The sequence below is a fragment of the Muntiacus reevesi genome, chromosome 20, assembly GCF_963930625.1.
Source record: "Muntiacus reevesi chromosome 20, mMunRee1.1, whole genome shotgun sequence".
In the NCBI taxonomy this organism is placed as follows: domain Eukaryota; kingdom Metazoa; phylum Chordata; class Mammalia; order Artiodactyla; family Cervidae; genus Muntiacus; species Muntiacus reevesi.
This window is the reverse complement of record NC_089268.1, coordinates 25,884,982-25,957,070: the sequence shown is the minus strand read 5'-3', so window position 1 is coordinate 25,957,070 and position 72,089 is coordinate 25,884,982. Positions and strand designations below refer to the sequence as shown.

Sequence of the window (72,089 nt, the reverse complement as noted above, 5' to 3'; positions counted from 1 at the left end):
TCTTTGAATCTCTGATATGAAATTTAGGGATTCCTGTACCTGTAACCCCAGAAAGATAGCACTGTACCTGACCAGTTAAAATACAGATGTAATGTTTCAAAATATACACCTACCAAGACAGCTTGCTAATAAGCAGTGCCATTTTTGGGAACAAACCTACTGGGTCACTCACCTACCTGTTTGTCAAAGGTGAGAAACTGCTTGAGTTGATCAAAGTCCGTTGGGGTCACATATTTACGGAGAGGCTGTTTCCGGAGTTCAGTGTAAGGATCGAGCGCCATCTTCTCTGGGGGATTTACCTCAATTCCTTGACTTTCCAAAAATACCTATGTAATTCAAAATCAATAATGATTATCCTTCTTGAAGCTTCTCAAAGTAAGTGCTAAGTGATGCTGTAAAAATAAACACTAATATAATAAGAATTTCTAAGCCACTGCCCATATTAACCATTAGTTTAAAGCTTGAGCATGTCTTAGCAGTAACAAGCCTCCAAATGACCCAATTCTGTAATGTAGACAGTAACCGATAATTACCTTAAGCAAAAATGGAAGATGTGGTGGCAAGGTAACTGGCTCCAAATATGAATTCAGATCAATTAGATTTAGGTGCCCAGGAACAGAGGGAAAACTAGGATTGCTTATATACATATAATATAATGCTTATACATTGGGAACCTAATCATAGTCTGAACAGTATGTAATTCATACTGTCAGGTATGGGGGCAAGTGGGGTTCCCAGGGGGCACAGTGGTAAAGAATCCGCCTGCCAATAAAGAAGACCCAAGGAACACAGGTTCCATTCCTGCATTAGGAAGACCCCCTGGAGTAGGAAATGCAACCCACTCCAGTATTCTTGCATGGAAAGTTCCACAGAAAAAGAAGCCTGGTGGGCTACAGTCCATGGGTCCCAAAGAGTCGGACGGGACTGAGCGCATCATAGAGTACATGGCGGCAAGCTGCACAAGGGAAAAGTTAAGCTGAAATCACATTCCCAGCTTGCCATCTCAATTAAAACAAGTATATGATTAAGTACGCTCCACCAAAAAAAAAAAAAAAAACAAGGTAAAGAAAGCAAACCTACTGGTTATTTCAGACCAAAAAATATTTCAGTCCAACAAGAAAGATGAATCAAGGGCTCAAATCTCACTAGAAAAAGTTAAAGAAAGCCATCTGAACTTGATGTGATCTTGAATTTTATTTTGCTGATTATGAGCAAATATGTATTATTTTAAGTCACTATATATTTAAAACAACTCAATTCTTCTTAAAAGCACAAAAAACTAACTTTTTTGTTGAGCACAAAAAAACTATTTCCTGTGATCTGTTTACATTCTGGAACTGGAAATTAATGTGGGTTTCTTTGGGGGATTGTGTGGTGTGCTTTTGGACAATTCCATACAAAACGTACAGAATTCAGGGTCAGGATATATGGGCTCTCTTATCAGTTCTGCTAACTAGCTTGTAATCTTAGTATGTAAAGTTTCGGCAGGAATGTAGAAGCTTCCTGAAGTTGACTATTCTTCCTGTCTCTTAGAAAAAAGCCTAAGCTCTTTGAAGTGGTTATTCTAAAGTGTCCCTGGAGGAGCAGAGAGAAGGGAGTGTCTTTGAGAGCAGGAGAGAGAAGTGGGGGAGGAATTCCCCCAGACAGGAAACTAAGACACAGACTGGTGGGCCTGAGAAGAGCAAGACTCCCCACACCCCTGCACAGATGCTCGAAGTCCAGGTGCAGCCCGCCAACACAGGTGTTTGGACTCTAGTCTCTTACTCGGCACCACACTCCTGGAAGGTGCTCTTGGTCACCAGACCACCTGTGGACCCTGGATGACCCCGTTAGGTCTGGGAACACTGCTGCTTCCTTGCTATTCCTAGGGCCCAGAATTTCACGTTCAGCTCACTCTGTCTATGGGACCATTTATGCAGAGCCCTGAGGAGGGAGTGAGAATGGATGGTGATGATGATATGTATAAACAGAGATGATGCCTTGTCCAAATCACACTGTAAAGACAGTTTCCTTTCTTATTCACTCATAGGTCCAGCCACGGTGAAAACCATCAAATTAGGTAAGATGTGGACAAACTTTAAACTATTATAGGAGCCAACTTCTAACTGATCAGTTATTGAAAACATAATCTAATCATCAGCGCCTGAAACACTCAGCTTTTGTCTATCAGCCATTAAATCTTCATCATCCATAAATTTCTGTATTTGCAAATTTGTCTACCTGCTAAACCTTATCAACTTAATCAACCCTTGTGGAACTTCTGTGGTCCTTTCCAGCCGAGCATGAAGCAGTGGAAATTCTGAGTCATCTGGTGCACACTCTCAGCTGAGGTTGAACCCTGGGAAGTTCTGCCTTGCTTCAGGTTTCACAGTGAACAGACGTCCTTTTCCATCTATTTGAAGCCAGCCACTTTTTCTCACTTATTTGCTTTCTGTAGGCGATTCTGCAGTTTGAAGTGGCCCCCAATCTTAGTGCTACGGAGCTGTCTCATGTTCTCAGTACAAAAGGATTGGTAAGTAGTCAGTACATCTAGAAATGGTTAAAGTGCTGAATTTCATGTTACCTACATTTTACCACAAAAAATAAAAGGCAGCTGTGATGTACCTTACGGAAAAATTACAAGGGTCAGTTAAGCTTCATTCAGGCATGACTTACACTGCTGTTGGCCAGAACCTCAAAGTTAATGAATCAATAATATGTAAAGAGAAACAACACATAAAACAAGACCGTGTATTGACCACAGGCTTGGAGGAACCCAGCTCAGCATTTCTCTTAGGCCATGGTTCAGTATTTATTAATTCAGTGTCTGTGAAGACTGTAGTGCACGTAACTACCATTAATAAAGAGAAGTGACTGTAACTGGCTTAGATCAACAGCTCAGGGATCAACTTGCAAATGTTCAAACTGTAAAGATGTGACTGTAAAAACAACTGTGATGCCTCAAATTCATATAACACTTCATAATTTTTCACTGGTGGCACAATCCTGGAACTGCTTATGATAAAAAGGACTTCAGAAACCTAAAAAGAGACATCAAGGCCCATTTGAGGGGGACGGTCTCTCAAAGATGGTCTCGTACCTCCACCTTCTCTACGGTTTTCGTGGCTGCTCTGGGGGCAGCACAGATGCCGTGGCTCTCCCCCTCACTGCCCTGAGGTCCTGCCCCTGAGACATCAGTGAGGCCTTCCCTGGCCAGACTTCACATACTGCACCCCCTCCAGCGCCAACCCCTTTCCCCTATTTAGTTTCTACCATAGCTCTTTGCAGCATCTGACACACATTTATTTGCTTATTATTTGTCTCCTCCAACCAGAATGTAGTAACTTCCATAAGGGCAAATCTTTATACCTGGCACCTAGAACAGTGCCTGGCATTCAACAGGTACTAAGTATTTGCTAAATAAATTACTAATTAAAAAAAATAATAAATGAGTGAACTCATAGGGGCTCGGTGCATGGTAAAAGCAAATTTGCAATTATTTACTAATATCTACATTTGTGCTAAAGAAAGTGCTCTCTTTCACTTTTTTTTTCCTCTCTCTACAATTAAAGCTGTCAAAAATCAATTACATATGAAATAGAGAAATGAGGATTTTCCTCAATATGTTTTTCTTTAAAAATGGTTTTATTCCAGGAATTTTTTAGATAGCAAGTTTCCCTAGTGTACACCAAGTATGAGTTCCAGAAAAAATACAAATAGCACAAAAAACTTTTGGCTCATATCTGCTAGTAGAGATAGTGCTATTTTTGTAAATCCAGACTTAAGCTAAATTGCCCACCGTCTCTTTCATATTTCTATCCTTCAAGGGTCCCAGCTCTACTACTCTCTATCTGAACTGGCATGTGAACTGATTTCTAACCAAATGATGCAGCCACAATGGGAGTTTAACTTTATTACTCAAATATCCATTTAGGATATGTACCAATGTCATCATGAAAAAAATGATGTCAGCATGCAGTGATGGTACATATGTGCATGAGTACTAAGTCGCTTCAGTCATGTCTGACTCTGTGCGACTCTATAGACTATAGCCCGCCAGGTTCCTCTGTCCATGGGATTCTCCAAGCAAGAACTCCGGAGTGGGTTGCCATGCCCTCCTCCAGGACATCTTTCCAACCCAGGCATCAAATCTGCATCTCTTCAGTGCAGTTCAGTTCAGTCGCTCAGTCGTGTCTGACTCTTTGCGACCCCATGAACTACAGCATGTCAGGCCATCAGCAACTCCCAGAGTTCACCCAAACCCATGTCCACTGAGTCGGTGATGCCATCCAACCATCTCATCCTCTATCATCCCCTTCTCCTCCTGCCCTCAATCTTTCCCAACATCAGGGTCTTTTCAAATGAGTCAGCTTTTCGCATCAGGTGGCCAAAGTAGAGGAGTTTCAGCTTCAGCATCAGTCCTTCCAATGAACACCCAGGACTGATCTACATTAGGATGGACCGGTTGGATCTCCTTGCAGTCCAAGGGACTCTCAAGAGTCTTCTCCAACACCACAGTTTAAAAGCATCAGTTCTTCAGCTCTCAGCTTTCTTTATAGTCCAACTCTCACATCCAGACATGACCACTGGAAAAACCATAGCCTTGACTAGACAGACCTTTGTTGACAAAGTAATGTCTCTGCTTTTTAATATGCTGTCTAGGTTGGTCATAACTTTCCTTCCAAGGAGTAAGCGTCTTTTAATTTCATGGCTGCAATCACCATCTGCAGTGATTTTGGAGCCAGAAAAATAAAGTCAGCCACTGTTTCCACTGTTTCCCCATCTATTTGCCATGAAGTGATAGGTCCAGATGCCATGATCTTAGTTTTCTCAAAGTTGAGCTTTAAGCCAACTTTTCCACTCTCCTCTTTCACTTTCATCAAGAGGCTCTTTAGTTCTTCACTTTCTGCCATAAGGGTGGTGTCATCTGCATATCTGAACAGGCAGGCAGGCTCTTTACCACTAGCGCCACCTGGGAAGCCCATGATGCCACATATGACATACACAAATGCCAAGTTAACCTACATATTAACCCACTCAGGACAGAGGGTCAATGCCCTCCTCTTACCCTAACAAGTGACATGTATTCTCTCACAGATTAGAACAATGCCTCAGACACCAAAACTTCCAAAAACACACACTATACCTGTGTGAACTTGTCACAGTCAACAATGCGGAAAGTTTTGCCATAAATTGTGACGTTTATTCCTCGGTTTAGGTCTTTCCAATGGTAATGGTCTCCCCGGTCATTCTTGGCAAGGCGCTGGCGTTTGATTAACTTTCCTTGAGGGATCCCAGAGTTTTCCACAATAGGCTCTATGACAGACATGCTGTCATCTTCCAGATAGTAGTAAATGTGCACTTGGCGGATCCTGTAATGTTCCTCAGTTGACATAGGAACATCTTCTTGGAAATAGGCATCAAATTTAAGCACCTGTAATACACAAGGGTGGAGGAAATGGTGTGTTAGTGTCTCATCAAAAAATACCAAGTCCCTTCTCATGCCAAGAACCACTCAGGGAGGTTCAAATACTCATCATTCCCACCTTGTAATTCAAAGGCTGCCAAGCTATGATCACGGGACAAATCTACCCCTGCTGTCTGTTTCTATAGAACCTGCAACTAAGAACAGTTTTTAAAATACATTTAAATGGTCGAAAAATCAAAAGGAGAACAAAATCTCAAAACACATGGAAACCATACAACATAACATATAATTGCTAATGGCTGCCTTCCCATGATAAGGGCAGAGTTGAGTAGTTGGACTGCTGCTGTGAACTGAATTATGTCCCCACCTCCACAATAAGTAGAGTTGGAAACTTAACCTTCAACACGACTATATTTGGAGATAAGGTGTTAAAGAGCTAAGTAAGATTACGTGAGTCCTGAGGGTGGAGCCCCAATCTAACAGAACTGGTGGCCTTCTAAGAAGAGGAAGAGGAAAAAAAAAGAAGAGGAAGAGAGCTGCCTCCCTCCCTCCCAGCACACGTGCACTGAGGAAAGGCCATATGAGGAGAGAGCAAGAAGGCAGCTGTCCGAAAGGCAGGAAGAAAGCCTTCACCAGAAACCAAATCAACAGCTATCTTGGACTTGAAGCCTCCAGAACTGTGGGAAAATCAATTTCTATTGTTTAAGTCACCTGTCTATCTGTATTTTATTATGGCAGCTCAAGTAGACTAAGTCAGTCGCAAAGCCCCAAATATTTATTTATTTGGCCCTTTACAGAAAATGCTTGCTGACCTCTGAACTAAATACTCAAAATAGGGTTAGACGGTTTACTAATGTGTTCCTTAAAGACTTAACTCTACTAGCCTTATTTCAACGTCAAATATTCCATTTCGAATTTGTGAAAAGGATTAGAAATTTGGACAAGACGATGACTTTTGGCTTCAAAATGAAAACAAAATCTCAAGTCCATTTCTTTAGAAGTGGGGTGCCTTATAAACATATATTAATGACATATTCTTAGAGACTTTATATGAGTGAATCTCAAATCAACCCTCCACCACCACATCTTTGGGTGGCTTGTAAATACCCATTTTGTGCTCAGAAACAACCATCCAAGATGGAGCAAATCCCAGGTCTTCTGGAAGCAGCAGCATCAGTATAAAGTCAAAATGGCACAAACTGGGATTTTTAAGTTTCTATTATTCTATTTTTAACATTTCTTTTCAAGGCAAGAACATATTAGAATGATGTTTCAGGGAAGCAAGTGTGTTAACCCAAACCCAATTCTATTAAAACAAGGGGAACAAACCAAGGAGACTCCTTAGTGAAGACACAATTATGGCTCAATGGAGAAGATGAAATAATGTATAACATCTACTGTGGAAGAATAAGATAAAAACCAAAAAAGAATGGGCAACTGTATAGCAGAAATATGAATGTAATGGAGTCAGGGCCTTAAACTCATCATCAAAATATGAAATGGATGAATGCAGCAGAATGTTTAAAGCAGAAAAACCATACAGTAAAAGCCAAATACGAAGATCCTTTCAAAGTAACATTTTACAGCAACTGCAAAGAATGAAATGAAGACATGATCAGTTATTCATGTACATAATAGTATTTGAACCACAGACTTACACAGATTTATCTGAGAAGATAACTTTGGTAGTGCAGATGGGGGGCTCGAATTTAGCCTTACTGAATTTAAGTGACAGCACAGTTAATACTGAAGGAGGCAACTTGAGATGTAGAGCTGAGTTTGGGGAAAGAAGTCAGCATTAGAAAAAAATCAAAATGACTCAAATATTTTGACCCAAGCAACTGAAAAAAATGGAACTACAATCACATTGATATGGGGAAGACTGTAGTGGAGCATATTTGGGGGACAAGGAAACAAAATTAGGGGTTTGTTTTGAACATGTTTACTTTTGAGATATTCATTAAACATTCAAGAGGAGATGTCAAATGGGTAATTCATCTAGAAATCAGGACACAGTTCATCATGTAAAGGACATTTCAAGACAAGAGTCTGGAGTCAAGGAGTGAGCAAAGACAAAGGAGAAGAACAAACACTGAACCCTGGAGCATACCCAGCTTCCTAAGCCATCTGTTTTCTAAGGCGGAGGGGATGCAGATACCTTTGGCAACAGAAAGTTGGCCTCAGAATGGGAAGCAGGAAAAAGATACATACACACACACCACATTTTAAAGGCTCAAATAATCAGGATTTTGTGTATTCTGTTTTCAAAATGTTAATGAGTTATTTAAATCAAACCTTATGGAAATATGACATATGGTCAGTACAAATGAATCCTAATCTATCTTTGTGCATTTACAGTCGCGGATTGGGACCACTGTAGGCTAGAGTAGCTGGGCAGTGGTTACATTTTCCTAGAGAAGTGATGTACTAAGAGCTGTGCTTTGAGGAATAAACCAAGCAGAAAGAGGGTAGGTTGTTTTTTGTTTTTTTTTTTTTAGGTAGAGAAGCAGTCCCCTGAGTGAAGTGGCAGTAGGATGAAGGATGAAAAAGATGAAAGAACACCACAGAGTGGGAAGTCAGCCTGGGGAATGATGAGAACGGTCCAGGAGCAAAGGGGGAAGACACAGGCACTCCCTGGAGATGTCCTGGTCTTTATCATCTACGTAAGAGATCGTTATATCCAGTTATATTCTAATCATGAGGAACGGCATGAAGAATGTCCAAAATATGGACACATATCTTGGCTATGAAGTGGATTTCTGAGTATTTTCAAAAAATTTAAACTCTGATTTAATTCACAGAACCCATAATTTCCTTACTGTGAAAAAAAAAAAATCTTAGGTTCAAAACCATGCATTTAACTACTCTACTTCATAATCTACGGTAAGAATTATTCTCAAGTAATTATGATGATTCCAGTAAAATGAGTAGAAAAAAATGTAAACATTCTTTTCACAACAATTATCTTTAAAGAAATGAATTGTAGTATTTAAAAAGTATAAACTAAGTAATGACAATTAGCATAAAATTACATAGAAAAACAAAAAATAAGAAGCTTATTTCCTATTAGGCACAATTTTCTCTCTTTGAATTTCATTAATACTTTTTCGCTTTCTAGTTTACAACAGTTACTTGCTATTGTTTTTAGTAAAAATTGAACATAACCTTTTATATCTTGATAAACTGTTAAAACCTGCCTGCAAATGCCAGAGACATAAGAGATGTGGGTTTGATCCCTCGGTCAGGAAGATCCCCTGGAGGAGGGCATGGCAGGCTACTCCAGTAGTTCTGCCTGGAGAATCCCATGGACAGAGGAGCCTGGTGGGCCCCAGTCCATAGGGTCACAGAGTCGGACACAGCTGAAGCGACTTAACCCAGCACAAACTTAAAAATGCCTGTTTCACTCCTCTCTTGTATTTTCAGCCCTCTCCCTTTTCTATTGGCCTTGCAGTGCCTATCACAGCTGTAAATAAACAGGAGAAACAAGAACAAAGTTAAGACATAGAAAATCATATCACTGATAACGGATGTTTAGGTTCAGCCTATGAAAGGAAAGCCTCTGAATTTGATACTCACTGTATCAAATGAGTTAGCTGAGATGGGGAAGGGGAGAGGATATAGATTATGGCTGATATAGTTAAAAAAAAAAAAAAAACGACTTTCTTCTAATTAAGTGATTACCAGTGCAAATGGCAAATTTCCACAAGATTATTTTGTACCTTTCTGCCTCTAGCTTCAGTAAGTACTCTGTAAGACCAAGAAAGCAGACAAGTAACATAGGCCAGGAGTAAATGAAGACAGCTAACTACTGATTAGTATTTGTCACATCCAGTTATATATAGACATCACTGGGAAATTAGAATCATTGAAGGGTTGGGGTGACACCCAAGTTTCTTAAAAGTCCCGTCAGTAATTCTGCTGCATGGCCAGGGTTAGGACAACCTCACCTTAGTGAAAAAAGAAAGCTCACTGACAAGGAAAATCAAGAATGATGTGGAGATGTTAACAGATGGAAATAAAACAACTTGCATTACAAAAGCATAGGAATAAATAAAACAAAAATGTTATACTACCCTTTGGTTAAGTTATGACAAATCTGAAACGCTCCCTGAAAAACAAAAACTTACGGAAACAGCCTAGACAAAGACTGATGATAGATGAAGTCATTTTCATGATATTTTTGCATTTCACAGAGATTAAGCAGGTGTCATTACTACAGAATACAGGACTTTTAAAATGTGGAAAACACATCAAACAGGTAAATACAGCAATATGAACTCAAGAATTCAGAACTCATCCAACTTTTTAAAACAGCATTTAGAAAATATTTCAGTGACATCTACAGGGAATTATTTTCTGTAATCAGCTTCCTGAGTAAAGAAAGAGTCTTTCAATCCTGAGTCCAGCTGTCTATGACTAAGGGCTGAGGCATTTGAACAATTTTTTCCTCAGAGAATCTGGAAAGCCTATGGTTTACTACTGACTTTTCTGCAAACAGCTGGCTCTCAGAAATCTGAATTTGAGGGGTACCCTTTGATCCCAGATGATACCTTTTTGTCGAAAGCCACATGAGCAGGAACAAACTGTGCGGGTGGGGCCTGCCTGGGCTGGCCATACGTGAGGACTGGGACCTTGGCGGCCAGCTCATCCAGATCAGCCTGGGACAGCTGGTTGACCTGGAGCCTGTCCCCGCCAATCCCGACTGTTGGACGCCGAACAACTGCATAGCCATTCCTGTAGCCCAGTGTCTGGCTTCTATGAAATGCTGTTTTCTGAAGGAAAAAAGAAGTGTGTTGTGATATAACAAATATTTGTTAGGTAGAAGAGCTAACTTCCAAAGGTATCAGATTCAACCTTTACTTCTAAACATCCACAAACCCTGTATCAAAAATTTTACCTACACGGGAGGTTCTTGTATTTTAAGCTAAAACCCGTGACCAGGAACAAGGAGGGAGGCAGCAGCCTGAGCTTAAAATACAACTTAAAGCCCTGTTACTGAACATCCAATTTTAATTATCAGCTCACCTACCACAAAAAACTAAAATATCTTTATGTAGACTCCTAATTTTGTACTATCTTATCTGGTGGTCATAAGTCATGGAACCAAAACAATCCAAATCTGTGAAATGAATTCTTACCTGAAATGAAAGGCCCTCTTGCTATAGTGGCACTAACATATTCATGTAACTCTTTGGAAAGCAAATGGATATTATGGATTTAAAGTCCAATAATTCCACCCTCCATCCTTTAAGGATATAATCCAAAATCATGGGAAAGAACAATATGCCTAAGGCTGACAATTACAATGTTAATTACAATATAGCAAAGCATGAGAAGCAATCTAAAAGACAAGCAGGAGAAAATGACAGAAAGCTCGCCTAATGGGCTATTAAAATACTGGTTTTGAAGATCATGTGGCAATCTGGGGGAAATGTTTATGATTTAATAAGCCCAGAAAAGCAGTTTATAAAATTATGCATGTACTACAATTACAAGCATGCAAGCATGTGCACAAAAAGACTGCTTTGGAGAATGTTCTCTGTTCTATACATTTCTGAATTATGTTGTTCTTTTTTACAATCAACACATTCTTTTTGAAAACTGGAAGAAAACCAAAAGATTATATAAAAAAGAAAAAAGTGAAAAGGAAATATTTTTGAAGGAAGGAGATCAAAACAGTGGCACAGAGACCCAGCCTCCCCACCACTCCACAAAGATCAGTGGTCGGACAGCTATCCACAAACAAGAGCTCTGGAAGAGGTCCATGTAGGAGGTTTCAGCAACACAGTGGGATTAAAAAAACCAAGAATATTCATACAGGAAGAGAAGGAAGACTACCTCATTTTGTCTGCCTTATCCCATTCTCCGAACCAGCACTGTTCAGTGCCAGGAGACAACTTCCCCTCAACAGGAAAGGAAGAGCCAAGTGAGCAGTCAGTCTCCAGTTTTTTTTACCTTACCTTTATGACCAAGGAGAGGAACTTATAGTTTAAATTGTTAAACTACAAAAATATAAATGATTATTGTTTCATCTTTGAAAATCAGTCTATTGAATCTTAATGCTGACCTTCCAACACATATTTCAGCAACCCTGAAATTTCAGTATTAAAATCATAATTTTGTCAAGGGCTAAACTGTGTCAGAGGGGAAAAAAAACAAACACAAGTCTATTTTTTTTTCTCTTCAGTTTTGTCTAGAGGATACAACTAAAAACACTTAAGGTAGGGGAGGAGTGAAACAAAATCCAAACAGCAATTTTTTATAAAAATGTTAAAAGGGAAAAGGGCTAGAGGAAGAAAAAACAAGAACACATCAATTGTGGCAGAGGGAACTAAAGCGCAATTTTCTCCCATAAATCACCTGAGGATGGTTTGGGAGGAAGTTGGCCAAGTGTTGAAAATTTAACTTTACGAGCAAGAGCATTTGGGGGAAAAAAGATTAAACAAGACTGCAGAAAAAGTCGAAGTGCTGGACAGAAAAGGAGATAGGGCTTCGTAGAAGCATAAATGAGACCGCGGCAAAGCACCTGGCAGAAAGAAGCCAACAGGTGGAAATGGAGTTGGGAGTGGGAGCGATTACTGGGTCTAGGATTCAGAAGAGGAAAAATGCGGGCGGCAATGATGGGCTTGCGGAGAGTGGGTGGGATCGGGCTGTGGAAATAAGGACGAAGGCGTGTAGAGGTTGAGTCGGGGAAGAGGCCCAGGTTGAGGGAAGAAGAGTTTAAGGATGGACCTGGGCAGGAGAGGTACGCAGAAGGGAGAATGAGCTAGAGAGAAGGCCGAGGGAGCTCGGGAACCAGGTGGGGAAAACCAGCAAGAGCAGCGCAGCAAGGAAGAACGCTGGGAGGCCAACAGACTGCCAGGATGGAGTGGAAAAACCAGAGAGGGATGGGCTGGGAGCAAACTGGGGAAAGAGGGTGAGGTCGGGTGTGGTGGTGGTGGGGAGAACAGAGTTGGGGGCAGAAAGAGGGTTTGAAGGGGAAAACGACAAACTCGCGTCGACGAGAAGAGACGCAACCTGCTGCGAGCCCTCCGAGGCTGCCAGGAGGTGGGGTCAGGGGGTTGGCCGGAGAAGTCCTCACCGTTAAGTCCTTAAAGGACGTGCCTGGGAGAAAAGGCAGGCCATGCACTGGGTTAGACACCATTGCGGCCGCTCCCGCCGCCGCCACCCGGGTCGGGTTTGGTCCTCCCGCGTTGCCAGGGGGACCAGCGGCGTTCTGGGCGGCCCGGCAGCTCCATGGTAACGCCAAACACGCCGAGCGCTCGCGGAAGAGGGGCGGGGCCTGAGACGCAGGCGTGCCCGGCCCGCGCGTGCGCAGCCCGTGGACTAGACGTTCTCGCGGGAGTGTGGCCGAGGGGAGCTAGCCCCGCCCCGCGCAGTCACGTGAGAACGCGGGGCGGGAGGAGGTGGTTGTAGGATGACGTGATGGTTCTCCCCTTGAGGGCTTGGGTTCCGGGCGGGGCCTTAGATCAGTTACAGGGGAAGGGGCGGTCCTTCCTTCGCTCCACCCCAGTCCTCACCTCGCCCCGCCCGCTCGCTCTTCCACCTGTGGGAAAAAGGCTCTTGTCCCAGTTCACACGGAAGTGTCACTGGTTGGTTCCGGTTGAAAGTGTTACTTCTCCCGAACCCGTGCTTCCCTGGGCCCAGGGACTGAGAATTATTCATGATTGTATTTCTGTTGTTCAAGGATGTTCAATAAACAAAAGCAACTGACTGGTGCCTAATCCTCCAACTACCGCATTCAAGTTTTTTCCTACTTTACCTTTCTGAAGGAAATGGCAATCCACTCCAGTATTCTTGCCTGGAGAATCCCATGGACAGAGGGGCCTGGCGGGCTACATACAGTCCCTGGGGTCGCCAAGAGTCGGACACGACTGAGCGACTAAGCGCAGCACATGTACTCCTACATCCTCCTTCACAGGCCTTGGTGGATGGACCACCCCATCCCCCATCCATCTTACACATTCACCGCAGGACACTCAATATTTGTTGACTGGAGAGCTACAAGGCGCTCCTGTCGATTCTCCGAGTCTCTAGTATCCACTACCTACAGTTGCAATAAAAAGTTAAGACCCATGAGGGGAAATACATATTCCAAGAAAAATTTGTCATAGGAGAAAAGCAAATAAGTGCAGTGATAAATTGTCAAAACCGTCAGTACTCTTTTTACAAAACTTGTTTACATTATTATCCCTTAAAAAATGTAATACTGTTCTTGAAACATCTTCAAGAAAGAAAAAACAAGCTATCGGCAGCGCTAAGGAGCTTAAAAAGAAAAACAAAACCCAGATGTCTGGACATTGGATTCACTGGGTTTGAAATGGGGCCCAGGCATCGGATTTTTATAACAGCTGTTTCTGAGAATGAGCCAGTTTAACGGAGTGCGATAGAGTAGGAAGCTTCACGCCAAAGGCATCCATGTCATGGGTGGTTTACTGCCAGTACAGACAAAGGCTTTAGTTTTGCTGCTGCTTGTCAGAGCAAATCCCCCTGATGGGTTTCACTAACAGGCATAAACCTCAGGGGGCCCAGGACATCAATCCAGTAATGGCATGTGAAGTAGTTATTGGTGGCTGTCTCCACACCTTGCCCAAAGAGTTTCTTTTCTGATAACACTTGCTCTCCCCTAACTACTTCTATTTCCCATTTTTGTCCCCCACTCCTTTTTTCACCTTTCCAGATTTTTTATTTTTTATTGGTGTAGTGCCCTAGTGTAGGTGTTTAATACATTTTTTGAATCAATGCATTGTAATGATACTAAAGACTTTAAAAGTATCTGTCTATTACATTTTATCTTAGCCACTGACCTAGAAGGGCAGTGTGGACAAAGGATGTCACCTTATCAGTAAATAAAAAGATGTTGCAGCCATTAAGCCATGAGTCACAGAAGTCATCCACAACTGTGCATACTGAGGGGATTTAGGATGGAGAAAAGCAGAATACTGGTCCTGGATGGTAAGATGCCTATCAAAGGAATGAGTTCAGTGAGCCCAGACTCCTGCATCTTCTCATACAAAGAAAATCACTCATTCATTAACTTGAGATGTCTGGTTTTCTTTAATTAACAGTAATTTTTTTATGTTCTGACCACCTGTTTTTTGTTGCAAAAGCTCCTGGCTCCTCCCTTACCTCTTTATGGTAGTTGTTTGGAGCTGAGAGACTGTCTTCCTGGTTTGAGTCCTCAAAAAGGCCACTGAATAAAACATAATTCTCAACTTTTAGGTTTTGCTTTTTTTTCATTTGACAGAAGTCAGCCACTGGGAAAATATTTCAAGATGGCAAGTTCAGCCTCAGAGTCACTGGACACTATGATCCTTGCTGACTCTTCATGATAAACTTACACTGTTCCTAGTTATACGATCCATCCGCGCACCTCCCCCCCCCCCACCCTTTCTCTCAATTAAAGTAAATCCATGGCCTTAGGATACACTTGGAAAAGCCCCCCTGGACTCATTGTAGAGTTGCACTGGGGTCTGTATTCCCTGGGCTGGTAGGAAAAGAGCCCAAAGACTTGAAACAGTGAGTCCTTCCTAAGTTTCTTGTCCTTTATGGCATCTATTCCTATTGGGGCAGTGCCTTCTGGTCAAAGGCCTTTCTTTTCCAGAAGGGCACACTATGATACCCTTAATAGAGTGTTTCAACTACTTTCAGACCTAGACATGCATGGTGAAGGAAACTTCTCTTGGTCTGTGGCCTCATAAGGAGGCCTCTGAGGAGGTGAAGCCAGGCAGTATTGCAACTGTGCTAAGCACAGGTCCGTGTCTGTGAAGAAGGTTGGGGGGAGTAGGTAAGACAGGGCTTCAGAAAACTGCATGAAACCTGAGAAGGGGGGTGTGATTAAGAGTTTACATCCCGTTTCTCCTAAACATGATGAATCAGCATGGATTGCATTCACCATTTCTCACCTTGTGGAATATACAAGAGAGGGCCGGAGCCTGACCATCCCAGGCAGCTAAAGAGCAAAGTGCCGTGTTAGGAAGGCTGAACATAAAGCCTGGACTCAGAAGGCCATAGGGACGTTGCATGACCTTAGAGGGTGCTATGAAACTTGGGGGGTGGAAAAATTAGGGAATATCAGACTTCCAGGAGGCCGAAGCTGATAGAGGGCCTCTTGGGCAGGATGACATCTCTCAGGGACTCTTGATGGGAGAGGTCGGACAGCAGAGCCTGCAAGCAGTTGCCTAAATAAATCTCCTTTTCCAGCATTTTGGCCAGAGTTGGCTTTTACCCAGAGTTTGTTTACAATTCTGGGACATCGTTATTTTTTAGTACCTTAACATCACAGAATTAATATTCAGCCGGCTTTATGCAATAACTGTGATGCACTACAGCCCTCTGCTGGATAAAAGTGGTACAGTATGGTTTGTGTAAAGCAAACTCAATGAGGTTTGGAAGGTGATGGTGCTAGTGAGTGGCCATGGAGGTGACTTGGGCTCCAAAATCACTGCAGATGGGGACTGCAGGCATGAAATTAAAAGACACTTGCTCCTTGGAAGAAAAGCTATGACCAACCTAGACAGCATATTAAAAAGCAGATGTGCTACTTTGCCAACAAGTTTCCGTCTAGTCAAAGCTATGGTTTTTCCAATAGTCATGTATGGGCGTGAGAGTTTATAAAGAAGGTTGAGCACCAAAGAATTGATGCTTTTGAACTGTGGTGTTGGAGAAGACTCTTGAGAGTCCGTTGGACTGCAAGGAGATCAAACCAGTCAATTCTAAGGAAATCAGGCCTGAATATTCATTGGAAGGACTGATGCTGAAGCTGAAGCTCCAATACCTTGGCCACCTGATGCTTTGAACTGTTTGGAAAAAACCCTGATGCTAGGAATGTTTGAAGGCAGGAGGAGAAGGGGATGACAGAGGATGAGATGGTTGGATGGCATCACTGGCTTGAGGGACATGAGTTTGAGCAAGCTCCGGGAGTTGGTGATGGACAGGGAGGCCTGGCATGCTGCAGTCCATGGGATCACAAAGAGTTGGACATGATTGAGTGACTGCACTGAACTAAACTGATGGAGGTGACACCTTGATAGGGCATGTACCCAGGTCAGATGCTCTCTATCCTTCATTTCTATTACTCCATGGTCTCTGGAATCTACCAAAACATGCTGATCAGCCACTCTGATCTTTGCTAAGTATGAAAAAAGAAGAGTGAAGCACCCACAGTGATTTCCAAGCAGATTCTGAAGGTTTAGGACACACAGGAAATCTTCATTTGACACAAAAATTACACAACTTTATACTATTTTAGTCTTGCAGTGGGTTCCTTCTAGAGGGTTGAAAAAAATGGTGTTTCTGATGCTTTTTCCTCTAAGTCAAACCCATTCTATTATCTTAACTGACTCACTTGGAATTCCCTTCCCTCTGAAAAATTCTATCAAACACGACCTCACAGAATTAGAGATTCCACAGTATGTAAGTTTCCCAAAGATAAGTCCTTTCATTGCCATTTTCTCAGCTTCCATCACAGTGTCCGGCACCTCATAAATACTCAGTAAACAGTTATAAAATGATTGACCAAGTAAATGAATAAATGATAACTTGAAAATCACCCAGTACTTTTCAAACTGCCAGTGTATCCCCTTTACTAGGTCTTTAAATCATCTTAATGATCATGACAAACAGAATTTATTTAAAAAAATAGAATATTGATTATCAGGATGCATCAAATGTTGAATGGGTGAAATTCAGTGAAAGAACATTTTAAGATGTATTCAAATACACCCATTGGTTTGTGGGTATTACTGCGGTCAGAGTCAAAAAACTTGGAAAGTGATTACCACAACCCAGCCCCTCATTTTACTGATGCAAAATCCCCAGGTCAAAAGAGATTAAGGAAACATGGGTGAATGACTGGTTACTAATTGGATATTTCTTACACTTAATCCCAATTCTTGCACAGCTGGGAAAGATATTCCTCCTTCAGCACGTGAGGGATCATTGATTCTAGCATTGTGTTTTTGAGATCTCTCTGCCTTGTTATTTCACAGGATGGAAAAAGAGATGTGTTAGAAGTGATGTGACAGTAATGTTGATTACAGGTTTAAATTCCAAATGCAGACAGGACGTGAATCTGCTGATTCAGGTAAATGGCGACCTTGAACATGGGGAGATGTCTTTGGTTCCTCTTCTCCTACTCAACATCTTGATCCATTCTTCATCCTTCTCTCTTCTCGTATGTGTGGCATGGAACAGAATGTACACAGCGTGGAACAGAACATAAGCAGCATGAGACAGAAAGTAACAAGCCATGTTGAGAGTCCTGAGAGCCATGCTCATGTCCTCCCTGAGTCATGAATATTTCTATGAACTTGGACAACCTACATGAGTTTTTTTCCTTACATGTGTTTTTTATTTTTTCATCTCTACATTGAGAAGTCTGGGCCAGAATTAGTGATCATTAATTGCTTTGAAAACCTAGTGAAAGCTGTTCTGTCTTCCCCCAAAGCACATACTCACAGGTATAGATTTCAGCTATGACTTTATGGAGGTAGGGAGCCCCAGGGTGAAATCTTACATAAGGAAGAGTCCGTATCATAGCTCCCCGGAAGCAGAATGATGTGTTGGTTGAAAGTATTGACTGTAGAAAGCTCTTCAGGACAGACAACCCTTTTTTGCCAACAAATGAATTGCAGGGAAGGGAAAGGGAAAGACTGAAGTGGAAGGAAAGATTGAAGTGGAAGGGAAACCAATAGATTAAAAATCTTCAGTAACAAATCAACCAGCTGCAATGTGTGGGCCCTGTTGAGATTCTGATTTAAACAAATACACTTTAAAAATAACGATGCCATTAATGAGACTGTTGGGAATTTGAACATGAGAATGTTAAGGAATTGTTCTTCAATATTTTAGAAATGATCGATGTGGTGGTTTTGCAAAAATGTCTTCATCTTCTCTAAAAACTTTTAGAGATACATACCCAAGTGTTTATGATGGAGAAAATAATAACATGTCTGGTATTTGCTTTAAAATAATATGAGAAGTGAGTCAGGGTAGATGAAGCCAGATTACCCATTAGTTGACCCTTGTTGACATGATTAAACACTTCACTAAATACTTCTACTTTTGAATATATTGAAATTTTCTATAATGAAAAGTTAAAATCTAAAAAAAAAGTATGGACTTCAGAGCCAGATGGCCTGGGGCTGGGCCCTGATTCTACCACCTACCAGCTCTGTGACCTGTGGGAAGCGCCCAGCAACTGCCTTTGGTGTGGTCTGGGGGACTCTTCTGTAATGGTTGGTTTGGAGAGAGACAGGGAACTGGAAAAATGATGGATGATCAACTGAAGTCAGGGAAAGGGCAAGTGGGTTAGGCATTTTAAAGCATGTGTAACATTTAGGAAGCTTGGCGCCTATCACTTAAGTCTTTCTGTCTGCGCTCCTCTTGGACCTTCCAAACTCTCAAAAAACATCTCACAGATAAGACACACAGACACACACATAGACGCACACAGAACAGACACAAAGACACACACAGAGACACAGACATACACACATACACACACCCCCACATCCCTTTAGCGGGTGGGAGGGACTCCAAACTCTGAGTCTGGGTCAGGTAAAGGGACCCCGTTTCCCCTGCGAGCTGTGGAGGAGGCTGGGGATCAGGGTTTCCCTCAGCGCCCTGGACCCGGCTCCCGGGGTCACCATCTCCTTTCGTCACCATGGGGACGGACAGCAGACCATGACTTTGCAGCCGCGGCAGGTGGATGCGTTGCTGTGGAGATGAGAAGAGGCCAGGACCCCAGAGGGAACTTGCTAAGGTGGCCCAGGCGCCCCGGCTTCACCGGGGAGGGGTCGGATGTGTGGGAACACCTTTAGCGACCCTGAGACCAGCTGTTCGAAATGTCTTCTCTGTATTTAACCTCCCACACACGTGTGATAAGCTTCCCGGAGTATTTCCACTGAGTTTACACGTGAGACCACAGCTCCACGCCTCCCTTTAGTGGGTGTGGGTGGCGAGGGTGGGGTCTCCGAGTTCTCGTCTCCCCCAGCCCCTCCCGAGCCTGCTGAGCTGAGAGATCCACGCCAACGGACAGCCAGACTGTGTCAGCTGATGGAGGTAAAAGCTGAGATCGGCTGGAACAGGTGTTTCCATCCTAAGGCAGCCATCACGCAGCAGCAGAAGCGAGGGGCTCAGACCGCACACATTACGCTCCAACCTTTCTGGAGGCCGGAAGTCAGACATCACGGTCCCGGCAGGGTCCCAGCTCCCCTCCTGGCCTCCGGCTGTTCCCGCCACCCCTCCAGCCTCGGCCTGCGTTATCACCGCGGTTCTTCCCGCGTGTCTCTGTGCGCCATCCCGGGGCCCTGCATCCTCATCTTCTCTCCGTCTCTCTCTCCTCTTATAAGCACATCGGTCACACTGGGCTAAGGGGTCACCCTACTTCAGTATCACTTCCTAATCACTCCCATCTGCAGCTGCCGTTTCCAAAGAAGGTCGCTTTCTGAGATCCTGGGGATTAGGACGTCAACGTATCTTTGGGGGAGACATAATTCAAGCTGTAATAGACGTGAATCAAGATGTAAAAACGAAGAGGGGGATAAACTGGGGGATTGGGGCTGACATATACGCACTGCTATATGTAAAATAGATCACTAATAAGGACCAGGGCTTCCCTGGTGGTTCAGCTGGTAAAGAATCCGCCTGCAGTGTGGGAGACCTGGATTCAATCCCTGGGTTGGGAAGACCCCCTGGAGAAAGGAAAGGCTACTCACTCTAGTATTCTGGCCTGGAGAAGTCCACAGACTGTATAGTCCATGGGGTCACAAAGAGTAGGACACGACTGAGTGACTTCCACTAAGGACCTCTTATATAGCACAGGGAGTGGTACTCAGTACTCTGTAAGGGCCTAGATGGGAAAAGAACCTAAAAAAGAGTGGATTAAGTCTAACTGATTCACTTTACTGTACTCCTGAAACTAACACAACATTATAAGTCAACGATATGCCAGTTAAAAAGAAGCAATAAACGAGTGGGTGGAGCAGTGGGGTTTCCGCCACAGGCTGAGAACCTGGGGACCACATACATGAAAGAATCAGACTTCCAGCCTGTTGGGGTGGGTCTGAGCACTGCAGGAAGTTTCTCCACCAATGCCGGTGATGGTATGTGATGTGCAGAGGGTGGAAGGAGGAACTCTCACCAAAACACCCACAGAACCATGGGGGTATGACATACATCTTAGTCTGTGATGGGTGGAGAACGACTGCTCTCCAAGGCAGTGAGCTTCCACTCTGGTGAGAAATTTCAGGAACCCACGGGGAGGGTGGGCGAGTTTAGATAGAATCCACAGCCCCCTGTTTGGGGGGGAGTGATAGAAATCATAATGGTTACGACAACAATCGCCACTTGCACTGATTAAGCACATTTATGCTGTTTGCTCCCTCCTACAGCAAAATTAGTCAATTTCTGGGCTCATTTGTTCTTGATTGGAAAAAAAAATGCTGAATGTAGATGTTTGCTATTAAGTTGCCTTTAAGAAACTGTTTTAGCCAGAATAGTGCTCTGAGTGACTCGGAGGACTAGGGTATTTTTAATAGGTCCTGAAGTCGAGGATGATCCAGCAGATGTTGGCAATTTGATCTCTGGTTCCTCTAGTCCCAGTAGTCATGTATGGATGTGAGAGTTGAACTATAAAGAAAGCTGAGCGCCTAAAAATTGATGCTTTTGAACTGTGGTGTTGGAGAAGACTCTTCAGAGTCCCTTGGACTGCAAGGAGATCCAACCAGTCAACCCGAAAGGAAATCAGTCCTGAATATTCATTGGAAGGACTGATGCTGAAGCTTAAACTCCAATACTTTGGCCACCTGATGCAAAGAGAACTGACTCCTTGGAAAAGACCCTAATGCTGGCAAAGATTGAAGGCGGGAGGAGAAGGGGAAGACAAAGGATGAGATGGTTGGATGGCATCACCGACTGGATGGACATGAGTTTGAGTAAGCTCCGGGAGTTGGTGATGGACAGGGAAGCCTGGCGTACTGCAGTCCATGGGGTCACAAAGAGTCAGACACAAATGAGCAACTGAACTGAAGTTGAGGAAAGCATCACAGAAGCATAGGGAATTGACACAAGCAGGCCCAGTTGTTCTTTGAGCTGCCTGCAGTCCTTGGAGGTTACGCAGGTGGTTACAGCCTCTGAGACTCATGTGACCAGATATGCAGGGGATTCTAGCACAAAGAATATTTAAGAATCTTACCATTGGTGGCAGCCTGGATGGGAAGGGAGTTAAGGGGAGAAGGGATACATGTATATGTATGGCTGAGTCCCTTCACTATTCACCTGAAACTATCACAGTATTGTTAATTGGCTATAACCGAATACAAAATAAAAAGTTTAAATTAAAAAAACCTTTTTTTAAAGAAAAGAATCTCACCATTGGTATTACACCAACAATCACAGCCTAGGGACTTTTCTTGACCAAAGTGTCCGGAAATGAAATAAGAACTACCTTTATTTCATTTATCACGGAAAAAAAAAAAAGATCCTCATGACATTTCGCTTTCAATTCTATACTCTTTCCAGTTCATCCAATTGGCAACAAGAAAGTTAGACCAAAGGGCCTTCTACATTCACTTTATTTTTGTGCCTAAGAATATGGACTCTTGATCAAAGGCTTGAGTTTCTGTGAGATGCTATTACTTAACAGCCTGGGGAAACAGCCTGGGGAAATTTTTACTTAATCTGCCAGTTTTCTCATTTATAAAGTAGGGACCATAACAGTACCTACCTCCCAGAGATTGTATGAGGGTTTAAGGCAAGAATTTAAGCAAACAGCTGAGTGAAGGACTTGGTGCAGGGTGAGCACTAAATAATGTAAACTGTTCAAGTTATTATTATTCCTTATTTGCAGACTCTGCCCTGGACATTTCATTGCCCCTCTACCTGGAGGATTACCCAGAGCAGGGGAGACCTGGGTACAAACCAGGGTCAGTAGAACTTAAGGAAATGTCAAAACCTGTCTGGGAATGGACCTCAGCATTCTAGGCACTAAAAAATGGCAGGGAATTTGGGAAGAATCCTATGAGCATTGGGAGTGTGTCCACAGGAAAGCAATCTATTGAGCCAGGCCCACAAGTGGGATAACTTAATGATAACCTGGTTTTGTGTTATCATTGGCAAGCCACAGAATCTGCTCCATGTTCATCCCGCAAAGCTCATGTGCAATTAGCAATGAATCCACATAGATAAATGCCTCCTCTATAATTTTGTCAGATAGGATTCTCCCCTGGTATTCTCCAACCTGAAGTCACAGTAGAAGACCGAGTCCTAACACGGCTTTCACAAACTGTCCTCACCCGATGACTCCTCCAACCTCTCCATTCATACAGGTTCTCAGGGTCCTTGAAATTCTTCCCTCTGCCCAAGAATAAAACACAGCTATCTCGCTACCTCTTTCTGTAGTATCCCCTGATCCCAGTTAAAGCTGCACATTCACCCGATTCCTCTGCCTCCTCCTGCCTTGCTTTCTCCTTGGCACCATCGCCTTCTAACACATTAGCTATTTTTTTTTAATGGCCACACAGCTTGCAGGATCTTAGTTCCCTGACCAGCGATTAAACCTGCGCCCTTGGCACTATAAGCGCAGAGTCCTAACCACTAGGCCACCAGGGAATTCATGACAGAATACTGTCTGGTGGCTCAGACAGTAAAGAACCTGCCTGCAATGCAGGAGACCGGGGTTCCACCCCTGGGTGGGGAAGATTCCCTGGAGAAGGGAATGGCTACCCATTCCAGTATTCTTGCAGGCAGAATTCCATGAACAGAGGAACCTGGCAGGTTACAGTCCACAGGGTCACAGAGAGTCGGACACGACTGAGTGACTAACACTCCCTTTCGCTGAGTGTAAGTCTCCATCAGGGCTGGAATTTGTTTTGCCCATGGCTGCATCCTGGTGCCTAGAACAGGGCCTGGCATCTGCGGGCTCGGTGTTTGTGGAGTGACTGCCACTGAATCCAGGACGTTCCATCAGCTGGCTCTGCCTCCTGCCAAAGCCTTTCTAGCAAAGGACTCTCTGAGGGCTTGATTCACATTTCAGAGTTCTTTCAACGAGAGATAATACACCCTTGGCTTTGTGTCATGAGCCAGTATCCCAGCCACAGTGCCATCACAAATGTCAGAAGGGAGAGTCATATGACTGAGAACTGAGCCAGGCTGTTGATTTTTTTGTACTCTACAGAATCAAAGTATTAGGTTGCCCAGGAGTTCCTAATTTCCGGCTTTTCAGGAAGCTCTATATTACACTGCTCATTAACTTATTGGCAACGTTTTGACAAGACTTATCCTTACTCTGAAGGGATTTATTTTAATGACGGGTCAATGAAGTATCTTTTTTCTCTGTTTTCTGGCATTTTCATTAAAAAAAGATTTTTTTTTTAAATTATCTGCATTTTTTTTGGCTGTGCTGGGTCTTCCTTGTGGTGCAAAGGATTAGTTGCTCCGCTGCTTGTGGGATCCTAGTTCCCTGACCAGGTATCAAACCCCTGCATTGGAAGGCAGATTCTTAACCACTGGACCACCAGGGAAATCCCTGGCATTTTCTTTAAAAAGCATGTATTACTTTAAAATGAGAAATAACCAATGACTTTGGGAGGGGTGGGGATTCCTACTGAGTGTGCATACCTGTTTTATGAGGCAAAGACTTGCCTGAATTTCTTATCTGGCCTCTGATCAATTTCTATTGATTAAGGAGGCAAAGAACTCTGGTTGGTAACAGAGCCTCTAGTCAGAGCATGCTATTTTCTTCCTGTTATTGTGATAACAGAATCACCTTTTCCATAGCTATTTAAATCTGTTAGGCCACAGAATCCTTTGACTGCTGGGTGACACATTTCAAGCCACAGTTACCTATTATGATATAACACTCCCCATGTGGTACCAATGGTAAACAATCTGCCTACTAATGCAGGAGACATAAGGGATGTGGGTTTTATCCCTGGGTTGGGAAGATCCTCTGGAGTAGGAAATGGCCTACTCCAGTATTCTTGCCTGGAAAACTCTATGGGCCGAGGAGCCTGGTGGGCTACAGTCCAAGGGGCCACAAAGGATCTGACATGACTGACTCGAGCACATACAGTATACATTAGTATAATTCATAATTTTTAGGTTTCAAGAAATGTAATCCATCAATTCAAAAGTTTGGAATATTTAACACCATTGTCCATGAGATCAGAAATATTTATTCAATTAGATTGAAATCCTCAAAAAAATCAACTCCATAGCTTTTGAGGGGAGGGAGGTGTAATTTGATCTACTACCAAGTGGGGATTTGGGGACGGGCAGGTATTTTGGGAGTTTGGGTAGGGAGGTTTCTTTTTTTAAACTTCTATATTTTCCTACTTCTAGGTGGCTCTGAAGTGTCCTGGTCTCCTTCCGACAGTTTGTCTAGATAAAACTTTTCTTTAAGACGGGCCTTGTCAAAGACACAAGGTAGCTGTTGAGAGTACAATAACCCATTTACAAAATGTTTAATGGTCATTTGTGTAAACAGAATGATTTATATAAACAGAAAATAGTTCTATGTTTTCTTTGCCAAGTCATCAAGCGAAACTCTAGGACCAACACAATTAGGCCAAGGCTCTGGGGACAATGGCCGTACCTCCTTTGAGTAAGACTTGAGCGCCATCTGGAGGACCCACTTGAAACTACAGCATGGCAACAGAAGAATCTAATGCTTCCAAGCAACCCGGTATAATTGGGGAACTGATGGACAACAGAGGCAGGAAAGAACTGCCTCCATTCCATGGTTTCAGCTCCTACTATTTCAAGCTTCCATCGGAGGATTGAGAATAGTGTTACTGAGTGAGGTACTTTCAACCGAGGTGGGAGATGAAACCATAACATTTGAAGAGCAGTAACATTAGCTTCTTAATAAATACAGGTCAGGAAGTGTTTGCAAGAGGCAATCAGGCAAACAGTTCCCCAGTTTGTTGCATCTTGCTATCCCCTCTCCTTACCTTGAGTAGAGGGGTACACACAATATCCACTTTATTCCCAAGATATAACGACTGATAGTTAAGGTTTTTTTTAGAGGCATTAACATTTTAATAGATTGAAAGTCTTAGTTAAAAAAAAAAGAAGAAAAGAGACACAGAGAAATAATAGCAGAATTTCCAGTAGATGTCAATTGTTGGCTTTGGTAGAGTAAGAAGAACCATCTCCTTTATCAAATACTTAATTATTCCTTTTAAACAAACAAGGTTGCTTCCTTACTGATTCAGTCATTTTAATGAAATTGTTTTAAAAGGAGTGTGTAACCCTTAAGAGTCTGAATGGTGAAAAATGCTTGCATTTCCCGTTTCTGTATTTCTCCTTAGATACTGGAATTTCTAATGAGATAGCAGTGGCCTACCTCAATGCTTTTCAAGTTATCTCTGGTGAAAAAAATTTTCTTTCTTTTTAAATTTCCAATCACTTGGTGGACCAATACTTGGGTAAATTAAAATCAAAATGTTATGAATTTTATGTTCATATCTAAAAATTTAGTGTCCCTCTGTAATTGTCACAGACTGTTTCGTGTGCAGACTGGCATTGGTCTGTGGATGGCATAGAGAATCACCCCTCTAGTCTCTCTTTAAAAATACTTGCATTTGGCCTAAAGATCTCTGCCCACCATGGCCACCATGGTTACATTCAAGAGCTTGACTTACACTTTTCTTTCAACTTTTACAAGAAGAGAGTCTCCAAATCTATAATTATGAACATTTCAGATGCTTTCTTTTCTCCATTTTAAACTGACCCTCTACCTGCCCTGTGTTGATGCAACTTTCTATTCGTTTGTTTATCAGTTCAATCCCGTTCAGGGTCACTAACTTTATTGGCGGTGAATTTGGCCTGGATGCCAGAAGCTCATGTAAGACATGTGGGTAGCACAGAAGTTCCGATATTTGAGAATTCCCAGGAGGAATCCACCAGGAGGAAACAACATAGCTGACAAGACATATGCTTTTTTTTTTTTTGGCTGCCCACAGCATGTGGGATCTTAGTTCCCCAGCCAGGAATTGAACCCACACCCTCTGCAGTGGAAGTGTAGAGTCCTAATCACTGGACCACCATGGGAGTCCTGCTATGCTTTCTTGATATAAAGATTACAGGAAAACTTCAGTTGAACTTTTTTCCCCCAAAAAACACAGGTTGAAAGAGTCTTTTGATGGACAAGCGATTCCAGTATTCTGAATTTCTTTCATCTATCGGTTGAAAGGCAATGAATTCTCTTTTCTTATCCCAATAACTTCAAGCTGAAAATTCCACATGTCCATGTATTAAGTGAAGTGTTTGTAAATTTTCATTTATAAGGCACAAACCCTACACATCTTTCAAGAGAAAGGGGGAAAAAAAGATGTGAAGACAGTAACCTAGGAAGAGAGGAGGTTCATCAAACTGGAGTGAAAAGCCACCTCCCTTTTTAGTAAACAGAGACCTTATACTGATAGGAAATACAGTCTTTGGGGAGGGTTTCAGTGCAGCCCCCTTCCCTGGATCACTGCAGAAGGCAGTCCTCAGGGGGCTGCGAAGCCAGGACACATCAACTGTAAGTACCCATCCCCACCCCCCATCCCACAGAAGCTGCTGGGCAGTGATGTCCCAGCAGAACATTCTGCCTACAGGGTGCCCAGTTCACCAGCCTCTCCCAAAGGAGCCTTTGGGGACCAACCTTGCATGAGTACACACACGTGCCTGTCCTGGGGCTTGATTTAAGCTGCTCTAAGCTGAGGTACAATGCTTTCCCGAGGACCGTGAACTAGGAGAGTTACAAGGGTCCTTCATGGGGCAGCATCTATTTAAGAGGCTGGACCTTGAGTTCCGCTTGAAACAATCAGATCCCTAGAACCAATTCACTCTACCAGGGGCTTTTTGAACATGCTGGTCAAAATCTGGAGAAGATTCTCTGAAGAAAGCTCTAGATCTTCTGGCATGTAAAGCAGTCCTAGTAGATGTCAAGTAATCCTGCAGTGCACGGGGGTAAAACAGAAGGGTCCCATGACACCAAACAGTAGCCATGCTTGCTGGCTGGGCCTCCTGATGGCTCTTGGCACTGTATTTTCTAGTACCGTTTCCATTAGTATTGTATGAGAGTAAATATCCTGAATGCCTGCCTGGATCCAAGCATTTCCGGGAAGCATGACTGCTTCATCATCCTTGCTATGCCCATGCAAGGTACAGCTGGGAGTGAACAGCACTCTGGAGAAAACAGCCAGGCAGACGTCATCCTGAGAAAAGCGGGCTAGAGAAGGGACCAGAAGTCAGACGAATCCAGTATCCAATCACCAAAGACCAGCATCGCAAAAGAATGCCCATTTCAATACAGTGTGGTCCAGCCACCTTGTAATTTTTTCAGTCCCATTAGATTTTCCCTTTAGTCCAGGGCTGGCCCCCAAAGACCACAGTCAGAACGCTACTCAATTTTCAGGCATGAAGATGATTCTTAATTCAGTGTCCCATGAACCTTAGCCAAGGTCCCTTCCCTTCCTGTATCTCTTAAGGCTACAGCCCAGAGGATGAAAGATAAACCTTTCATTCACGACAGTGATAACAAAACTCTTGGAACCTTTGGCTTCCCAACGCCATAGCCATAGCCACCCCTGGAAATGTAGGACTCATTTAAAAGCCCGCTCTTAAAAACACAAGTCACCTCCTACTGTGGGCTCAAGTTCTCCCCAAATCACGGCAGGCCGCCTCCACACCGCGCCCCCCCTGGCAGTCTCAGGAATCTTTCTTGGTCAGTCTGGCCTTGATTTTTTGTCTCAAGAAGGCTGCGGTGCCCGCACTGCAGGCCACCACGAAGAAAAAGGAGAGGCAGGCCAAGTAGATGGACAGGGGGCTGTGGCGTGGCAGGTAGATGTCCTGTCGCCCCTTATAGTCCAGGAGGATGGCCTCCAGCTGGGAGAGCGTGCAGACAGACAGAAAGGTGTGGAAGATCTGGTGCCCGTGGCCCACGATGTCACAGGAACCAGGGAAGTACTTCTCCGGGACCGGGCAGGAGAAGAAGTAGGCACTGACCAGGAAAAAGATGATCTGGAGGGTATGGTACCAGGCCGCTGGGTCCTGGCAGCCAGACAGGTGGCAGAGAACCACGCGATGGACCACGGGGCTGATGTCCAGGATGTAGGCCAGCCCGGAGGGGACCACCTGGCAGATCTTCCTCATGACCGGGTAGGGCCTGCGGTACCGGTACTTAGCGTAGCAGCAGCCGGCGCACGACAGCCAGCCACAGAAGGCGGCGGCCGGCAGGAAGAGCAGCCAGAAGTGCTCGTACCAGGCCTGGTCGGAGGTGTAGAAGAAGTGGACCAGCGCGCTGCCGTACTGATAAACGCTCACGCCCACGTAGTCCACGAAGTAGAAGGTGTAGTGCGAGAGCTCCGACTTGGACTGCAGCAGGTGGGCCAGGAGGCTGAAGGTGAGGTATGTGATGGAGGACAGGACGTAGACGAGCAGGGGCAGCGCGTAGGCAGAGGTCCACGGCAGGCCCTCGGCCTCCACGAAGGCCCAGAACCGCAGGAGGACGGCCAGCGCCGCCAGCAGGTGGGTCCAGACGTTGACCACCTCGTTGTGTTTCTGAAAGAGGCTGAAGAAGTAGTAGCGCCACTCGTGGCCCGTGGGGCGGTACCCGGCGCGGATGTAAGGCTCCCGGAAGAGCTGGGGCACGTCGGTCTCGGGGACCGTGCCGGGCATCTTGGGCAGCCCATCCTCCAGGATCTTGGGCAGGCGTCGCAGATGCTGCCCGCTCACGGACAGGGTGCTCAGACGCTCCAGGATGGCGGTTGTCATGGCTGCCCCGGGATGCTACCTACAGGAAACAGTAAAGATGGGTAAAGATGCCGTGAGAGAGGGGCAGGTTTTCTCGTGTAGTTGGGCAGTTGGGGACTGTAGACAGCTCCTTTGAGCCTCATTTTTCATATGTAGAATAATAGAGTTGGACCAACGTCCCTTACTGTCCTGACATTCTGATTTGGACATCTCTTCTACCCTCTACAGTGTGAGGCCAAGTCGCATCTGGTAAAAGGCAATGTTAGCAACCTTATTTTTATGACATCTACCAAGTAACTAAGGGTACCTTTAAAGCTTTGCTAGATGATATTTGCTAGATGGCTCAGTGGTAAAAGAATCTGCCTGCCAATGCAGGAGACTCAAGAGATGCAGGTTCGATCCCTGGGCTGGAAAGATCCCCTGGAGAAGGAAATAAGCAACCCACTCCAGTATTCTTGCCTGGAAAATCCCATGGACAGAGGAGCCTGGTGGGCTACCGTCTCTGGGGTCACAAAGAGTTGAACACAACTGAGCACATACCCTTAAACAAGACAATATTAAAATGTAATCAGAAATGTTATCAGGCTCTAAAAGTACAAAGTATTTTATTGAAATACAAAAATGATCAATGTTGATATGATGAATGAGAGTCTACATTTCTTGAGTACTAATCTTAAATTATCCACTAATTTCACTGAGAACTTGAAAATCTGAGATAAGCAATAGTAACTTGAAACTCAAGGTCATCCATAGGGTGGTAAAGACCAAGGAATATTCTGGGAAATTTTAACAGTTGAACAAAATTAACATGTGGCCTAAATTTAACATGAAATCTAACTGCAAAGATTGTGTGTGTGTGTTTAAATTATGCTCTGGAAAGCAAGTAGTTTTGGGCTCACCTTTCCTGAGTACCCAAATCTGTATGTGATAAGTTTGAACCTTCAAAAATATTTAACTTGCACTTGGAATTTTTAGGTGATACATGAACCAGATGAGCATGGTGATTATTTCATAAAAGAGCTGCAAAATTTCAGATGACGTTACTGAATAAAGCAATGGATTTTCAATCTATCTATAGATACCTTCATAGTCCTCAAACTCTTTTCTTCAGAAAAGTTTAAAACCTGATTGATTCAAATGGCCTCCTTTTCTTCAGAGTCCTTTAGCAAAGGATACAGCCAGTGTTTCTCAGGGCACTGCAGATTTTAGCCAAGCAAATGTAATTTTCCCACACACACTTCTTAATCAATATTAAAAGGGCAAAAAAATACCTCAATGGGTCAAAAATGTAGGGCATGAAAATTAATAAAATGTAAAAAAACAAAGTCTAGCGAGACCTGGAGTCAAGCGTTTGGGTGGCTGCTCCCTGGGTGACCTTGGGCCAGTCACAGGCCTCGCTAAGCTTCAGTCTCTTCATCTGTAAAATGGGATGATCATTGTCCATGTTGGGTGGGATGTTTTGATGGTTAAATGAGAGACTCTAGATAAAGTGAGGAGCACTCTGCCTGGCCCGGTTGGGTGCTTAAGTGTCAAATCCTGCTGCTATGCTATGACTGGGAGCTGGGCTCTATGCTGGGGTATGGAGACTGATTAGATCTGCTCCCTGCCTTGGAGGAGGTCAGATTTACAGGACGGACAGACACACAGGTAAATCATGACAGAAACCTGGGATGAGTGCCCCATGAGAGGCGAGGGCGGTTCACTGTTTCTTGTGTTTTAACAATTGATAATATATATTATTTAAGGACAGTACAGGGGCCACCTATAAGTGATACCTGAATAGAACAGAGAACACACATCCAAACAATTTGAATAAGAGAGAGATATTTGTTGCCCACAGACCACAAGGTCTCTGTAAACAACAAAAACAGAAGGTGGAAGGTAAGGGGTGGGTAAGCAGGCTTTTCCAAGCGACCCCTGAAGTAACTTTTAAGGAATAGTCAGAATTTCTAAGAAACAATGGGGAAGTGGGTTTGGGTTGGGGTGTGGGGATAGAAGATGTCCAGGCAGAGAGCAAGGTCGAACCCAGGCTCCCAAGGACGTGGCACTTGTGTGGCTGGAAGGATGACGCTGGCTCCAGAGATCTGAGCTCCAACCTGCAGTCCCGTCAACATGCCTGCAGCGCCAGCCTGGGCTTTGTCATCTGGGAAGCAGAGCTAATGACACAGGACTTTATGATGTAATGCCTGTAAAGCATTCAACACCGGGCTTGGTCCCAAATCCTCAACTGGCAAAATGTTGCCATTATTATGACATGGTTGGTGGTTGGTGCAAGAGACAGGGGGCATTGATGAGCAGAGGGTCCAATGCCCGCTCTGTACCGGGTCCTGAGACATCTGTTTAGCCAGCACCCACCATGGATCCCCAGCCAGGATCCGGCTGTGAACTGCGCCCATAGAGGAATGAAAGACACCAAGAGAAACTAACTAAGCATTACAGAGTCAGTCAGAAAGACAGAAAGAGGAGAAGCAGGAAAAAACAAAAAGGTATCATTTGAATACCTTAATTCATTTAAAAACAAGAAAACAGAGAAAGAGGGAAAGCTAAGCAGTGCTTCCGCTATCAGCCAGCAGAGGGATCTAAGAGCCCGGAGGTTTGGTTCGGCACAGCCTCGCCTCCAACTGACCTCCGTGGCGGTTGGTGACAGCGCCCGGCAGGGGAGGTGGGGAATGGGTGGGGTGCCCCGGCCCTGGGATCGGTGGATCCACTGCAGGGCTCGGCCTGGGACAGGGGACGGCACTGAAGCTAAGATCTGTGTTGGCTGAGAAGCTCTGATGGGGAAGCAGGGCTCGCGGGGGCCCTCGGGCGCTAAAGGGCTCTATTCTTTACACACAGGTTTCTACCATGTCTGGTGAAGCACGGGGGGAGATCAGATGAAAGTTATCAGTCTGGTTTTACTGTTGAAAAAAAAAAAAAAGAGAGATGAGTCACGGGAGGTATGAACTGTGGGAGAAGGAATCCCGGAAGAAGCTCCTTGCTATGCCCCGCCCGCATTGCCCACTGAGTGCTGTGTGCTGAGTCGCTCAGTAGTGTTTGACTCTACAACCCCATGGGCTGTAGCCCGCCAGGCTCCTCTGTCCATGGGCATTCTCCAGGCAAGAATACTGGAGTGGGTTGCCATTTCCTCCCCTGGGGTATCTTCCCAACCCAGGAATCGAACCCACATCTGCTGCATCTCCTGTATTGCAGGTAGATTCTTTACCTGCTGAGCCATCGGGAAAACACCCTACTACCCCTTAGACAGGCTTAACTTCACCAAGACAGAGTGGCCACCGCTTCCAGAAACAGGCATCAAAGGGCCAGCTGTAGGGACTTCCTGGTGGCCCAGTGCTTGGGCTCTCCACTCCCAGGGCCTGGATTCAGTCCCTGGTTGGGGAACGAGATCTCACATGCCACAACTAAGACCCAGTGCAGCCAAATAAACAAAAATTTTGTAAAAGGGGGGCCAGTTGTAAAGTCTGAGAGCATGCTTTGGAGGAAACCACATCTCGCCATAATGAGGTTGGTGCAGGCAGACACCCCCCCAGCTTTCCCTGAGGCCCCTCCTGACTCCCCACCTCCACCCCCAAGGTGCCCTGGCTCCCACCCACCCTGGTCTCACCTCCCCATCACGCTTTCTCCCAGGCCCTGACCCCTGGTGATGCACTCACTTCCCCACCAACAGCCAGCCCCTTTAAGGGCAGGGACTTGGTGGTCTGCAAGTTCCCAGGCTAAAACAGTTTGCAGCGTATAAAATAATCATACACTTAATCATGATTTACTGAACAAACAGTTCTTTAGGCCCAGACATACAGCACCAATTTCATTCTGTTCTGCCAGGTTGAAGGAAAAAAAAAATCAAGGTTTGTAAGTTGGGAAGTCTGGCTGTTAATATTTGCTCTACACAATGAGCTATGTGGCCATGCCCAAGATGTTTAACTACTCAAGGTCATTCTCCTCATAAATAAGAGTGGGTGGGAGATGTTTTCCCTGTCTTTCTATGTCTTAGAAAAAAGAGTCAACAAGGAAAAACGAGCAGTAGCTGAACGGTACTTTGAAAAGGCAAACCATGCACATTAAAGTATCAGCAAGATTTGAGCTAAAGAACACATAGGTTACAATTAGTAACATACATATTTTGTACTTTATGATTGATTTTAATGCAATCTTTGAAAACGGAAATGGAATTTAATAATTTTGGATACATTTCTGGATTCTTCATAATACTTCCCCCAACTGCTTTATATAGAGTTTAATAAGATTTAGATTGTAATGGAATTGGAATCAAAAGTTCTGTTTCTTGAGTACAATATCTGCATCATGAATTCAGTTCAAATTTATAAGAAAGTACTGTAAGATATTACATCATACTTTGGACTATTTAGGAGTCCAATCTTAAAGTTTATCTCAGGTACTCCTTTAAAGCTATTAATAAAGCTAATGGTTTTACAGCTAGAGTATGCCATCTAAAAAAATTAAAAGCTGCACATTTGGGAAATGGACATAGTTTGGCATTGATGATATTTTATCTGGAGGCCAAATAGAGGACTCTAAGGCAATGATGTTCCCTGACTAATTACAAGGGCCCTAGGGGAACTGACTACAGACTTGGAATAGCCAATTCCCTGGAGAAGCCTGGATGAGGAATTAGCAATTCCAGCCCTACCATTCATATAGGATTTTAGGCACATCATTCAAGTTCTCTATACTTGTGTCTTTGTCCATAAAAATGAAGGTACAGTCTCTACATGTTCTAATGCTATGAAATTCTATCATTCATCTGGGCAATGTTTTGAATGTGCTGAAGGTCCAGCAGTGAGCTGAAGTCACCGACCAACAGACCCAGTGACATCACCTCGTGTCACTGTGGGGGGGAGGCTCACACAGATGGCAGGAAGGTGGCCTGCTGGTTGTTGGACAGAGAACAAAAGAGCAGCAATTTCCATCAAAGAGGGAAGAAGAAATGCTCCCAGAATCCATAGATACCCAGCCTCACACAATGCTACAAAACCATAAATGACTGAGGAAGAACAGTGGCCAAAATGCCAGCTTGATGTCCATTTATAAGGCAGGGAACCCTGCTGTGAGCAGGCTTTGGTCTGACCAGAGACTGAAGTGGACTTGCAACAGCCTCAAAAAACCCCAGGACCTCCATAGTCATCCATCAAGTAAGGGGCCGCTGGGCGCACACTGAACTTGGCAGCCGCATCTGCCAAGGATCAGACCACTGTTTATAAAGTCATATTTTAAAAGGCGGCAGTACCAGCAGAATTCTATTATTAGCAGAAACAATTTTAACATGGGTTCAGATTTACCAGCCGTTAATGCATATCCACTCCATATTTAAGAAAACCTAAAAAAACAAATAGGGGCTTCCCTGGTAGCTCCTTGGTAAAGAATCTGCCTGCCAAGCAGGAGATGCGGGTTTGATCCCTGGGTTAGGAAGATCTCCTGGAGGAGGTAATGGCAACCCACTCCAGTATTCTTGCCTGGGAAATCCCATGAACTGAGGAGCCTGGTGGGCCACAGTCCATGGGGTTGCAGAGTCAGACATGACTTAATAACCAAACCACCACCACCACCACCAGCAAACAAATAGCATTTCAGCATCCAAAACTGGGAGCTCTGATTTAATGATGATAAACCTATACAATGGAATACTACATACCCATTAAGATAATTATGTAGATATATTGCACTTATTGCTATAGAGAGATGCATGTGACATAAATGTGTGCTCTGTTGTTTCTCACTGTTCTGGCACTTAGAACAGCACCTAGTAGATGCTCAACAAAGACTTGAATAAATACATGAATGAAAGACATTATTACAAAGAAGCAAATTAGAAGTATGCATCCCATTTTTGTAAAGATATACCTATGGCACAGAGAAAGAATGATATATAATCAGAACATCAATACCGATATTGCAAAATAATGGATGAGTCAATACTATTATATTTTTGACAGTGAGTATTTACTACTTTTATAACTGGAAAAATGGAGTTATTGTTATTTTACAAATAGGAATATTTGACACAAATCTACAAAAACTGGTAAAACGATTAATCAGTATATTTAATTAGTACATCCTTCTCCCCACCTGCCAAAACAGTCCAGCAATATAAGGGAATATATACTTACTTGTATTATCCTGTGGATTTCAAGCTCAGCTAGTTAGTATATCATGATAATGACCTTCTTGTCAGAAGTGTCGACTGGAGAAAAAATACACAACCTAAAAGTTGTGAATTATGTTTTATTAGCAGAACTTACTGAGGAGTCAGTCTCTCAGACACTGAGCATCCGCTCCAAAGATAAAAGGAAGGGGCCTGGATATATTAGATTTCTTTGGGGAAAAAAATGTAGTGGAACATCAAAAGATCAACTACTTATTTAAAAAACAAAACTAACTAAATAAATAAATAAAAATAAAAAACAAGAGATAAAATGTGTTGCATTTTTAGATTTATATGCTCTACTGTTTTAGAGATTTGAATTACTAGTTTTCATGATCAAAATCCTATTCAGGAAAAAAACTCAAAACTCTGTTTCTTAGGTGTGTCCCTTCTTGAGGATATCTGTGTTCTTAGCATTAAATAGATGTAAACAAAAAATAAATAAATAAAAACCAGTCATCTCAAGTTAATGATGTTAATGCTTTGTGTATTAGCTCCTTGGTAAAGGAGTTTGGGAAATTGCAAGAGTCTGAGTTTATTGAAATTATTCCTTAGATATAGATCTTAAACTATCTAGGATCAGTATTCAGTTTTTCTCCACCCTGAATTCACCCCCAGGACTCACCTTAGGGGTAGCTGCAGTGGATGAGGGTTTGATGGTGGAAAACATCCTCTGTTTGTGGAATGACAGGCAACATTTTTGCTGCAGGAGTAAGCAGGAGTAGCTATACTTGCCACAATGTAAGCTAAGGGTCATGGGGGTGGGAGAGTAAAGGGGTTAAAGGAGAAAAATTGTGTAACATCTGCTGGTAAGGCTGCAAGCATGTTCTCTGAGCTTAGGAAAGCTCTGAGCTTAGGAAAGTACAGTATAGATAATATTGTATATATAATATTGTCAAAAGACTTTTCTTGCAGCACATAAATCCAAAGCGCCTTAATAATCGAGTCCATCTCTGACCTTGTAGGCCCTGGCACGGCTGAATCCTGCCTATAAAAAAGGTGAGGTACACCTGTTTGCCAGGAACACATGTCACCTGGGCTCAATGATCCCCACCTCTGAATCTCTCCCTCTGTGGCTCTCCTTAATATGGATAGGAGAAAGAAAGTGTTAGTGGCTCAGTTGTGTCCGACTCTCTGCAACCCCATGAACTGGAGTCTGCCAGGCTCTTCTGTCCATGGGATTTCCCAGGCAGCATCACTGGAGTGGGTTGCCATTCCCTTCTCCAGGGGATCTTCCCGACCCAGGGATCAAACCTGCGTCTCCTGCACTGGCAGCTGGATTCTTTACAGTTGAGCCACCAGGAGAGCTCTCTTCTCTCTTGAGCAGGTACTGTTTTCAAAACGCCTCATTACAGACCCAGAATGCACCTTCCACATGTAATAAGTAGCATCTGTGTTTCATTCTAGTGGTAGAATGCGGAGGAGCTGGGAACAGTTTAGAATGCATTGGGCAGTCTAAGGTAAATAGCCAGCTTGGCTGGGTGTGACGTCCTTTTCCTTCAGAGACTGCTTGTTTGGGTAAAGGTGAGCTCTACTGTCTGAACCACCTGTTAATTAAAGCCTAGGGACAGGGAGCCTCTTAGGACTTTCCACAAGAGTGGAACCACTGGCTTCATTCGGCATGGTCTGGCTTCAGCTATGCAATCTCTCGCCTGCAGGAAGCTTCATTACCCAGGTTCTGCAAACCTGCTGGGACCTGGGCCAGCCCAGGTGAACCCCAAAGAGAGCCACAGATTGCCACTGGCAGGAAATCAATCCTGGAAATGTACTTTCCACAGCAGAAGAATCTGATAACAAAGGAAGGCTGGGTTGGCGCAATGAGTTAGGTGTTTCCTAGCGATTTTCAGAGTTAACCCTTTTGCAACTAATGCCATACACTCTACCGGTGGTTCCAAGATGGGTTTTTCAATTTTCTAGCACATCATTTCATTCACAGTTTTCTCTATAGACATCCTCAAGCATGCATTCCTGATCAGTTGCTCAGTCATGTCCAACTCTTTGTGACCCCATGGACTATGGCCTGCCAGGCTCCATTGTCCATGGGATTAACATAGCAAGAATACTGGAGTGGGTTGCCATTTCCTCCTCCAGGGGATCTTCCCAACCCAGGGATCAAACCCCCGTCTCTTGTATCTCCTGCATTGGCAGGCGGATTCTTTACCACTGAGCCACCTGGGAAGCCCAGACATCCTCAAGGGCTTAGTAAAATTCTACACTGGCCATGGAATTTTCTCCAGGCCATCTTGATTTCTTTCCTCCCAGAACCCTTGCCTACCCACCTATCTTAACATGTTTTGGTTAACAGGATGTCTGGATTTACATGCTACTTGCCTGCTATTTGTGCAGACGATCAGTTACTGGGTTGCAAGTTCTTTGAGACAGAAACACGGGCTTACCCATCCTTTATTCCCCTTCTCAGCAATTATCAGAGGAAAGGAGGCCCAGAATGCGTCAATGGATGTTTGTTCAAACCCAAAGTGAAAGAAGACTCTCCTTTGGCCCTCTTTGCTTCTAAAGGTAAAACCGGTGAGATTTTGGATAAGGAACACATAAGGGATTTTTTCAACAAGAAACATTTGACTTAGATGTTGTTTATCTGGGTGTAGTTCATCTACTTGGGAGGTGTCCACAACAATATTTAAATTGTTCATGGGGTTTCCAATCACCAGATGAGTTTTGGTCCATTTCCTCCTATCATTGGTACTTTTGTGCCCAAGAATGCCTAAGCAAAGATGCAGGGAAGAGTGGCCAGGTAGAAGAAAAATAAAGTCAAAGAACACTGGAACAGGAGTTAGGAGACCTAGTTTTTTATTCTTATTGCATAGAAAAGCAGAACAGACTGTCCCAGTTCCCTGAACAAGCCACACACTTAGATTGCCAAGCCTCCATCTATGCCTGGCAAACCCTGCTTCTCTCTCGAGTCCAGGCTCAGATAGAATGTTCTCTGGGAAGTTCAGCAACAGCCTCAAGCAGAATTAATTGCACCCTGTTATATCCCCTTAGTCTTATGTTGTAACTGGTTGTACTTGCGTCTTCTTTACATTAAACTGTGAAATTCAATGAGTTGCACAAGGAAGTCATTTAAAACATTTTTTTAGTTTGTGTTACTTCATCACGAGAATAACTGAGGTATAGAGAATTTATGCCTCAGCCCTTCCCTGCTGAGACATAGAGAATTGAAGTGACTTAATCGAAGCTCTGAACCGAATCTGCCCTGAGGTATGGGCACTGCTTTCTGTGTTCCACCCATCAAACACGAGTGGAATAGGAAGAGCTGGATAAGTCATGGGAGTCTGTCTGCCTGTGAGCTGATGGCAACCTAGGAAAAAATCTGGACTCTGGCCAGGACATCTGCCTGTGCGGTCCAGAGTCCCTTCCCAGGCATCCCAGGAGGCTCTCCTAAGGGAACCCCTTTCCTCTATGGGCTTTTCCACAGTTGAAGTAGAAACTCATGATCAGTAGCTGATCTGGTTAAAAACTCTTAGTCATTCCGCAGATGAGTTTCATTGGAAAAGGTGATCGGTTCAGATCAACAGCTGTGAACAGGGCCCCACCCTGGTCTTCATCGCCATCATTTTACAACCACCTGCCCGCCTTGTCGGCAGTTTCTACAAGGTGGCGGAGGTTTCTCATTCAGGGTTACTTGAACTCCAGGGTCTCAGATGTGACGCGCCTTCCTCCTGATCACAACCCTCCTTACTTCCGGCTAGACTATTTCCTCCCACCAGCTCACAGGCTCTGGGCTCCTCGGAACCTCCGACCCATCTTCTCTTTTTTTTTCCGTCTTCTCTTAGTTTGTCCACCTCACTTGGCCCCACTGCCATCCCAACATCCCATTTTTAACTGAAAAACTCTCAGTAAAAGGAAGACTATTCTATCCTTTTAGTGAGATTCTCAAGTTGAGCATAGTATCGGTCTTCTTCCTTTTCTTCTTTGTCAAGGTCAGCAGAAAGCCATGATCTTTTTCAAGTTCTTCTAATTAACCAGGACTTTCTCTGCTTCCATTTACAAACCCTCTTCTTGGAAGTGTACTCGTAGGCACAGGACTGCACTCTCCTGAACAACTAGACACAAACTGTTCTTGGCTCCCGTAAGACAAGAGCGACATTTTTGATCTTAGTTTCGCTCCAGGGAAATTAACAGCTAATCTAAGTTAAGTTCTTTGAGACACTCTAATCAATCAGTCTGTCCAGAAGATGCCATAGCTTCATCTTCAGAACTTCCTTGTAGCTGTTTAAATGCTTTCTTCGTATTAGCCACTTGGCTTCTCCTTGGAGCATTCCATGCCCTCCATCCAGCCGCACCCTGATGACTTCTAGTTTCTCTTTTTCCCTCAGCAGGTTCTGGGTACTGCTAGAGAAGGTCATCGAACATTACAAGACCATGTTGAATTTATGCCTTTTCACTCCATGAGACATCACTGTCTCTTGAGGTCCCATCAACACCTTAAACTTTGTGTGTTTAAAACCAGACCTCTGCTGTGTCTAGTTCTGTGACTGGTGTGACCAATCTCCTGGTCACCAAGCCTTGAAATCAAAGAGAAATTTCTTCTTTTCCTCCTCCGCTCACATCCTAGTCATCAAATCCTCTCTTTTTTTTTTTTTTTTTAACCGCAGTCTATTCCTTCTCTCACTCCCCTACAGGCTGGTACACTGTCCCAGTTAGATTGCTGTGATAACCTCCTAACTGATCTTCTTATGTCCTCCAACCTCCGGCCACAGTTTCATCTTATTTGATTTGGCTAAAGTTCTATGCCCACAAAGCCACCAGCTTTATTCTCTGCCAAATAAAGCTCACACCCATAAGGCAGCCAGTCAAAATCTTCCCTGCCTTGATCTGCACCCTCAACATTATCCACTGCTGATTTCATGCAGAATGAAACAGAGTGAAGAGAACAGAACCTGTCAGAGTGCACCCAACACATTAAGGATAAATACTGCCATGAAACTCCTGGTTCCTAATATAATCTCTTATGAAGGGTCAGGCTAATGTTTGAAAACCACTGATATCTGAACCATTAGCCATTCCCAAACATGCCCTGTGATTTCCTCTTTCATTTTGAACATACAAAATGCTTTGCGTACAAGAGAAAAGTATGAAGGGTGATACGACAAACAACTGCTTGTCAAACCTTGTGTCATATTAAGATTCAAAAATATATATGTATGATCCAGAGAAAACTCTACTTTGAAAGAATACTTTCACCCCAATGTTCATAGCAGCAAAAACTATTTACAATAGCTGGAAGCAACCTAAGTGTCCATCAACAGACAAATGGATAAAGAAGATGTGGTACACGTATATAATGGAATACCACTCAGCCATAAAAAAGAATGAAATAATGCCATTTGCATCAACAGAGGTAGACCCAGAGATATACTAAGTAAGTCAGAAAGAGAAAGGCAAATACCCTACAATATTACTTATAGGTGGAATCTAAAATGAGATTATTTATGACACAGATGCCCAGACTATTTATGACACAGATGCCCACACATAGAAACAAATTTATGGTCACCAAAGGGGAAAAGGGGTAGGTGAAGATTAATTTGAGTCTGGGATTAGCAGATATAAACTACTACATATGAAATAAAAACAAAGTCTTATTGTATAGCATGGGGAACTACATTCAATATCCTGTAATAAACCATGATGGAAAAGAATATAAAAAGGGATATGTGTGTGTGTGTGTGTGTGTGTGTGTGTGTGTGTGTATATATATATATAAATTACTTGGCAGAAACTAACACAACATTGTAAATCAATTATACTTCAATTAAATATACATATGTATGTATATAAATATATGTCACTATGTACATGTGTTTTGTGTGTGTGTGCATGTATACATATATATAGATGACTGTGTATACACATCTAACAGGGAAGCCTGGTGTGCTGCAGTCCATGGGGTCGCAAAGAGTTGGATACAACTGACTAAACAACAACAAATATATCATCTATGTCTATAAAACAGGTAACTGAGATCTAGCCTCCTGTAATCACTCATTCCTTTCCTCCTTTCCTCCCTCCCCAGCAGCAGCCACTATACACTAAATGTGGTGTTTTTCATTCCCACTAATGTTTTCATATGAAAATATTATGAGATTATAAAAGTATATAACTACCTGTAATGATCAATTTTAAAAACATGAAATTAAAAATCCAGAAATTATATATATATATATATATATATATAGGGATGTTTTAAATCTTTATATAAACTTTATATAAACTTTGCGCCTAATGTTCTGCAGCCTTCTTTCTTAATTTAATGTTTTGTGTTTTTCCCACGTTAATTGCTATGTGATTCTCCGATTCATTTTCTCTGCTGAGTATTTTCCAATGTATTTGTCCCTCCTCCTATGGACAGACATACAGGTTATTTCCTTTATTTGCTGTGACAAATAAGGCTGCAGTGTGGTCTTCTAGGCTGTGTGCCTAGAAGGGGATTTCTCTTCAGTCCATCCTAAAGGAGATCAACCCTGAATATTCACTGGAAGGACTGATGCTGAAGTTCCAATACTTTGGCCACCTGATGCAAGGAACTGACTCATTGGAAAAGACTCTGATGCTGGGAAAGATTGAAGGCAGGAGGACAGAGGGGGTTGACAGAGGATGAGATGGTTGGATGGCATCACTGACTCGACGGACATGAGTTTGAACAAACTGCGGGAGAGATAGGGAAGGACAGGGAAGCCTGGCATGCTGCAGTCCATGGGGTCGCAAAGATTGGACACGACTGAGCGACCGAACAACAACTTCAGGTCTTGGGCCAGACTGTTCCCTTTGCCTGGAAGGGCCTCCTCCCTATCTCTACCTCTGAAAACCTCACTCATCCCTGAAGTCACTTCTCAGAGGCTGATTCCTTCCACGCCCTTCCGACCTACCGAGTCAAAGCAAAACCCCTTCTCCTGCCACCCGAAGTTTGTGTCACAAAATGATGCCATCACATACTTGTCCTGGGGTGGTTTGGGTACTTCTCCTATATCCCCAGCAGGCCTTATGAACAATCACTGTCTCACGTGACCTTAAATCCATTTCCCTCACTTAGAGCCTGGCACATAGATCTGCCTGGAGTGAACCCCCCGTGAATGAACATGGGGTCCACTGAGCTTGTTTTCCTTCTTTTCGTACTAAGTACTGCTCTCAGCACTTCCCAGGTGGCTAAGTGGTAAAGAATCCGCCTGCCGATGCAGGATATGCAGGTTTGATCTGGGTCGGGAGGATCCCCTAGAGAAGGAAATGGCAACTCACTCCAGTATTCTTGCCTGGGAAATCCTAGGGACAGAGGAGCCTGGCGGGCCACAGTCCATGGGGTAGCAAAGGAGTTGGACATGACTTAGTGGCTAAACAACAACAGCTCTCAGCGTGGGATGACATATATCTAATGACAACAGGATACAATAAAGTCTGCTGTGTTCCCGTGCCTTTCCCCACAAGGGCAAAGAGAAGCCTGTCTCTACCATCTACATGCTGCGTTGGGAGAAGCTGGGCACTCTCAGCTTGGTAACCACCTGGGGGCAGATGCCTGTAGGCAGCTCTGCATGCGTGCTCGAGTGCACTCAGTCACTCAGTCATGTCTGACTCTTTATGACCCCATGGAATGCAGCCCACCAGGCTCCTCTGTCTGTGGAATTCTCCAGGCAAGAATACTGGGGTGGGTTACCATTCCTTCTCCGGGGGATCTTCCTGACCCAAGGATCGAATCTGCGCTGCAGGCAGATTCTTTACCACTGAACCATCAGGGAAGCCCTCTGTAGACAGCTGCTTCTGCAGAAAGATCAAGGGGAGAAATCTTCCTCCTCTCCAAAGCACCCAAGATATTACATTTATGCCAAAAATTTTTGTAAGAATTTTGTTCAGGGAGTTCCTTGGTGGCAGTAGTTAGGATTCCAGGCTTTCATTGCCATGACCCGAGTTCAATACCTGGTTAGAGAACTGAGATCCTGTAAGCCACACAGTGTGGCCAAAGAAAAAAAAAAAAAAAAAAAATTTGTTCAGAACTTAAAGAAAACTGAGGGCAGATAAGATTGTTACCAAAACACAGGGTGGGGCTTAGCAGGGGTCAGTTTCTGAGCTTGGTGCTGCGCCTTTTTAGTCAACCGATGCTCATTGCCATTAGTGGAGACAGCAGTTAATACAGGATGTCTGCTCCCCTTTCCTTTACCTGGCCCCTGTGACCTTAGCAACAGTCCTGCAACGTTAGGCTGGGGAGAGGGTCACAAACAGCAGGTGTGTTTTCAGTGGCCGCTGGCGTGGCTTCAGAATCCTTGGCCAGGGCCAGGATTGTGGGGGCAAAGGTGCCAGTACCCCTGCAAGATGTTCATCAGCCCCTCATCCCTCCAAGTTCAGTGCAGTGGAGGGGAGGGTGTGGTAACAGACTTCTTCCTGATTCCAAAGTAGAGACTCATGCTCATGATACTTCTTCTCAATCAGGCATGGAAAAGGTTAAAACAGGAGATGTGAAGAAATCAGTTCAAGAATCCAATGCTGCAAGCCTCTTTCCATTTTTTTCAGAAGTTCAAAGTAGTGGCTTACGTGATGGCAAGTTGATACCTGTGTATACCAGCCTCATAAATTAGTAATATAACATGTCCAGCTCACCAGGATTTTTATAAACAGCTTGCTATTCCATGCCATATGACCTACCAAACAGAGAAAAACAGAACAAGTACTCTCAAGCCGACCTGCTTCTATTTGGATTGACAGAAATGTCAGCTGAAGCTCTGAAAATCCGAATCTTACGGAGCTTAAAGCTCAGAAACGGGCTAAGCAACAACATGCAAACTTAGGTGTAACTATAAAAAATCAAACTCCTGACTGTTGTTTGTAGGTTATGGAGTTTGTAGAAAGGCCCAAGAACAACCATTTCTCTTTACTGTAATATAACCTCAAGTCTCAGATGACATCTGATTATAATCTGTGCAAACTGCTACCTGAGTGCCTGTTTTTCCAACTGAGTTGAAATTCGCATGTCCACAGTTTCTGCATCAGCTGCCCATCCCTCGTGAATTTTACAGACACACAGCAGGTGATCATTGCCTGGGTCTTGCCACACACCACCTGTGGGCCTTGGATGATTTAAACATCCATTGTATCACAGCTGAGAGACAGACAACTCCTTCCAGGCCTCGCTCAAATCTCATCTTCTTAGGGAGGTGCAAATAAAAAATATTGCCTGCCATTCCAGTAAACAATGAATGCTGCCCACCATCAAGCCAACAGCCACTGCAGCTGCCCACAACGGTGCATCCCGAGGGGAATTCAGGGTGGAGAGAACAGGTTACTGGCCCTGCAGAGTTTAAGATGCACATCTAAGGAATAGTTCCAATGAGAGCAAAGGGTCTTGTCTCTTCCCATAGATAGAAAAGCACTAAAACCATTAACTCTAGATGTCTGTTTTCTGTGACTAACAGTAACCTTTGATGTTAAATCACGTGTTATGTTTTCAGCAAGAACTATATAGTCTGGCTCCAGGGAATTCCCCCTTAGGACCTTTTGAAAGCATTTGCTGAGTGCTGTGCTTTTTAAGATTTTTTTTAAATTTAAAAATTTTATGTGCTGTTATTTTTTTAAATGTATTTTTAATTAGAGGATAATTGCTCTACAGTATTGCTGGTTTTTGCTGAACAACAATGTGAATCAGCCACCAGTATACATAGGTCCCCTCCCTCTTGAACCTCCCTCCTACCCACCGCCATCCCATCCCTCTAGGTTGTCACAGAGCACCAGGTTGAGCTCCCAGTGTTACAGAGTAGCTTCCCACACACTAGCTAGCTATTTTATACATGGTAATGTATGTTTCTGGAGAAGGCAATGGCACCCCACTCCAGTACTCTTGCCTGGAAAATCCCACGGACGGAGGAGCCTGGTGGGCTGCAGTCCATGGGGTCGCGAAGGGTTGGACACGACTGAGCGACTTCACTTTCACGCATTGGAGAAGGAAATGGCAACCCACTCCAGTGTTCTTGCCTGGAGAATCCCAGGGACAAGGGAGCCTGGTGGGCTGCCGTCTATGGGGTCGCACAGAGTCGGACACGACTGAAGTGACTTAGCAGCAGCAGCAGCAATTTATGTTTCAATGCTACTCTCTCAATTCATCCCGCCATCTCCTTCTTCCCCTGCTATGCCCACAAGTCTGTTGTTCGTGTCTGCTATTTTCCAAAGCACCTGGAATTTGTTTTGTTTTTGACAAATCACAAGAAATCCGTAAGAAAATCAAGGAGGGAACCCTAGTACACAGAAAACTTAGTCATTAACTGGAATGAGGCATATTCAATGTCCATATGATATCTCTGCTCAGTTATAACAAATATACCTCAAAATGAACACAACCAACAATAGGTTTAGTTTCTTCACAAAACCTATTTCTGTCCCATGTTCCTTGTTCCTGTTCAGTAAACAGCTTCACCAGGTGCTCAAGCCAGAAACCAGAGATATATATATTTTTCCTCATCTCACTCCTCTTTATCTAGTTGCCAATAATTATTATTGAGGGTAGGAGGAGAATGGGGTGACAGAGGCTGAAATGGTGGGATAGCATCACTGATTCAATGGACATAAGTTTGAACAAACTCTGGGAGATAGTGAAGGACAGGGAAGCCCGGTGTGCTGCAGTCCATAAAGTCTCAAAGAGTTGGACATGACTCAGTGACTGAACAACAATAATATGACTCACATATATGGAGCATTTATTCTATGCTGGGCACCATTCTAAGTTCTTTGCATATTATTAGCTCACGATCACTCCTTACCCCTCTGTGAAATGGGATCTGTTCTTTCTACCTATTGTACAGATGACAAAAGAGGTTGAGAGTCTTGCCCAAGATCACCCAGGCAGGCAGTGGCGGAGCCAGAACCCAGAACTAGGCAGGCTCACTCGAGAGGTCATGTCCTGAATGTCTGCACTCTTCAGGAAATGATTTCTGTCTCAACTTCATTTATTGAAACTGAAAGTGAAGTCGCTCAGCTGTGTCCGACTCTTTGCAACCCCATGGACCATAGCCTACCAGGATCCTCCGTATATGGGATTTTCCAGGCAAGAGTACTGGAGTGGGTTGCCATTTCCTTCTCCAGGGGATCTTCCTGACCCAGGGATCGAACCCAGGTCTCCCGCGTCGTAGGCAGATGCTTTACCGTCTGAGCCTTCTAAAATGCATTAGTTCCTAAATGTGGAAGCAATAATTTTGATCATCAGAACTGTCCAGGTTCTTCATCTTCTGGATGCCAGTGGTCACGATGCAGCTTGGGTAATGGAAGTACTGATGGTCAAGAAGATTGGACCATGTCTGCAGTGAACCTAGGGCTTTACTGGGAGGTTGTTCTTAAATAAAAGTTCTAACAGGACTTAATTTACCTGTGTTTTGATGTTTTTCCCTTCAAAGAGGAATATGTCAGCAAATATTAGTTTAACTGAAGACTTGATTAATCAAAGCTACATGGAAGTACATACACTGTCATTAATACCAACAAGGCACTTCCATTATAAACACCATTAAGAAACAGACAACTCTTCCCTCTTGGAGGCTGTATTGATCTTGGAGGCAAAGTAAGCTGGAAGGCAGAAGGCCCAAATCCTCCTCTCCTCAAATTAAATGAATCACATACTTAAAAATAAACCACGATCCTTCTGGCACTAGTAGTGCCATCTGTAAACTGAGAATGCTAAAGGCCAATGACTTGATATTTATGAATTAAAGTTGAAAAGAAAAAAAAAATGAATGTCATTACAAGCCTAAGACAAGATAAATACGGCTCTAGAAAGTGTCACTTTCAAGTTTTAAGTTTCCCCAGTATCTAATAACCAATTATATAAGCCCACCATCCAGTCAGCATTCAAATAAAATGATCTTAAATTCCAAGGAGTTCGTTCTCAAGTCCCAGGGTGCCAGTAGAAAACAAAAGCCACAGTACCAGCCAGAAGCTATTCGAGCAAGTTCCACAGATCATATGGTCTTGGCAAGAGACAAGCACTTATTGTTGTGAGAAAACTCAAGGTCACTACAGTACTTGCAGTTCCACTGCCCCAGTGCTCCCTTCCACAAAGGATCCTAGTATCTACTGAAAAGTTGCAATTTTTCCCCAGCTCGCTGTTTCAGCCTTACAGGCCACTTCTCCCACTCCAGAGAATTTGGCTAGTTTGGACATTCCTGAATAACAACCCCAAATAATGTTTTCTGGCTTACTTTTATATGACATCCTAAAAGATAGAAAAGGATTCCCTGGTGGCTAGTAAAGAGTCCACTTGTAATGCAGGAGAACACCTGCAATGCAGAAGACACATGGGTTCGATTCCTGGGTTGGGAAGGTCTTCTGGAGAAGGAACTGGCAACTCACTCCAGTATTCTTGCCTGGGAAATCCCAAGGACAGAGGAGACTGGTGGGCTACAGTTCATGGGATCTCAAAGAGTCGGATGCGACTTAGTGACTAAACCACCAACCAACAAAAGATGGAGAAAGCAAAAAATAATAATGTGTGTGTGCTCACTTGTGTCTGACTCTTTTGTGACCCCATGGGCTATAGCATGCCAGGCTCCTCTGTTTACAGAATTTTCCAGGCAAGAATACTGTAGTGGGTTGCCATTTCCTTCTCCAGGGGATCTTCCTAACCCAGAGATTGAACCTGTGTCTCTTGCGCCTCCTGCATTGGCAGGCAGGTTCTTTACCATTGTGCCACCTGGGAAGCCCAAAATAGTAAGCTAGGAGAGATTTCAGCTTAAGTATGATTTTTAGATAAGCATTGCCAGATAAAGGTACACACTTAAGAGAAGAAGGATTCTAAATCTAACCTGATTTTTTGAGAAACACGTTTAAAATACTTGGCCAGTGTAACACTTTCTTTGATCTATAAGGTTTCCCCCCTTTCCCTTCCTTTGCTCTCTGTAGCCAGCTGAGACTTCTGAATTGGAGAAGTACCTCTGCTGGTCCTTGCTGGTAGATCAGAGCACTCCAGAATTGAGCTCTTTCTTGCAAAAAAGACTTTTCTTGACTTTTTCTTGTAAAAGAATGTGTTGTGAATTAAAACAAGAGAAAACCACACTTGTGCAGACCAGCCTGATCCTAACCACCCAGAGAGCAGCTTGGCCTCCTCTGTTAATCTTCCTGGAGATAGCCGGGTCTGCAGCGGTAGGCCAGTCCATTATCTATAATATGGTCATAAATACTTATCACATCTGTCAAAGAAGTCCCGTTGCTTCATAGGCATTATCTTAACACCCTCCAAATGTCTTCAAAAGGATGTTAGTCAGCTGAGAGTGAGTTAATTATAAATAGGCACGAAGTTTCTTCTTCTTGCATCTCATTAATCTACACGAAATCTCAATTCAGCCTAATATTAATACAACTGCTCTATTGGATTAGGAGCTCCTAAATGACAGGCTGTGGGCTCCCATTTCCTTTATATTCCCCGGTGGGCATTAAACATTCTGGTTCTCCATAAAAAGGATGACTTTAATTAGTCTCACTGACTCACCAACCAAACTACAAACCCAATGCAGAAGCCCACCACTGTTTGGAAAGGGAGAGTCACCACCTCCAATCCCTCTGTGAACCATCAGGGTTAAAACATTTCTCAGTCATCTGCTTTCCAGAAAGGGTTTAGTGTTCTTGAGTGGTAACACATTCCTTCCCTTTGATCTGATTCCTGGGAAAAAAGAAGAGCTGGTCCCTAGCTGTTAAGGACCTAATGTGACCCATTTTAGTCTGGGAAGGGCTTTATTTATTTATTTATTTATTTCATTTATTTTTATTAGTTGGAGGCTAATTACTTTACAATATTGTAGTGGTATTTGTCATACATTGACATGAATTAGCCATGGATTTACATGTATTCTCCATTCCGATCTGCCCTCCCACCTCCCTCTCCACCCGATTCCTCTGGGTCTTCCCAGTGCACCAGCCCCGAGCACTTGTCTCATGCATCCAGCCTGGGCTGGTGATCTGTTTCACCCTAGATAATATACATGTTTCGATGCTGTTCTCTCAAAACATCCCACCCTCGCCTTCTCCCACAGAGTCCAAAATTCTGTTCTGTACATCTGGGAAGAGTTTTAAAGATCACTTACTTAGGAAAGGGCAAACAGGTGTCAACCCTCGGTAACTGGCTTCCTGGGGTCCTGCGCTGAGAGGCACCCCTCCCCCCCACCTCACCAGTGGGCTCCAGGGAAGCTGCTGTGATCCATGCACAAATCTGCTACCAACCCCGGGCTCAGGAGGGGGCCAGGGCACAAAGCCATGTATTTGCCATCCCTGAGCTGACTGTATGATGAAGAGCTAGCAATTCCCAGTCTACTGTTTTCCTTAATTTAGTTTTTCAAAAAGTAGAAGTCACAGCAGTCATAAAAAAAGAAAAGAAAAAACCAATTTTGATGTTTTTGCAACAGTTCTAAGGGAAATAGATGTTCCCTGAAAAAGACACTGGCAGGGGTCCTCACTGGTGTTCCCAGAGACAGTCAAAGGCAGAATTTCTAGACAAATCTTCACCTACACCCTGACAAGCACCACCATCTAGAGCTTCATAGGTGAGAGGACTGAAGAGGACTGGGTGGTTTTCCTGTGGTTATACAGCTTCTGCAATTAGACTTCACAGGGAACCGGAAAAGAAAAGGAACACGTTTGAGAATCACTTAAAAGGGAGGGATTCCTGGACCTCCCTGGGGGTACAGTGGATAAGAATCCACCTGTCAATGTAGGGACACGGGTTCGATCCCTGGTCTGGGAAGATGCCGCATGTCATGGAGCAACTAAGGCCTGATCACCTCACAGTTACTGAGGCAGATGCAACTACTAAAGCCAGGGCATCTAGAGCCTGTGCTCCGCAACAAGAGAGGCCACCACAATGAGACGCCTGCGCACCGCAACGAAGAGTAGTCCTGGCTCACCGCAACTAGAGAGAAGCCCGCACAGCAATGAAAACCCAGTGCAACCAAAAATAAATAAAAAATTTTTAAAAGGTGTCAGAAAAAAATGTCAGTGATTCCCAAAGCCAAAGAAAAGCATTAAACAGAAAAATCAATGTGATGTTCATTTTGATGGGGAAAAAATGGAAAATCAGTTTCCTGAACTTGAGCTAGCAAAGCTCTTAGATCAGTCAGTCAGTAGTATTCACATGTTTTCTGCTCTGTTCCTAACAGTGATGGACCAAATGACATGGTTCCTTTCCCCGCAAGCTTATATAATCTCCCTGCCTCTCCCCTGAGGTGGGTTTGGATGCCAGAGGCCAGGTCAGGCCTCTGGAGAGACAGCTGGCCTCCCAGCCTCCCAACATCTACTCAGCCAACTGCTCCCAGGTGAGAGGGACGTTTTTGGCAGCAACCGTAGTACACAGCAGGCAAGAGACCTTAAGAAAAGGCAAGGGAGAAGAGGCAGGCATGTGATTCTGGAGACAAATAAACACAATTAGCTATGCTAGAAACAAACTGAAAAGACTCAGTGGGAAGACTATGATTCCTTCTGCCAAGAGAGAAAACCAAAGGAAAATTCATTTTAAAAGAAACCTTTTACTTCCCCTTGGCAGCCAGAGCACCATGACAATCATATTTTCTGTGAAGTCCTTTTCATTATGGGCTTTTCCACCCTTTCAAACACTAGCACAATCAAGGTTTTTGACTGCTCTATCAGTTTTGCTGCCTAAAGAGCATCCATGAATATTTCAGGTTGATCCTTTCATATCTGGAGATGACAACTGTAAGACTTTCACAGCCTTTCTGTCCCTGTATACCTAAATAGACCCTACCTGCAACAATGACTGGGTGATTGAATTCATTTAGAAATCAATAGTGTTGTCCCTGGGGGTCTATTTTTCTGCTTCCAGTATCCAATTCTATAGTGGAGGATTAGCTACAGCAGAGGGGTCTAATGGCTACCCTAACAGGATATGGTGTTTAATAGGACAGCTCTGGAGTTAGGCAACTTGGATTTGAATCCTGACTCTGCCTTGGATGACCTTGAGCATATAATTTAACCTCCTTGTGCCTCACTGTCTTCACCTATAAAATAAGGATAAGGAGGTGCCTAACTAACAGGGTTGTTGACATTTAAAGAATTACGATAGAAGAGCCCTCTTCTTTAAGAAATACATTCTGAAATGCTCACAGATCATGATATGAGGGTTGGGGTTTGCCTCAAAATCGTCTGGAGGTAAAGTGTATGCAGAGAAGTTGGCCATGAGTTGGTAACTGTTGAAGTTGCGGGATGGTTGCACATGGAGGTATATTCTACCATTCTATCCACCTCTGTCTGAAATGTTCTATAATAGTAAGTTTAAGAGAGAGAGATGATAGTACAGGTAAAACTACTAGCATACAACATGTGCTCAACTAATGCGATCTGTCCTAGATCAGAGAAAGCCTTGAGGCTGTCGTTTCCAGGTCCAAAAGACAGGGATGCCTGCCTTTCTATAGACATGGGTGGGCTTGGGACAAGCACGGTGGCGGGTCAGGGGGATGCAGCTGAGATGTTCACTGTCACTCTAGGCTCTCCATTATTGCCCAGCATTTTCATTATCAAACCTGTTTTTTTTTTTTTGGCTGCACTGTGAAGCGTGTGGGATCTTAGTTCCCTACCGCCTGCCGTGGAAGCGCCGAGTCTTAACCATCGAGGATGTGTTGTGTGTGTCTTAGTTGTTAAGCTGTGTCCGACTTTTGTGATCCCATGGACTGTGCCTGCCAGGCTCCTCTGTCCATGGGATTCTCCAGGCAAGAATACTGGAGTGGGTTGCCATTTCCTTCTCCAGGGAATCTTCCCAACCCAGGAATTGAAACCCAGGTCTCCTGCATTGCAGGCAGATGATTTACCAACTGAGCTATGAGGGAAGCCCAACCACCAGGGAAGTCCCATCAAACCTGTTTTAAAGTGATCATTATTAGTCTTCCATGCTTTGAAAGTTTTCTAAGTGAACCACATCCATTCAATGACTCATGACTCTGGATCGTTTAGTCAGTTACACCTAACCTCAGGTTAGAGTTTAGAAGAGCTGGCAGGTGGCTCGAAATGAAGCTACTATCACCTGAGCTAAAAGCAAAGGATTGCCAAGTTTTGATGGTCTGTGCAGCTATTTGAGACACACATATGTGGTCTTGTAGGCATAGAAAATCATGAAAAAAGCTCGATGCACCACCCCGAGACCCTGCCCCCTGCCCCCAGAGCCAATGCTTCCAGTAGGTTCAGGAACCACATATATAAATTTAGCAACTCCCACCTTCTGGAATCCCTTACATAGGGTGATGAGCTGAGCCGACAGGAAATCCCACCCTGGACCCATTCCAGGCTATAGAAGCTTTGTAAAGGAGCCCTACATTAAACACAAACTCATCTGCCGCAGGCCCTTTCACAAATAAAAAATCTATAACCAGCTCTGACACTTCCTAACTATAGTGAGCTTCGGTGAGCCACATCATTTCTTGTTCTCACTGGTAAACTGGGATCTCTCTCTCCTAAATTTGTTTCAAGGAGTAGAGATAATGTAAAGAAACACGGCACTGCATAATGCCTGGCACATAGGAGTCTTCTATATAGTAGGTATTCTTCAAAACAGTAGGTATTTTGTGTTTCAGCATGCCTTCACGCACACATGGGTGTATTATTATTATTACATCCTTTGGATTAGGTTAATGTATCTAGACACAGTGGTCCTCCAGGCCATGAGACATATCACAGCCACATAATTACAGTCTAATATTTCCTTTTTCTTTCATGGGACAAAATTGTGCATGCACTTCCTGAATTAATCTGAACCTCTTCACCACAATGAGATCTGATGAATCAGTTTCTACCTGCCTGAAATGCTGCCCAGTTTCAATGAAATTCTTGGCACTTTATACCTGAACCTGTTTGTCTGGGTGACATTCTACAACTGCAGCCAATTCCAATCCCAGCATGAGTCCATGCATGTAACTAACTAATGCCACTTTATAAAGTTCTTAGGGTTCCTGGCAACTCAAGAGAACAATATTAATGCCCTCATCTTGCTTAAGTGCAGGGATCGCAAAGCTAAGATTGAACTCCTGGAATGAATCCTTTGGACAGGGTGAAATACACCATGGAGAATTTAAATTTTCTAATTCAAGAGCCATTACACTCAACATTGATTTTTACATCCTCCTCTTTTTTTTTTCTTCCATATTTTATACAAGCAATTTGAGTCTAAAAGGAAAATGAGATTTCACCAATAAAGTTTCATTTCTCACAAAAAGTATGACCTACAGGCAACATTTAGCAGAGTATTTCTATTCCATCTTCAAGTGGTTTGGGGAACAGCAGCCCTCTCTCAGTTTTTGTACTATGGATTGATCTTGAACCTCTTGGGAAATTCTCTTAGCCTCCAGAGAGCAGGTACTAAGAATAGGGCAAATACATAGCTTCAAATTACTGGTGAAAAGCAACAAATTATCTGTTCCTTAAAAATTACCATGCAGGGTGGGGAAGGAAGCTTCCTTGGTGGTTCAGTGGCTAAGACTCTGCACTTCTGATACAGGGGGCCTGGGTTGAATCCCTGGTCAGGGAAGTAGATCCCACATGCTGATTAAAGATCCTGCATGCCAAATCTAGGACCTACAAATGTCAAATAAATAAATAAAAATACTTTTAAAAAAGAATTGAGTTTTTTCTTGCTTGCTTTTCTTAATCCTGGACTACATCATCACAAGCAGAAATAAATGTCACTGCCCTTAATGCTAATATCTCAAGACCAACCGAAAACTCTTAAATCAATAACCCTAGCTCTGATTGCCTTTAGGTTCTTACAGTGCCAGGAACCAGCTCAGCCTGGAAAGGGAGGAGAACTTGACTCTTCTCTGGGTGTGCTTGTCTTGAAATCTTGACATCTTCCATTACCTTTATAATAGATGAACATTCTTTATAATCATTATTAATTCACTCATTCAACAAACACTGGTCTGCTGAGGTACAGAGTCCTTCTCACATAAGAGAATAGGGATAGTTTATTAGTTATCTAGATGGCCCAGAGCTTACACCCTAAGCCCAGGCTTAACTCAACCTGATCATCCAACCCAGGTGACTTCCAGCAGAATGTGGTTCCCCACCTTTGGGGAAGTGAGGTTCTGAAAGTCATGTGGGCTAATGTGAGGTCTTGTTCTTCCATGCTAAGCACCTGAGTACAACCAACTGTTGTACTTCTGTTTACACATGGCCTGAGCTTTGCTTCAGCTCTGTGCACAGGTATGAGAAAGTCTTGAGGAATCCTTTCCCCACCTGCTTCTGAAGCAGAGCATCCTCCCTTATGTACTCACCTCCAAACTGTAACCTTCACAAGGGTGGGGACTGCATTTGAGTTCAACATTCCATCTTTACCCATGTTCAGCATAGACCCCAGCCCTGGCAAGGCATTAATACTGATAAATGAGTGAGTGGATAAATGAACTAATGAACAAAATAGCCTTTGCTTCCCAGACTACTACTTCCCAATTTCACTCCACAGGGTCAGTGTTCAGGTTCCTTCTCAGCCAGGACTACCAGGCCAGACCCAAGGAATGGCCTAACCCACAGGTTGCTCAAGGGTCAACTCTATGTTTCCTGATATCAGTAGGTGTCCAGTCAATATTATTTTGATGCATTATTTGAAGTTACGTCAAGGCCATGCTCCGACTACATCAGAAGAGACAGAAAGATGTGATGGACAGAGCCCTGTAGCAGTAATCAGAAGCCCTGGGTTTGAGTCCATTTTGCCCCTTTTCTCACTGTGACTTTGACAAATTTCTCTTATCTCTAGCCCCAGGTTTCCTTCATCTGTATGAAAGAAAACAATATAATGATATCTGCTTTCCATGACTCACAGAAGTTGTATTGACATAATTGTAGAATTGACAGAATCACTGTATTGACAGTGATTGCAGAAGTTGTATTTGACAAGGTATATAAAAGCACTTAGAAAACTGTCTAGCGGAAACACATAACAGAAATATTTCAAGAGGTAATTTGCCAACATTAATTAAGTACCTCTAAGGCTTTAAAATAAAGTTTTTCAAACTTTTTCGATTACAGCCCTTTGGAGAGAACATGTTTTACATCACAAGCAGGTGATACATTCATCATAAGACAAACATTTAACAAAACAGTACTTATGTTACTCTCATTTTTAGTTTGGCTCTCTTTTCTTTCGTTTTCTTCTTTCTTCCTTTCTCTTAAATGCAGGTCATTAATTTCACAAGGCATGGTTCTGAATCTCAGGAGCATCTTAAAAAATCTGATGCCCAGGTCCTGCCCACTGAGAGTCTGAATCAACTGTCTTGGGTGGGGCCTGGGCATCTGCACTCTTAGAAAGCCCCAGGTGACAATAATAGTGGGAGACTTTAATACCCCACTCACAACTATGGATAGATCAACTAAACAGAAAATGAACAAGGAAACACAAACCTTAAATGACACAATAGACCAGCTAGACCGAATTGATATCTATAGGACATTTCACCCCAAAACAATCAACTTCCCCTTTTTCTCAAGTGCACACAGAACCTTCTCCAGAATAGATCACATCCTGGGCCATAAATCTAGTCTTGGAAAATTCAAAAAAATTGAAATCATTCCAGCCATCTTTTCTGACCACAGTGCAGTAAGATTAGATCTCAATTACAGGGAAAAAATTGTTTAAAATTCAAACATATGGAGGCTAAATAACACACTTCTGAATAACCAACAAATCATAGAAGAAATCAAAAAAAGAAATAAAAATATGCATAGAAATGAATGAAAATGAAAACACAGCAACCCAAAACTTATGGGACACTGTAAAAGCAGTGCTAAGGGGAAGGTTCATAGCATTACAGGCTTACATCAAGAAACAAGAAAAAAGCCAAATAAATAACCTAACTCTACACCTAAAGCAATTACAGAAGGAAGAAATGAAGAACCCCAGGGTTAGTAGAAGGAAAGAAATCTTAAAAATTAGGGCAGAAATAAATGCAAAAGAAACTAAAGAGACCATAGCAAAAATCAACAAAGCTAAAAGCTGGTTTTTTTTAAAAGATAAACAAAATTTACAAACCATTAGCAAGACTCATTAAGAAGCAAAGAGAGAAGAAACAAATTAACAAAATTAGAAATGAAAATGGAGAGATCACAACAGACAACACTGAAATACAAAGGATCATAAGAGACTACTACCAGCAGCTCTATGCCTATAAAATGGACAACTTGGAAAAAATGGATAAATTCTTAGAAAAGTATAACTTTCCAAAACTGAGCCAGGAAGAAATAGAAGATCTTAAGAGAGCCATCACAAGCAAGGAAATCAAAACTGTAATCAGAAATCTTCCAGCAAACAAAAGCCCAGGACCAGATGGCTTCACAGCTGAATTCTACCACAAATTTAGAGAAGAGTTAACACCTATCTTACTCAAACTCTTCCAGAAAATTGCAGAAGAAGGTAAACTTCCAAACTCATCCTATGAGGCCACCATCACCCTAAGTCCAAAACCAGACAAAGATGCCACAAAAAAAGAAAACTACAGGCCAATATCACTGATGAACATAGATGCAAAAATCCTTAACAAAATTCTAGCAAACAGAATCCAACAACATATTAAAAAAATCATACACCAAGTGGGCTTTATCCCAGGAATGCAAGGATTCTTTAATATCCACAAATCAATCAATGTAATACACCACATTAACAAATTGAAAGATAAAAACCATATGATTATCTCAATAGATGCAGAGAAAGCCTTTGACAAAATTCAACACTCATTTATGATTAAAACTCTCCAGAAAGCAGGAATAGAAGGAACATACCTCAACATAATAAAAGCTATATATGACAAACCCACAGCAAGCATTACCCTCAATGGAGAAAAATGGAAAGCTTTTCCCCTGAAATCAGGAACAAGACAAGGGTGCCCACTCTTACCACTACTATTCAACGTAGTTTTGGAAGTTTTGGCCACAGCAATCATAGCAGAAAAAGAAGTAAAAGGAAGATAGGAAAAGAAGAAGTGAAACTCTCGCTGTTTGCAGATAGGAAAGGAAGATAGGAAAAAGATAGGAAAAGAAGAAGTGAAACTCTCGCTGTTTGCAGATGACATGATCCTCTACATAGAAAACCCTAAAGACTCTACCAGAAAATTACTAGAGCTAATCAATGAATATAGTAAAGTTGCAGGATATAAAATTAACACAGAGAAATCACTTGCATTCCTATACACTAACAATGAGAAAACAGAAAGAGAAATTAAGGAAACAATACCATTCACCATTGCAACAAAAAGAATAAAATACTTAGGAGTATATCTACCTAAAGAAACAAAAGATCTATACATAGAAAGCTATAAAACACTGATGAAAGAAATCAAAGAGGACACAAACAGATGGAGAAACATACTGTGTTCATGGATTGGAAGAATCAATATTGTCAAAATGGCTATTCTACCCAAAGCAATCTATAGATTCAATGCAATCCCTATCAAGCTACCAACGGTATTTCTCACAGAACTAGAACAAATAATTTCACAATTTGTATGGAAATACAAAAAACCTCGAATAGCCAAAGTAATCTTGAGAAAGAAGAATGGAACTGGAGGAATCAACCTGCCTGACTTCAGGCTCTACTACAAAGCCACAGTCATCAAGACAGTATGGTACTGGCACAAAGACAGAAATATAGATCAATGGAACAGAATAGATAGCCCAGAGATAAATCCACGAACCTATGGACACTTTATCTTCGACAAAGGAGGCAAGGATATACAATGGAAAAAAGACAACCTCTTTAACAAGTGGTGCTGGGAAAACTGGTCAACTACTTGTAAAAGAATGAAACTAGAACACTTTATAACACCATACACAAAAATAAACTCAAAATGGATTAAAGATCTAAATGTAAGACCAGAAACTATAAAACTCCTAGAGGAGAACATAGGCAAAACACTCTCCGACATAAATCACAGCAGGATCCTCTATGACCCACCTCCCAGAATATTGGAAATAAAAGCAAAAATAAACAAATGGGACCTAATGAAACTTAAACGCTTTTGCACAACAAAGGAAACTATAAGTAAGGTGAAAAGACAGCCCTCAGATTGGGAGAAAATAATAGCAAATGAAGAAACAGACAAAGGATTAATCTCAAAAATATACAAGCAACTCCTGAAGCTCAATTCCAGAAAAATAAATGACCGAATCAAAAAATGGGCCAAAGAACTAAACAGACATTTCTCCAAAGAAGACATACAGATGGCTAACAAACACATGAAAAGATGCTCAACATCACTCATTATCAGAGAAATGCAAATCAAAACCACAATGAGGTACCATTACACGCCAGTCAGGATGGCTGCTATCCAAAAGTCTACAAGCAATAAATGCTGGAGAGGGTGTGGAGAAAAGGGAACCCTCTTACACTGTTGGTGGGAATGCAAACTAGTACAGCCACTATGGAGAACAGTGTGGAGATTTCTTAAAAAACTGGAAATAGAACTGCCATATGACCCAGCAATACCACTTCTGGGCATACACACTGAGGAATCCAGATCTGAAAGAGACACGTGCACCCCAATGTTCATCGCAGCACTGTTTATAATAGCCAGGACATGGAAGCAGCCTAGATGCCCATCAGCAGACGAATGGATAAGGAAGCTGTGGTACATATACTCCATGGAATATTACTCAGTCATTAAAAAGAATTCATTTGAATCACTTCTAATGAGATGGATGAAACTGGAGCCCATTATACAGAATGAAGTAAGCCAGAAAGATAAAGAACATTACAGCATACTAACACATATATATGGGATTTAGAAAGATGGTAATGATAACCCTATATGCAAAACAGAAAAAGAGACACAGATGTATAGAACAGACTTTTGGACTCTGTGGGAGAAGGCGAGGGTGGGATGTTTCGAGAGAACAGCATGTATATTATCTATGGTGAAACAGATCACCAGCCCAGGTGGGATGCATGAAACAAGTGCTTGGGCCTGGTGCACTGGGAAGACCCAGAGAAATCGGGTGGAGAGGGAGGTGGGAGGGCGGATCGGGATGGGGAATACATGTAACTCCATGGCTGATTCATGTCAATGTATGACAAAACCCACTGCAATGTTGTAAAGTAATTGGCCTCCAACTAATAAAAATAAATGAAAAAAAATTTTTTTTAAATAAGAAAAAAAAAAAAGAAAGCCCCAGGTGCTTCTACTGTACAGCCAGGACTGAGAACCACAGAACTGATGGTTTCCAGCTCACAGCTGAAAAACCACTCCATTGTTTACATCTGGGTCTGCTAAACACTCTCGGAATGTCATCCCACCCCCATCCCGCTGAGGCGCCTCTGGTTGCTTGAACGGACCACTCACTCCTCTCGCTCAAAGTGCACCAGCAAAAACACAGCAAAGCAGGAAGGTCCAAGTGGGGCCTGAACTTCATGGGCGGCCTCCTTTGTCCTCCCCAGATGGCCAAGAAGGCCCACAAAGAACAAAACCTGCAGCGGACTTGGAGTGTTTCATTAAAAAGTGAAGGGACCCTCCGAGAACGTTTGCTTGAGAGAAGAGGCTAAGAAAAAGTAAAGAGAAACTGCCAGACACCAGGCCTGCTTGCTCACACAGTAGAGGAAGTTGTGCCCGTGCAGAGATAGGGGTCCCAGTAGAGCCCAGAAGACAAGTTGGGGGGTGTAGGGTTGGGGGAGGACTTTGCCACCTAGTCTTCTCCTCCTTCCAAGTGTGGAGGAGGAAACAGAGAGCTCCTCCAGCCTCAGCTCGTCTCTGCCCTCCAGAAAACGGGTCTGCAACACTGCCCTGCTCACCTGGTTGGAAGCAACTGCAGCCCATGGCCAGCAGAACCAGAATGCAGAAGGAACCACAGACATAGGTGGTTCTGGGTCCCTGCCCTTCTTACTCTTGGACACATGGATGGGATCAGGAAACCTGACCTGGATCTGTGCACCATGGGTTCAAAAGCCAAAGCTATGTCTTAGATGCATAGTCCCTGGACTGACTAACCAGACATTATACTGCTAGTTACCATTTACTGGGCAACTCTGTGAGCTGAGTATTTTATATACACTATCCCATCTAATTGCACAACAGCACTTCAGACCTGCACTTTTAAGGAGCTCATCCAGGGTCATTCTAGAATGCTAACACGGGTTGGTCCCCACCCCAGATCCCTTAATCTAGTTCAGGATCTCTCAGCACTCCTGCCATTTGAAATGAAAATGAAAGTCGCTCAGTCATGTCCAAATATTTGTGACCCCAAGAACTATATAGTCCATGGAACTGTCCACGCCAGAATACTGGAGTGGGTTCCCTTCTCCAGTGGATCTTCCCAACCCAGGAATTGAACTGGGGTCTCCTGCATTGCAGGGGGATTCTTTACCAGCTGAGCTACCTGGGAAATTCTTTGCTGTGAAGGGCCATCCCATGCATTATACAACATCTAGCAGCATTTCTCGCCTCTTCCTATTAGATGCCAGTAACATCTCTCTCCTTTCCAGCTATGAAAATCAAAAATATCTCCAGACATTGCCAAATATCCTGGCGGCCTGGGGGTGAAAGGGATGTAAAATCTTTGCCCCTGCTCCTTATTAAGAACACCTGCTCTAGTCTCAAGCACCCTGCTGTACTGTTTCCTGTGTGTAAACTACCATTCAGAACAGAGACGGAGCAAAGGTCAAATGCCACTATAGAAGGGATAAACAACAAAAATAGCCCCATCCTACAGTGAGACAGTGGCCCCTCAGTGTCTATGGGGACTGCTTCCAGGATCCTTCTGGCATACCAAAATCTGCGGATGCTCAAGTCCTTTATATACAATGGCACAGTATTTGCATGTAACCTACCCACATCCATCCACATACTTTTAAACATCTCTAGATTACTTATATTACCTAATACAATGTAAATGTTATGTGAATAGCTGTAAATACAATGTAACTGTTTTGTGTAAAATAAATGCTGTGTAAGTAGTTGCCTGGGCATGACAAGTTCAAGCTTTGTTTTCTGGAATTTTCTGTTTTTTTTTAACTTTTTGTTTTATACTGGGATATAGACTATTATAGTCTATATATGATAGGTACATGTGACGGTTTCAGGTGAACTGAGAAGGGATTTAGCCATACATATACATGTATTCATGCTCCCCCAAAATTCCCCTGGGATATTTTTTTCCCCTAACTATTTTCTGACGTTTATTTCAACTGACATTTTAAGGCTAGACAAGAAAAATTTAAACATAAAATTTTTCTCTGCCCTTTGGCCTCCTCCCTCCCATCCACTTGTCATTGTACATCTTCATTATGCATTAACCAGATTCTCCAATGGCAGAAATACCTGCTCAATCAGAAAGATCACTTGTGCTTCTTCTGACAATCACATAACTCTTTAAAAGATAACATTCCTTTGTCAATCCTTAAGAAGTCATGATAACCCACCTTCATCTTCTACCTGTAGACATCTTGGGTGAGCTTTATGTACAATACCAATATATAATTTCCCTTAAATATAGAAACTGCTATAGAATAGACTGGCCAGAGAATGAACCTGGGGAGATACTGGGTCACACCTAATGGAAGCTCTTCACTTAAATACTTACTTATGACCTTATTAATGCCACTAGCTGCATTACTTGTATTCCTCCTATTGAAGAAGATGATTGTTTCTTGCATGACCAAATATGTGGCCAAGGCTCTGGTAAAATTAATGATGATTAGGTGACTTGAAATGATTGATGAAATATACGATTCTGTAAGATCAATGATTATAATAGTGTAACTCTAGATGTGGGAAGAAGCAACAAGAGGGAACCATTTCCCAGACCATATTACAGGCTGGCCAGAGGATCTGGCTACTTAACAGAGTCTTGTCCACTAAGAGCACATTGAGAAGCCTATTAAAGAAATCCTTGCCCAACCTGGGAAGGAGCGTTCCTAGCATCACGAGACAAAGCGGTCACAAAATGCCTCCTAGATCCTGGTCAAAATTAAGACTGAAAAGGAGGGGATTGTAAAAATAAAGAAGGTTGCCTACCATCAATTCTACAAGGATTAAGTCATCAGCCACTGTGGTCACTGACCTATGCAGTACACCTTGAAAGGAATTCAGGGCAAAGATCAGGATGAGGCATTTTGTGCTACAGGAAAACAGAAATTGGCCCTCAAATGGTTAAGATATTTTTCAGGAGAAAATTTTATGAATCCAGTTTCTAGAATCTTCCCATATTTACAGAGGCACTAAAACCATCAACTAAGACACCTGTTCCTTGCAGATAGCAATAACTCTACCAATATGTGTGCTTGATTGCATGTTCCCCCTTCTCCAAAGTCACATCTAGACTGGTCACAACCTTTACCTCTTCGGAATAGTTCTCAGACCTCTCTGGGAGACTGTCTCCCAGGTTATAATCCTCAGCTTGATTGAATAAAATGTTCCATTTCTTTCTTAGATTGACTATGGATTAATTTTTTCATTGAAATTTCCATCCTTGATTGGTTGAACCTGAGGATGTAGACTCCATGTCCCCACACCAGCCCGCATAGAGAAGGCAGACTGTCGATCACTTTACAATTCACTAAGTAATTTTAGAGCCCTTACTTCCCTTTATGGCATCTGAGTACATAGCAGGATCTAATCCTGAAAGAATTAATCCACATCAAAAAATATAAACACTATTGAGAGGTCCATATATTTAGCCTTCTCCAAGAAATTGAGGAAAAGGAACATGTAGTGAAATTCATATTAATCCTTAGCCCTGTAAGCCATTAGGAGAAAAAAAAAACAAAAAAACAACTCTTGCTAATGCATTGTCCTAAGTAAAGGGTACATTATGTGAACTTCTGGAGGAAAAAAATCTGTTCCTTATACCTCGTCTCCTGCGCATACTTTACTGAAACATAGAGAATTCTCACTAAATGTTGAACATTTCATGAAACAGCTATTTCATAGTAACCATAAATTATTTCATTAAAATTAAGCTAAAATTAACTGTATATAATACAATTCATAAATTTGCAAAAACTGTTTGTATTTACGAAAGAGCTGAGAATGCAGTGCCAGGTTCTTCTCAGTCACTTAAAAAAAAAAAAAAAGAACAAAACTCCAATTTAATTGAAACAAACCTTTCCCAGAATCATCCTTTTCAATATATGACAAGAGAACTAGAGCTATGTTGTTAGAAAAATATTTCATTGGATCAGGGAGAAAATTATAGGAGAAGCTTTTAAACAATTTTCTTTCAGCTTTTTACCAAACTGTACACCTAATACACAATCAAAACTGGACTTTTTGTATTTTAAAATACGTGCATGCTCAGTAGCTAAGTCGTGTCAGACTCTTTGCAACCCCATGGACTATAGCCTGTAGGTTCCTCTGTCCAAGGGATTTTCTAGGCAAGAATACTGGAGTGGGTTGCCATTTCCCTCTCCAGGGGATCTTTCTGACCCAGGGATTGAACTGGAGTCTCCTGCTTGGCAGGTGGATCCTTTACCTCTGGGAAGCCCAATAGGAATTCAAAATAAAGTAGCTAGCTATGGTTGCTGTTAAGGTCACTCTTAAAAATCTCCTGAGAGGACAGGTTCATTTGCAAAGCCCAGCCAAAGGGACTATCATTACATGGAAATTATAAATTTTTACATGGTTTAAAATGAATTTTAATACAATACGATCAATAAGCACTCTTAATAACACAAAGAGCTAGACTCTATGGAGCACTGATTATGTAAGGGACACTGACCTCAGGGATCAGTGAAGGGACACACACAAATCTTACTTCATCTTCATCACAGCCCCATGAGATACCTGCTCATCATATCTTCATGTTAGGGTAAGGAAATGGAGGCCAAAAGAGATGAATAATTTGTCCAAGATCATAGTTAAATCAAGATCCAAGCTATGGCTGTATTGAAACGTTAGGTTATACAACCTGAGGGGAAAAAATGGAATTTAGGGAAACAAAGGTAGAAAAGGGATATGTTAATTTTTCATGCAATGTGCTATGGAATCCCAAAACTAAAATGGATTTTCAGAAATCATTCTCTTCCCCTTGACTCTATATAGATCTTTTCACATAAAAACTTAGGTATCAGGCATTTAATGACCAATAGGGTAAGTGACTTTCTGACTACCTTTTTTGCTGGAAGAAACAAGTCTTTTGCTCATTTTGCTTTCAGTAAGAAATGCAAGGAGATGGAAACTGCCTGGTACAGAGGGCATGGAAGGGGAAAAGAAAGGCTTATTTTCTCCAGCCCCATAAGCTAGAAGATGTTGGTGCATGTTAAGTCACCTCAGTTGTGTCCGACTCTTTGCAACCCTATGGACTTTAGCCCACCATGCTCCTCTGTTCATGGGATTCTCCAAGCAAGAATACTGGAGTGGGTTGCCATTTCCTCCTCTAGGACCAGTTTTTTTTTTTTTTTTTTTTTTTTTTTAACACATGCACCAGAGCACAAACAACCAAATGAAGGCTGCATTTCAAAGCAACTACTTTACAATCCTAAACACATACTCTTTATTGGATGACCCCTGTAGAACTGCCAGTCCTTCAAGAGGACTTTCATTACTTTAATGGACATACTTCCTATAACAACCCCAATTCTCCACCAAAGTTGGCTCCACACAAGCGTTTGGCTGTTTCCCAACTGCGGAAGGTCTGCCATCACAGAGGCAATTCAGTCAACGTGTTGCCAACTCTGAAGGCAACTCCAAAGCAGGGCTCCAAAATTATTCTCGGCAATGACAGCATCACTAGAATTAGTACACAGCTTGCCATGATGAGGGGTGAGGAAGAAAGGGTGAAACACGAATTTATTTGAATGTATAAATACTTAGGTACTAATTCTAACATTTGGATAAAGAATTGGAAGAATCAGCTAGCTATATGTCCAAGTGAATAAGTATGCTACCGCAATAATGATAATGCAGATTTTGGTGCAAGGATCTGACCACTCCCTAACGGAAAAAAAACTTGTCCTGAAATGAAACCTGTGAAATTGAATAGATCACTTTACCGTTAACTTGCATACTTACTGACGAGCTTTCCTTTTGATGAAGGAAAAAAAAAATAGGCCCAACATATTAAAAAGTGAAAAGTGTTATTCACTAAGTTGTGTACTGTGTACAACTCTTTGTGAACTCATGGACTGTAGCGTCAGGCTCCTCTGTCCATGGGATTTCCCAGGCAAGAATAATGGAGTGGGTAGCTATCCTTTTCTCTAGGGAATCTTCCTCACCCAGGGATCAAACCCAGATCTCCTGCATTGCAGGCAGATTCTTTACCATCTGAGCCAAATACTAGATGCCAAAAGTCTTTGGTCCTCCCAGGAAACTCAAATCTCAGAGTATATTAGAAAATGGACCTATATCTACAGCAGAAAAGAAAAGGAGTAGAGCGCATTCCCTCCCCCTTCCACTGCCCCTTAAAGCCCAGGAACCTCTGCAGGGAGAAATCTACTTAACAGGATTCCCAAGGCCCTAGGTCTTCCTGAATTAGTTGTTATATCAAATAATTAAGCTAATTACCACACATAATTAACCATATAAAATACATTAATATAAGATGTCAATATTATTTAACTAGTAAAAGAGAACCAGACACCTACGACAAACAGGGGGAAAAAAAAAAGATAAACCAGACAGTGCTCTGGTCATTTGTTTATATTCAGACAGACTCTAGAATGCCCATTCACTGAGTTCCTGAGCAGGCTAGCGCCCCACCAGGTGACCTGGTCAAGGGTGCAGCAACTCAGGGGTGGGTCCAGGCTGTGGATATCCTAAGAGGGTAGTCAAGGGCAGTCCACCTTCCATGCAGGTTAATTCCTATTCACTCCACTAAAGGGAGCCCTGCCAACAGAAGCAATCCAAAAGTATAATACTCGTGTTTACTAGACTGTGGAATGCAATGCATTTGTGGGCGGTTCGTGTGTATGTGTATACGCCGGAACCTTCCTGATTTTCCTCCAGTTTTTACTCAGAAACAACCTCTCACAAAGTACAAAAGAGGAGGAAGCAAGCAGCACATGTGGATCTAAAAATTACACACACTTTTATTATGAGTTGCACACACACACACACAGAGGTAGAGCTTACCCATACAATTTGAAAACTCACTCCAGAGCTATTCTGAGCTATAAGCCCAGACTCTTCTCATCGGATCCCTGGGCAAAATCACTTCTAACCCAGCTCAGAAATATGAGATGCAACCCTAAGCCTGTCCAGTCCAGGGGTCTCCCTTTTGTGAGTCTGTGCCTGAGGGCCAACAGATGCTTAGGGCACTGCGGTGCCCACGCAGGTCTGCCAGGTGCGCCCCTCTCTGGTCCCCCTGCCGAAGTTGCCAACACTGCCTGAGCTCGCTAGGTGGAGGGTCCCAACCCAGCCCTGTCCAGGGTGGCCCTTCTTGCTTCTTCTAGTGGGTGTCCTCTTGAGATGGCCATGACCCCACCGAGTGGGCTGCGTCCCCTAGGCCGAGATGTTCCCTGAGTGCCTGCCCTACAGCTCCTCCGGCCACCTCGGATCCCCACCGCGGCGTTCTAGCTCTCTAGTCCCCCATCCTCCAGAACAGAACCCCGGTTCTCCGCACAGCTCCGCTCCCCGCGCCCGCCCTTTCGGCGAAAACCCCTCCATCCTTCCCGGGAGAAGTCACTCGCGTCGCCCCACCCTCCCCTGTCCGGGGCTCCCCTTCCTGGGGCTTCTCTCCCGCCCCGCCCGCCTCGGGCTTCCTCTCTCCGCACTCCCTTCCCGGGTTCTGCTCCCCTCCGCCCTGCGGAGGGCGCCCCGAGAAGGCCGACTGGGCAGCCCTCATTCCGCACCCCTGGGGACCTCTCCAACCTCAGGATCCTAACCCCGTAGTCCTCCAGGATCGGGTTTCGGGACGCCCCAACTTCGAGTTCCTGACCCTCTGCCTCGCCTTCAGGGCTCCTGGGCGCCCCAGCACCGGGGGCATGTTGACTCCCGCCCCCGGGCTCCTCCCCTACCTCGCGATGCTTCTCCGGGGGCCCCCACGGTCGCGATCTTGACATCCCGGTGCTTGCGCCCGGGGGCTCCCCAACAGCCGGGTCCTGACCCGCCTCCCTCCGCGCACCGCGCCGCCAGCCCAGGGACTCACCGGCAGCGGCGGCCGAGCCCGTGCACGCAGCCCAGCCCGCACTCCCGGCCCAAGATCCCGCTCCCAGCTTCCTGCAGGCGGCGGTGACTGCGGCCAGCGCGGGTCGGAGGAGCGGCGGGGAAGAGGGGCCAGCCGGGGGCGGGCTCCGCCCGGCTCCGCCCCTTCCCGGCCCGGGGGCGGGATGCGCAGGCCCGCGCACCCACCGCCGCCGCGGGTGCCGCCGGCGAGGAAGTTGACTTACGCCTCTACCTTCCAGCCGGGGGTCAGGCCCGCAAGGCCCCCTTTCGGCGGCTGAAGGCCCGAGGGGACAGGAAAAAAAGACACTAGTCAGCCGCTGTCCTGTTCTTTCCGGGGGTGGGGTGGGGCGGGGGCGGAGGGGCACTGCAGAAGTCTTTCCGGAGGGCGAAAAGCAACAAACTTCATCTTTTAAGACAGAATCCAATCTACTCTTAACCACCCAGATCTGCACATTCAGGGTCATTCTGCCCATGAAATCATGTTATGACTTGCCAAGGAGGGCGACTGTCGACACACACTTTCACACCCCTGAGATCCACCCTCTAAGGACTCCCCTGTGACTTAACGCAACATACAAACACACCTCTTACCCTGACAGGACGTCACCCACTTCTATACCCCCATCTCCTCTAGCAGGTTGCGATAACCATGACCTACGTACACAAGGGATGGAGTGGAAGCGGCAGGAAAGGAATTTCCACGTTTGGTCCTCCTCGGACTTGTCCCGTCCCCGCATTGCTGTCCACATTTTACCATAAGGAAAATGCACTTTTGATATTGGAGCACTGGGGAGCTTGGTGGTCCGGTGGTTAAGACTCCTTGCTCCCAATGCAGGGAAGCGGGATACATCCCTGGTCAGGCAACTATGCCACAACTAAGACCTGGTGCAGCCAAAAAAAGAAGAAAGAAAGAAAAGAGATAGGAGCATCAATTAACAAATCATATTGGCTTTGCTGTTAAAAAATCAGCCTTCATTATCATTATCTGGACAAAAGAAATAGAGACTCTTCAGATCCTGGGAAGATGACCTGCATTAGTGTTACTCTAAGAGATTCCTTTAATTCACTTCATTACTCTTTTGAGACAGGCAGGCCCAACTCCTGTTTGTTGAAACCTGGCACTTTTCTATTACATACCCTATCAAACGACCTATATGTGGAATCTAAAAAAAAAAAAAATACAAAGTATTTGCAAAACAGTAACAGACTCACAGGCATAGAGAACAGACTTGTTCTGGATAGGCTATGGGATTAAGGGAGTCAAACTACTGTGTGTAAAAATAGATAAGCAATAAAGATATGCTGTATAGCACAGGAAATTATAGCCATTATCTTATAATAACTTACAACGGAATAAATTCTGCAAAGATACTTAATCACTATGCTGTACCCCTGAAACAAATGTAATATTGTAAATCAACTGTACTTCAATTTTAAAAATTGAGGTCAATCTAAAAAGAAATAATAAAACTTGCTTTCCTAAATACACATAACATTAAATTTAAAACATTTTAACTGTGGTAAAATATGCATAATATCCCTGGAGGAGGGACTGGCAACCCACTCCAGTATTCTCGTTTGGAGAATTCCAGAGGCAGAGGAACCTGGAGGGCTCCAGTCCATAGGGTTGCAGATTCAGACAGGACCGAATCGACTTATCACCTCATGCATAATATAAAATTAACCGCCTTAATCATTTTTTTTAATGTACAGTTCATTACTGTTAAGTACTTTCAGGACTTCCCTGGTGGTCCAGTGGCTAAGAATCCACGTTGCAATGCAGGGGCCATGGTTTCCACACTTGGTTGGGGAACTAAGAGCCCGTATGCCATGGAGCGACTAAGCCCGCCAGCCACAGCTACTGAAGCCCCTGTACTCTGGAGTCTACGTACTCTGGAGGCCGAGCACCGCAACTAGAGTCCCTGCACTACAAGCAAAGATCCCACCCAGCCAGATAAATAAAACACATAAATACTAAAAAACTACTTGCATCTCATACTGGCTCCTTTCATTTCCTACTCTGAGATGATGTCTCACTTTGATTTGGGCAGTACAAGTGACACTTTTGTAACTCTGGAAAAAAGAATGACCTTATTATTTTTGAATCATTATAAGAGGCTCTTAGATCTTTCATAAAAGGGATGACATAAAATTCATATGTTAAGCCAAGAAAACTTTAAGCATAAAACTTTTTCTCTGCCCTTTGGCCTCCTCCCTCCCCTATACCATTCATTGGGCATTGGCATTCTGCATTAGCCAGGCTGCCCAGTGGCAGAAATACCTGCTCAAACATAAACATCAATTGTTCTTCTTTGGATGCCAACCACATAAGTCCTCAGAAGATAATATTCCTTTGTCAGTCCTTTAGGGGTCATCATAATCTACCACTCACCTCGTACCTGCAGACATCTTTGGTGAACTTTGAGTATGATAACAACATATCATTTCCCTTAAAGATAGTGATGGATGCAAAACAGACTGGTCAGCGATCTGGGGAGATACCGGGCCACGCCTACTGGAAGCTCTTCACTTAAATACTTATTTATGACCTTATCAATACTACTAACTATATTACTTTTATTCTGCTCATTGAGGAGCCTGGTGGGCTACAATCCATGCGGTCACAAAGAGTTGGACACGACTGAGCAACTTAGCATAGCACACTGTACAAGATGATTGTTTCTTGCATTACTAGATGTGTAATGATTAGCTGACTTCAAACGACTGATCAAAGATACAGTTTTATAAGATCAATGTATTTGTAACTCTAGATGTAGGGAGGGGCTTCCCATGGGGCACTTGTTGTACAGAACAGAAGACATAAGAGGTGTGTGTTCCATCCCTGGGTTGGGAGGATCCCCTCAAGAAGGACATGGCAACCCACTCCAGTATTCTTGCTTGGAGAGTCCCATGGAGAGAGAAGCCTGGTGGGTTATAGTCCATAGGGTCACACAGAGTTGGACACGAGTGAAGTGACTTCACTGTTTGTGACCCCATAGACTCTGTAGCCCGCCAGGCTCCTCTGTCCATGAGATTCTCCAGGCAAGAATACTGGAGTGGGTTGCCATTCCCTTCTCCAGGGGATCTTTTCGACCTAAGGATTGAACTCATGTTTCTTATGTCTATTGCATTGGTAGATGGATTCTTCACCACTAGTGCCACCCGGAAAGGCCCAATCTCTCTTCTAGGTAAATATTAATAGTTCCTGATTGAAGAGTTACCAGTGGCAAACTTAAAAAAATGATAAAGTGACCAAGCAGGAAAAGTTCATATCATTAATAACAGGATATGAATTGCTAAACCCCAGCAATATTGGATGTGTACACATGTTGATTTTAACATTTGTTCTGAAATGAGACTTGAATGTATGTAATTGGATTGTATATAGTTGGATCATGGTAATTAAATGGCAAGTTAGCCTGTGGGTATTAAGATACGAAGCCTTCTCTCACTCTTCAGCAGAAATTTGTAACTAAAGGGACTTTCCTGATGGTCCTGTCGCTAAGACTCTGTGCTTCCAATGCATGGGGCTCAGGTTCAATCCCTGGTCAGGGAACTAGATCCCACATGCCTCAACCAAAAATTCCTTCATGCCACAACTAAGACCCAGAGCAGCCAAATAAATAAATATTTAAAAAAGAAAGAAAGAAAGTTGCCTCTAAGAAGGCTTAGAGTAAATGGCCCAGATGGTTCCCCTCTTCAAAGGTCCTGAAAACTGTGTTTCTTCCATTCACTTTGCTCCTAATTCTTAATCGTTTTATCCTGGGATGGGAGGCAGGGGAGGGGGATGGGAAAGTCAGAACAATTGAACTTCAAAGACTGATGTCAAAAATTTTGAGAAGTAAATGTTTACCAGTCTATCCAACTCTGATTCAATCCAGACTGGGTTCTGAAGGAAGATTTTGGAGGGAAATTTCTCAGAATTTATGGCTAGAAAAGGAAAGCCATGTGAACTTACCCAGGATGGAAAACTGATGTTGAACCTTTGGACTTTGCCACTCCCTCATTGGTGTGTTGCTAGGGAAGGTATTAATACACACCCTCTCATAGCTCATTTCAGTCAATCATCTATCTTCTAAATTAGGCTGATGAGCAAAGCCATGCAGCATCCTCTGTTGAACAGCTGAGACTCAGAGACCCGTGCTGTGGCAGCGTGTTCAGTCCATAACATTTTAGCTGATTTCTGTCTAGAGGACTTATCCTGGCTCTCAGTTCCTTCAAATAGGATGAAAGATGAAAAGGGCAATCTTGGACAAGCAGGGTAACAATTGCATTATTCATACTTGATTCTGGCTTGGTTTCAGAGATTTAATGATTTAATAAAGAAAAAAAAAGTCAATACATCAATTGACCAGTTTAATTCAGCTGGTGTTTACTGAATCTCTTTTTGCATCTTAGCGGGAAGCTAGAGGGAAGAACTGACCTGTCCAGATGAGACTGGTATGGGGCAGATAATTTGGAATCTTCTCCATATTTATGCCTCTCTGAAAGAGCTCAGGGACCTGGGTGTTGGGCCAGGTTTAAAGCTTTCAGTTTGGTTGAGGGTGACCTTTGGTCTAATGAGACATAGCATCTTTTTCTTTTTTTGAGACATAGCATCTTGAGCTGACTTCTTACTTTGTTACCTCATTTTTTAATTCTCTATCTACTTTTTTAGCACCTCCACTGGACTGTAAGTTTCTAGAGAACAAGGTTTATGGACATGCTATTAATTGCCAAACTCATT

The 72,089-nt window shown here is 43.4% G+C and overlaps 2 protein-coding genes across 2 annotated transcripts in view; both read right to left on the bottom strand.

The window, feature by feature from the left end:
- EFHC1 (EF-hand domain containing 1) overlaps positions 1-12,646 on the bottom strand; it is a 36,774-nt gene extending 24,128 nt beyond the window's left edge. The window contains exons 1-4 of the mRNA XM_065912098.1: positions 12,489-12,646; positions 9,958-10,179; positions 5,126-5,413; positions 177-326 (exon numbers count right to left, since the gene is read on the bottom strand). Of these exons, the coding sequence (XP_065768170.1) occupies positions 177-326; positions 5,126-5,413; positions 9,958-10,179; positions 12,489-12,551 (723 nt within the window). The 5' untranslated portion in view covers positions 12,552-12,646. The remainder of the gene's footprint in view (positions 1-176; positions 327-5,125; positions 5,414-9,957; positions 10,180-12,488) is intronic.
- Positions 12,647-24,854: 12,208 nt separating this feature from the next.
- Positions 24,855-67,455, bottom strand: PAQR8 (progestin and adipoQ receptor family member 8). Its single transcript, XM_065913092.1, has 2 exons — positions 67,347-67,455; positions 24,855-29,192 (listed from the first exon to the last, which is right to left on the bottom strand). The coding sequence occupies exon 2, from the start codon at positions 29,171-29,173 to the stop codon at positions 28,109-28,111; it is 1,065 nt and encodes a 354-aa protein (XP_065769164.1). The 5' UTR covers positions 29,174-29,192; positions 67,347-67,455; the 3' UTR covers positions 24,855-28,108.
- Positions 67,456-72,089: the final 4,634 nt, after the last annotated feature.

Bases quoted from the DNA above. Each gene is read 5' to 3' on its own strand.
- PAQR8 (XM_065913092.1), bottom strand. From the start codon at position 29,173: ATGACAACCGCCATCCTGGAGCGTCTGAGCACCCTGTCCGTGAGCGGG.